Source organism: Lactuca sativa, chromosome 4 (genome assembly GCF_002870075.4).
Source record: "Lactuca sativa cultivar Salinas chromosome 4, Lsat_Salinas_v11, whole genome shotgun sequence".
NCBI lineage: Eukaryota > Viridiplantae > Streptophyta > Magnoliopsida > Asterales > Asteraceae > Lactuca > Lactuca sativa.
This window is the reverse complement of record NC_056626.2, coordinates 281205585-281277673: the sequence shown is the minus strand read 5'-3', so window position 1 is coordinate 281277673 and position 72089 is coordinate 281205585. Positions and strand designations below refer to the sequence as shown.

Genomic DNA, 72089 nt, shown 5'->3' with positions numbered 1-72089 from the left:
GACCCAACATACCGGGGCCCCCCATTTACCCCTCTTCCTAAATCGAAGCACCCCATCAGAAATACGAAGTCGCTGACCTGAATCACATGCTCATAACGGCGTCTGCCTGCATAACTTTCCTGTTAACTCTAGACAACCACTAACTCTCTTTAACCTGCTGAGTCTGCTTTGCCAACTATAGTACGAACTCTGAACTGCTCATCACTTTCTGAAATCGGAAATTACCCAAGATGCACTCTGCTCCAAATCTCGATCACTCCACCCATAAGGGTTAGGAAACCCTGAACCACCGGATCCCCGATCCAAAGCCCACTTTGCCCATTCCGGACCGACTGAGAGATCCGTTCTCCCTCTCAGATCAACTCTCACAATTTCCCTCTTGCCATCACATCCACCCTACACTCTGATCAGATTCACACTGAGAATTTAAAATTTTCTCTCTCCATGCATCCTTTCTGAGCCTCAACAGACATCCCAACCGGATGGGTTTCTACTCCACTGCCGCGAACACGATGCTCAAAACCATACTCGAAATACTCTATCCATAACTCTGCTCTGCAGCTTTCACTTTCGTGAACTTGTACCCCCTTCGGAGTTACATACCCTCCTCTTTTCCTTTTCCACGGAACTCTCTTGAACATAATGCCACTCCAACCGGTGCCACGGTGCTCGCCCCAAGCGACACCACCCTTTTTGCGTAACCGCTATCCACATACTCTGGTTCTCATTGCAGGGGCTCTCAATCCCATGCACTCTCTCCACTCATAAAAATCACTACCTCCGCTAAACAAGATCACTAACCCGGGGCCAGACCTTCTAATGCAATCACACTGCACATACATCATCCGCAAGTCTCAAACTAATCCAGCAATACCAACAGAGTCTCTGGTATGACTGGACCGACTCTCATAATACATACTAGCCACTCGAGGCTATATCTCTGTGGGTCCGTACACCCAACTCTGCGAACCCTCAGGTTCTAACTCTGGGAACCTTCCGGTTCCAGCTCTAGGAACATGCACAACATAATCCCGTGGGATTAATGCAGTACAACCATCACGTACCTCAAACGTACCAATACTCTGATCGCAAAATTCCGATTACTTACTCAAGCTTGATCCCGACCTCCTCTCAGGCCTCCACAATCAAATGCCCTAGGTCTGTATCTCGCCCCGCATACCCGACACTCGCTCTCATCGGCCTATACTCTGTGCCGACAAACACTGCTGAATCCCGGCAGCTAAGCACCCTCACATACTCATCGATCTCCCGGAGAATTTTCTAATTCTCCCCCACTAAAGCACTGACTAACTGCCCGATCGTCATTAACGACCTTTCAGAACCATCCTGCACAAAGAGAACATTTACCCACTGACTGCTTCCCACAAGCGTAAGCTACCCTCAGCAAAACACATCTCCTCCCTGATCAATCCGCTCAAAAGAATCCGATCTTTCAATTATCCACTCCACAACTGCAGATGCTACCCGACAATCAACCCAGTGCCGCGTCTCCACTATCAACCCTCACGAACGATGCCCAACGGAATTCCCAAGCAATAACCCATAACCAAACCCACAACCTGCCAAAGGTTGAATATCGCATCGAAAACCACACCAGACACCAGCACAAACAATACGCCGCAATCAACGCAAGCTACTCAAGACATCAAGAGAGCATCATACCCGCAGCTGCCTCCGGCACTGCTCCATCTCCCTCTGCCGCAAGCCGATAAGCACGACCCTGAGCTCTTGGGCTCTGCTCCATCCTGTCCTCCTCCTGAACTCCTCAAGGTGGCCGATGCTAGAGCCTGCACCGGTCCTGCAGGAAACTGAGGACGGTTGACCCTCAAATGTCCAACCTACCGACACTGATAACAAATCCTGAAATCCCGAATTGGCACTGACTGCCGACAATCCCGTGCACCATGCCCCTCCTTTCCGCACTTGCGGCATGCACCACTGGGCCAACAAGCTCCAGTGCCATCTCTCTCACACTTCCCACAAGTGTGACCGCTCCGATTCCCCATTCTAACGTCTACGGTCATGGACCGTTTCGGCGCCGACTGCGACTGCATCGGGGCCTGCCTCATCTCACGCTACTGCAACTCAACCTCTAACTCACGCCACATGGTGGCCTCCTGCGATACCAACACGGTCTCGCGTCTCTGCGCAGACACGAACTGTCTGATACCCCCCCCTCTTGAGCATACTCGGATTTCGGGACATCTGAGCCTGCTCCGAAGCGAACTCAGGGCAAAACATCGCCCTCTCAATAAACATCCCGGTGCTCTCAGTCACCGACTCCAAATCCTGCCTCAGCTTAAAGAACTTCCGAGCCAATTTCTCCTTTTCATCCCGCGGAACATAGCGAGTACTGAACATCCCTCTGAATTGATCCCATGAAACCGCAGCCCTCTGCGCATCGGAAAATGACCTCGTGGTCAATCTCCACCAATCCTTCGCCCCGAGCCTCAACAGGTTCAGAGCACACCCCACCCTCTCATCAGCAGGGCATAAACTCGTGGAGAAACACCCCTCCATGTCTGATAGCCATCTCATAGCAACAATCGAGTCCTGAACTCCATCGAATGTGGGAGGCTTCGCATAATAGAAGTCCCGAAACTGAAAACCCCGACTAGCCCCTTTCTTTGCCGTTGCTACGGCCGCTGTAACCGCCGCGGCAGCCGTCTCTGCGAAAGCCGCATATCGCTCATCCAACTACTTCAATCACAGTGGTCCTGATCGACCCAACAATTCTGGCGACTCAGCCCGCAACAATGCAGCGACCTCATCACGCAGGGTCTCGCGAACCCTCGCATCCCGCTCGCTCGTGCTCGTCCGATCGATAACCGGATAACAAGATAGCCACCAGCATCATCCACTACGAACCCTGGTACTCATCCCATGACATCCCTCCTCAACATGCTTCGGTGTATGGTACCTGAACCATAGCACCACTCCTCAATCTGCTCCAATGTATGGTGCCCGGACCATAACATCACTCTGTATCCGCTCCGATGTATGGTATCCGAACCATAACATCACCCCTCAATCTGTTCCTTAGGACCTTTAGAATGCCCCCTGTATCAGGTATAGGTCCTCTGCTTTCAGTAGTACGGGCCCATACTACCTGCCACATCTACCCATACTTTCCACACGGACCATCCCAGAGTTCCTAAGTAGCTGATAAACCTGCTCTTTCACCCATCTCATCGCGCGTGCTCGCTTTCCAGCGAAATCCTCTACTCTACCAGTGCACTCATTTGGCTAGGTTTACTCCCTAGTCCCTTCCGCCGTCCTCCCACTTCTTTGCTATCAGCTGCTGAAGAGTTCCCAATGATGCCAGCCCTCTACCTCCTGAGTATCGTCATACTCACTTAGTAGCTGACTCCCATCATCGACAACTCCACAAAGCACAAAGCAAGCAGCATTCGAGCATTGAAGCATACATAGGACTCCCCATCTGTGGTAGCTCCACCTTCTCGGCTCATCCTCGGAAGTACCTCTGTACCCCGTAGCTTTACCCCTTGTGCGTTCTAACTAGATACTCTCACTCATCACATACACACAAAAGCATAACGCACATATAACAGCAAACCCTAGACTAAGGCATCACAAATCAGGCCACTCTAGTCCTAAGATGTGAAATACCTAGCCTGTCTCTAGCATGCAATAATATCTCATAAAGTGCATAATAGATATTTCATAATACAAAAGTAAGGGTATTTTGGGAAATCACCGTTTGGCTCTGGCTGATTGTACACACTGCTCTTTCCTGCTTTCTCTTTGAACTCTTATTCACTTTTAGAAAACTATTTATTTGAAAACCTTTTCTTAATTCCTCAGTTTGAGTCCAGACTTACCCGTAGGCGCGTCCGAATCCCTCAAACCAAGGCTCCGATACCAATTTGTAACACCAAAATTTCAAAAAAACAAAATTTTCATTTAATTAATCAATTTTAATATTAAAGACACTTGTTTAGAAATTTATTCACATTCGAATTACAAAACGTAGTTTCATTTCCATTATAATAGAAGACCAGGATCCTCCAAAACACAACTCTTTCTTCGGTGTGTACAATCGAACCGTTGCCATCCCGCGTTACTGTAAGAACCTGAAACAACATAACATAAACAACGTAAGCACGAAGCTTAGTGAGTTTCCCCAATATACCTTACGCACATACGCCTTCCGGCCCGGATCTTTCGATCCACATAGCATTGCCTTTCGGGCCGACCTTCCGGTCCATGTGTCTCAGGGGACTTCCGTCCCTGCTGGGTAAACCTTCCGGCCTTACCCACGCCGACCTTCCGGTCCATCACACATCATATCGCCTTCCGGCCCATAACATATTCGCCTTCCGGCCCATAACATACATAGCACATATAACATATAACATATAACATACCACATATAGCATACATATCACATATCATATCCGACCTTCCGGTCACACAGTCAAACCCTTCCGGGTACAGTATAGTGAGAAGACTCACCTCGCGGTCACTAAAAGATAGCAACTCCTAAAATCCCTTGCACTTGATCCTCCGAGCTGCAAGCTCCCTGCAACATCATATATCCCTTATTTAATACTTCTATCTTCCACGTTAACTGACCCTAAGAAATCACACCAGTCAACTCTGGTCAACAGTCCATTGTCAGCTCGACTGGACTCGGCAAGTTCCCTGGCGACTCGGCGAGTCTGGTCGTCCTTCAATCCTCTAAGATTCCCCTTCTACTCGTCGAGTATCCTCTTTGACTCGACGAGTCACTCCTGGAAGAATCGCGGGGCCACCCCGACTCCACTCGCCGAGTCTGAAGAACAACTCGGCGAGTCCCAGTGAATCTTCAAGCTACTCGCCGAGTCTGATCATCCGACTCGGCGAGTCCACGCCATGCAGTCGATCGAACTGCTTCCTGAGATACATATATTCCCGAAAAACACACTCATGGGACTTCTGGACCTCTAATCATCCTATTACCAGGGTATAAACTTTTGTATAACAACATAACAATCCATCTAGACTCCAAATGGGTTTCACAAACCCTAAATCCATGCACACATTCACATAACAGGAAATAATCCAAAAGATTACCTGAATCATGCACTCTCAGTGTCCCCAAGCCTCAAAACTCGATCCCCTTGATATTCCTTTGGCCAAAACTCTTCTTCTTCTTGCCTAACAAAATCTTCAAGGTTCCAAAAGCTTCCTCTCCTGCTCTAGACGTCCACAACGATTAGGGTTCTTCTCAATCGACCAAAAGACGGACAATGACGACATAACAACCCTTATATACGACCCAATACGAGACGGCTAGGGTTTCTGCTGAACAGCGCCGACTCGCCGAGTCCATACCTGGACTCGTCGAGTCCAGTCGCGAACCCGCGACCAAATCTGCGACCCTACTCGGCGAGTCTTGCTCCAACTCGCCGAGTCTCCCCTTTAAAACACCCCAAAATGCAATTTAACAATACTTGAGATTTTGGGCTGTTACACAGTGTGTGACTGAAAATGAACGGGCTGTTATCGCACGGAAGGATCGGACAAGTGCTTGGTGTCAAGTGATGACTTAGATACACACAATGATCCTAATTACATATGAAGACATATGTATATAAATAATTAGAGATTCAATCACTAACTATGCAAGTATAAACATTTACGCGCGAGGTCAACACTTTTGGTCAAGTGCTAGGAGGCAAATGGGTTGCAATAAAGGAGTGCAATGCCCCTAATGGAAGTTTAAGGTCAAAAGACCATAATCTTTAGAGTTTACGGCCCAGGGGAGTAAGCTCCTGGCCGTAAACTCTCAAACAAGCCATGAAATGGAGTTTGGAAGTACTACAACTTTAGAGGGGAATTGTTTCAAGGCTAGGCAAGAGTTTAAGGCACCATATTGACTCCTAAGGGGAGTTTACGGCCCAAATACCCTTTTCCCTTGGAGTTTACGGCCGTAAACTCTCTTGGGAGGGCTCTTATTGTCTTTTCAAGTGTCTAACAATTCTAGGAACAAGTCTAGGCTTCAATACTTGGATTAAGGGAGGTTTAAGGCACTAAATGGGACCATTTGATGGAGTTTACGGCCATAGAACTCTTTGGGCCGTAAACTCCCTCACACATGAGGTCCTAAGAATTTTAACTAGTCCATATATCCTCTAAGTACTTGCCCTAAAAGTTTCTTGGCCTATGGAAGTGTTTAGGGTGTCCTTTGACCCCATTTAAGGAGTTTACGGCCCAAGAAATACTCTTGGCCGTAAACTCTCAAACACTTATGCTTTTTATGTGTTTTCTAGGTCCTAAACACATTAAGGTACATGCCAAAAATGAATACTAAGCCTTAGGAAGAGTTTAACACCATTTTGGAACCTAAAACTTGGAGTTTACGGCCCAAGGAGTTTCTTGGCCGTAAACTCCCTTATAGAAATGATTTCTAAGGGTTTTGATGGCATAAATCATGAGTGTAAAGCTTCTATGTTTTTTTTCTAAGGCTAGGGATCACAAGGCACTCATTTGTGCCCTTTACTTTGAGTTTACGGCCCAAGAGGTGGTTCCTTGGCCGTAAACTCCTCAAACTAAGTGATTTTTATTTGCTTCTAGCCTCTAATGATCATTCATAAAGCCCTTAGTTAGTTGCCTAACACGGAAATGGGACTATGTGGCCTTTAGGCTTGATTTTGGAGTTTACTCCCCAAGAACGTTCTTGGGCGGTAAACTCCCGGATCTAGTGTTTTGGACATGAAATCAATGTTATAAAGCATATAACAAGCATTAAAACACATTTAGGGAAGTAGACTCACAATCTGGGATGAAAACCCAAAGATCCGTGAGAGAGTATTTGGCTTTTCTCTAATTGGAAATCAAATAATGAACCAATTTGGTTCAGAATTCTATTTATAGTCCAGAGATTTTTGGCAAAAAATATTTCTATTCTCGGAATGGTTTCTAATGACCTAAAGTAATGGATTTACAGTGTTGCACAAAATCCTAGTGCAATCACTCTCCTAATAACTCCTTAGGTGTAAAACCCTAAAACTGCCAAACTTATTCCAAAAGTTTGAATTCTCACTGAAACAGCTCTACTTCTATTGGATTGATGTGGTTTGATTTGAATGGAAAATTTCGGGTTGTCACATCATCCCCCTGTTAAAGGGAATTTCGTCCCGAAATTAGAATTTAGGCAAGGAAGTATGTACGAATGCTCGAGACGTGAGAAGGAAACTTCCTAATCGATTGGTTCTACCGCACTTAAGTGAAATCAGGCTCTCGGTTGGTATCCCAACGAACCTTCACTAATTGGCGATGGCGTTTGCTTCGTCCGCTTGACCTCTCGGTCGAGGGTCACTACGGTTCTGATATGAAGGCAAGGATCTCGACGAATGGACTTGTAAGAGTCCTAACGGAAAGGTATGATTTCACGATCGAGATGCGAAAAATAGAAAGTATGTTACTGAGTTCGCGAAGTAGGTCTAGTTTGTGCGAGGCACAGGACAGATTTTGATAAGAATCTCAGAGGCCCTGTCAAATATGGATTTAGCTTTTCACTCTTTACGAAGCATATTAAGCCATTCTCAGAGTGAGTTATCCTAAAGAACTTGGTCACTCACTCGGAATCTCAAAGGTTCCTTTTCTTGTGTAACTTCCCAGTCAAAGGCCACCCCTTGCTGGGTCAAAGTCGTACGAGTTTCTGAAGCTTGTGAGGAGTTCTGAATGAACTAAGGCGGTAGGTCGGTAAGACCTAGAATTTGACGAAAAACTGTCGGCGTCTCTAGCGTTGATAAATGCTCAATGGTTTTTGACAAATTGAAAGAGTACTCAAAATTTCCCACATTACTAACAGTGTGTCCTAGAAATTTGACTCTTCAATTTCAAAACTCAAGCCTATAGAACTTCGCTAAAAGTTCCTCTGTCGGAAATGTTCTCATCGGTTTTCTTCTTACTACGAGGGTAGATAAGTAAGTAATTTCATGGAGAAATGACGAATCAATCTTAAGTAAGAAAGACGTAACCCTATTCATTTAGCTCATGAAAACCATGGGTGTACTGGTCCTATCCGAAAGGTATCACTACAGACTCGAGGCGTCCGCATCGAATTCGGAAGATAGTCTCCCAGACATCCTTCCCTAACACATCGAACTGGTGATATTCGGATCTTAGGTCCATCCTTGGAAGTAGTTCTTTCCTTACGTGTGCTCAACTATTTCGTCTATGTGAGGCAGACATCACGATTTCTATGAAAATCTTGACGGAGTCCTCGATATCCGAGGCACATACGATGTGATCCATCGATCTCTGGAAGAATCTGACCGGGGTTCTCTAGGGTGAGAAACCTAGTCTTCTAATTCTATTTCTGTGTAATTCGCCAAGTTGCTTGTGCTGTTCTTGTATTCTCCGGGGGTGTTTAAACTATAGGGTGATCTGTTTTCAGGAGTTGTACTGGGTTCTAAGTTTATTCACATGACGATGTGATTACTCGTATACTTAGGCAGTTTCTCCGTCCTGAAGTCCTTTTTAGAATTAATACATGGATTTACGATCACAATTTCGTGTATACGAGTCGTATATAATTAAGATTGAAAAGGTAGTCGAATAACTGATTCTTCCTTACCCTCATATCCCAAGGAGGAAATGAGTTAAGGCGGAATCATCAATTCTAAACCCGTAGAACCTTGATTATATAACACTCTTATGTATACCTTCCTCAGTGATAGATCATCCGCATGAATCCCTGTATTGAACTTTGACGTACTGCACGAGTGGCACTTCGGGGATTTCTTCGGAAAGAAATTAACTAAGAGGTACTCCGGGAATGAGTACTTCGGTGTTCTGATATGACGGCTTTGCTGGAAAGGTGATCTAGAAGGAAGAGATGTACGCAAGAAACTGTTTTCGTGAGGATCAAATTTTAAATCTAGTCGTATGATAATGTCGGAATCATACAGAAACTTTAAAGACATTAGAATTAACATAAGACGGTTACAGACAAAACACAACTATGCAACCATGAACAGAGTTACAGTACTTTAGATTTACCACAAGACTATTGCTGCGAAAATAAAGTATACTACAAAAGACAAGTATACGCAGCACGAGAATTCCTATATAGGCAGGATCTCGCAAAAGGTAAGACTCTAGTTGCACTAGTTCTAGATAGTTTATAAGTCTGTTACAACGAAACGCCTTTAATATATTAACGTGGTTCCTGAGCAGGCTCTCCTGCAGCTGTGATCCTGAGAATCTTCCCATCAGCGCCAGAATTCTGCGTGATCGGGCAATCTCTCTTGAAGTGCCCTGTCTCACCACATTGGTGACATGACTGGCTAGTACTAGCTTTGGTGACGGGATTTCGGTGCTTAGCTAGTGTTATGTGGACACGAGTGCCTTCCTCGTTACTCCACCTCGAAAATTGCTTCTTGAATCGTTCTGCGCTATAACTCAACTTGTGCGCAGGTTTCGTCTCGATGAGAGGGACTTGAGTGACAGGTCATTTCGGTGCTCCACAGTCACGAGCATGATGCCCTATATTCAGGCAATTGCAGCATTGCATCTCATGGCAAGTCCCATGATGATGGAAACCACACTTCTCACACTTCGGGAGTTTTCCCTCATATGACCTGCGCGGTATGGGAACGGAAGGGGTTTCCACTTACTGTTGTGGTATAGCCAGCTTTTGGGCTCTCTTGCGTTCCTTTCGGGCTTGACGCTTTCGTTTCTTGTTCTCTGCTTTCCGGCTTTGCGAGCCCGGAACTGTTACTGCTGGGTGACTGCCTGGATGGATATCACGATTGGGAACTTCATTCCCGTCAGCAGCATTGACCGTGCTGATAGCGCTACGGTGCGTCATGACCGCGGTTACTGCAGCCACTACGGCAGCTGTAAATACCGTTTGAAAGGTAGCGGCGTCCATCGAAAAAGTAGAGGTCTCGTTGCTTGGCTGGTTGTTTCCGGATGACGACATGATTCTGTAACATGAATGAGTAAAGATTTGTAAGCGATTCTGGTTGACCCTGATGTACTTACATTGTTCATGAAAAGAGTAAGAGTATGATCTCGAAAGTTCGACCTACATCCCTATGATGCAGTCCTGGTTAAAGAATAAAAGTATGTTCGCGAAGGCTTGACCTACATCCCTATGATGCAGTCCTAGTCCGGAATGGGAGTATGTTCGTAGAATGGTCTCAAGACGTCTGTCGTTCGAACTTAGGTATCGTGGGTTGGTGAATAACAAGATCCAACCACTGAAAGAGACTTGGAAGTGTCTCTTGGAATAACTCATCACAGTCCAATGACTTGCCTAAGGTATGATTCAGGTAGGCTCCAATGAAAGAAAGATAAAAGTACTTGAATGAAGAATGACTCAAAAGTTAGCCGGCTGTCAATACCTTGGATATTCACGATGTAACGATTCAAGAAAATGACCTTGTAAAGGTCTTACATCATATCCACAGAAGATAGTTCCCGACAGCATAAAGACCTAACTAAAGTACTTACGGAACAAGATAATTTCATAGAAAATGCCACATCAGGCATAGACAGAAAAACATGATTCCCTTTTAAGGGAAAATAAAGTAAAGTGTCTACTACGGGGACGGTCATCCCTCTGGTGAACTCTCAGTTCAACCAATTGACGTTCCACGTCAAGTAAGTGTCTTTCGCACACCATTTGGCGTACTGGGAGCTCTTTGACTTCGGCTCGTGATTCAGCCAGCGTTTGCAACAGGGTTTCATGGTTTCTCTCTGATCTCTCGCGAGCATCCTCTAGATGAATGGTGTGGAGAGTATGCATTCCAGCATAGGCGACTACTTCTGTAGTCTGACGTAGGGCTGTCCTGCCTTGAATCTCATTTCTGGCCTCTCTGCGGACCAAGATTGGCAAGACTATATCTGCTAAGCCCTCGTTGCTCAAGTCGTAGAAACTTCGGTCGCCGTCAAATAGCATAAACTGATCTTGTCCTTGGCTCCCTGTTTCCAAGCATTCCCCTCACTCAGGGTTAGGCCATGAAAAGCCGGAAGAGGGTTAGGAATTGAAACGGGAGCTGCTCGGGGTAGGTTCTCAACCTCAGGCTCGGGGTTAGTATCATACGAAAAGTCTTCATCGCTGTGATCATCCAGGGAATAGGATGATCATTCTTTGGTTCTTCTCCAAACCAACCAGCTATGACTCCATTCGGAAGATGCTGGTTGTCAAGGGGATGGAGTCCAGTTATGATTTCTATGCGAGAATTTAGGGTAAGAAGATAATTATTAGACGAACTATCTAGATAATTATTTAGGAAACCTTCATTAGTTACATCGCTATTTGTGAAGTGCATACCAGCTATGTGTAATCTAAACAGGATAGACCTTCGAATAAGTGACCTTAATTCCTTATTCACACAGAATAGGGGTAAGGCAAAATTCTCACAGATTCTGAGTCTATAACATCCTAATTACATGTAGCCTCAGTGTATCCACTTAGCAACTATTCAATCTAGTAATGAAGATCCCATTTTAATTCTCAAGTATAAAGTACTTATAGTAACACCAAATACTCCTATAGTATTTTAAATTTATTGTTATGTTCTATTGTTCTCATTGTGGTAGGGTTGGTAAGATTTTTGCATTGTTGCAACCACACACTTAAACTTAGGCACATGCTAGTCAACCCTCGGATAATATAGGCGATCAGGCTATATCTTCCCAGTTTTGACCATATGTCTCTAAGCTCACTTGTGTTGTCCAACAATCGTAATTCTTTTGTACTGTCCTAGTGACACTGATTTTAGTATGAATGCAGCACGTATACTTTCTTAAATATTTTACTATCTAAAGTACAAATTCTTGGTTAGAGTATTTTTAATCCCTTATGTATTTATAGTTAGTATATCTTTTATGGGTTGATATACTTAATTCACTATAAACAATGCTCTGATACCAATCTGTCACACCCCAAAACCAAGAACGGCGGAAACGTTCTGGGGCGGAGGACGTCATGTATAGTATCAACAACAATGCAAAGTAGTAACAAGCAACAACATCATCCATTGCATTAATAAAATAATTATTATACAATTGTATTCTGTCAAATTTTGATAAACACTATAGCATAAATCAAAATGAAAGATAAGTCTTGAATAAGCTTCATCTTCCTTTCTCCTTGCATCGGTACCTGTCTATGATGACCTGAGGATACAAGTAATTTTGAAAGCGAGTATCAGCTATAAAGCTGGTGAGATCATAAGTATTAATGTGTCTTAATTTGTGAAAACTTATAATTTCTAAGACTTGACATTGCTATGAAAGAAAACTCGTATAAGTATGAAAATGTTTGCAGCTCAACTGTAAATGTTTGGAAATCCCTAGAAATCCCTATGATTCCTATTAGTAACAAAAGGAGTCTTCTACCAAGACTTAACTGTTATGTGTGTGTGTGTGTCTCTTGTAAGAGTAAGTATTTTTCCAAAGTATAACTATCATTATCCAAAAATATAGTTTGTACATTTATGTTTAAGTGAGGTTATCACTAAAAATATGTACCGGAAAATATTAACGTAGCACTAAAACGTAGTTCTAAAAGGGCTACTACCGTACTAACTACCTCAGGCCGGGTCTTGGGCAAAGGCATTACGTGATAAATTGCGCCATACTATCGACTGTAACAACGACATACGAATGGTCGAAATAAAGATATGACATTTGGCACCCGCAGACCTGCAGGTCCGACTGTAGCTAGCAGCAAGGTGTAGGATTGTCAATCCAGCATAGATCTATACACAAACTCATACTATGGACTGATTATATCTACATAAGGATGTCGAAATCAGTGTATGACGTTTAGCACCCGCAGACCTGTAGGTCCGGCTGTAGCTAGCAGCAAGGTGTAGGATTGTTAATCCATTATAGAATCTATACGCAAACTCAACGCTCCCCCTTCAAGAGACTCTGGCCGCAACTCAAGTCATGAGGTTTTAAGTCATGCTCCGATTTAAATCAACGTAATCAACGTATTCTCGTATATGTAAGTGTTCTAGTATAATTGTATATGTTCTCGTTTCTAGTATAACTGTATATGTATTGTTTCTAGTATATCTGTATATGTATTGTTCCTAGTATATCTGTATATGTATTGTTTCTAGAAAGTATTGACTCATGAATGAACTGACTCATTGTATGATATCGCGTTCTAGTAATGGTTCTAGTATCTTCTCAAACTACCCATATGGTAGCTTACTAGTGATCTAAGTAGTACGTATGGACGTGGATGTATACCCTTGCTACCCAAGGGCATAGGATGAATTGGAAGGACCTTTTATGACTATATATGTATACATGATATATAACAAATCTTGAAACGACCTTCGGACGAATACCCAATGTCCCACCAGACCACATCTCAAGGCGCGAAAAGGAAATAGGGTGGATAGTCTTCCTAAGTCTTTTAAACATTCCTTATATAACTATACATATAGAGGCATGCAATTTATAATAAAATAAAAGCATAAGTAAGTTTTGTAAAACATTTGAAACAGGAATATTATTTTAAAAGAAGATCGACTTGGTGTCAATCCATAAAGCAATTTGAAGGAATAAGTATAATAAAACAGTTTTGAGTATAAAGAACATTTGTTTGAAAACACAGTTGTAAATGAGTTTGAAATATGATGACAGAGTAAGAAGTACAGTGTAATAAGTAGTTGAAAACATATAAAATGTTTATAAAAATCCTTTGAAGGAAAACTATTTGGTAAAACGGCTAATGAGTAGCCAAATCTTTTGAATGTTGTATATTAATCACATGTGATTGATGTAATAAGTAATATAATCCAACTTACTAATCACATGTGATTGACATAATAAGTAGCATGATTCTACTTGTATCCCCCCCCCCCCCATAAAACATTTGAAATAGTTTAAAACATTAGTTAAGGGGTATGAACTCACCTGCAGTATGTAACACCAAAATTTCAAAAAAACAAAATTTTCATTTAATTAATCAATTTTAATATTAAAGACACTTGTTTAGAAATTTATTCACATTCGAATTACAAAACGTAGTTTCATTTCCATTATAATAGAAGACCAGGATCCTCCAAAACACAACTCTTTCTTCGGTGTGTACAATCGAACCGTTGCCATCCCGCGTTACTGTAAGAACCTGAAACAACATAACATAAACAACGTAAGCACGAAGCTTAGTGAGTTTCCCCAATATACCTTACGCACATACGCCTTCCGGCCCGGATCTTTCGATCCACATAGCATTGCCTTCCGGCCCGACCTTCCGGTCCATGTGTCTCAGGGGACTTCCGTCCCTGCTGGGTAAACCTTCCGGCCTTACCCACGCCGACCTTCCGGTCCATCACACATCATATCGCCTTCCGGCCCATAACATATTCGCCTTCCGGCCCATAACATACATAGCACATATAACATATAACATATAACATACCACATATAGCATACATATCACATATCATATCCGACCTTCCGGTCACACAGTCAAACCCTTCCAGGTACAGTATAGTGAGAAGACTCACCTCGCGATCACTAAAAGATAGCAACTCCTAAAATCCCTTGCACTTGATCCTCCGAGCTGCAAGCTCCCTGCAACATCATATATCCCTTATTTAATACTTCTATCTTCCACGTTAACTGACCCTAAGAAATCACACCAGTCAACTCTGGTCAACAGTCCATTGTCAGCTCGACTGGACTCGGCGAGTTCCCTGGCGACTCGGCGAATCTGGTCGTCCTTCAATCCTCTAAGATTCCCCTTCTACTCGTCGAGTATCCTCTTTGACTCGACGAGTCACTCCTGGAAGAATCGCGGGGCCACCCCGACTCCACTCGCCGAGTCTGAAGAACAACTCGGCGAGTCCCAGTGAATCTTCAAGCTACTCGCCGAGTCTGATCATCCGACTCGGCGAGTCCACGCCATGCAGTCGATCGAACTGCTTCCTGAGATACATATATTCCCGAAAAACACACTCATGGGACTTCTGGACCTCTAATCATCCTATTACCAGGGTATAAACTTTTGTATAACAACATAACAATCCATCTAGACTCCAAATGGGTTTCACAAACCCTAAATCCATGCACACATTCACATAACAGGAAATAATCCAAAAGATTACCTGAATCATGCACTCTCAGTGTCCTCAAGCCTCAAAACTCGATCCCCTTGATATTCCTTTGGCCAAAACTCTTCTTCTTCTTGCCTAACAAAATCTTCAAGGTTCCAAAAGCTTCCTCTCCTGCTCTAGACGTCCACAACGATTAGGGTTCTTCTCAATCGACCAAAAGACGGACAATGACGACATAACAACCCTTATATACGACCCAATACGAGACGGCTAGGGTTTCTGCTGAACAGCGCCGACTCGCCGAGTCCATACCTGGACTCGTCGAGTCCAGTCGCGAACCCGCGACCAAATCTGCGACCCTACTCGGCGAGTCTTGCTCCAACTCGCCGAGTCTCCCCTTTAAAACACCCCAAAATGCAATTTAACAATACTTGAGATTTTGGGCTGTTACAATTCTCCCCCACTAGAATTAGACTTCGCCCTCGAAGTCTCACTCTGAAAATAGCTCTGGCTGCTGCTCCCGCATCTCACGTTTCGGCTTCCTAAACACTACCGATCTCTCCCGAGACCGCTACTGAACCAATACCAGAGATACCTCCTTGTTCCTCAGAACCTTGATCTTCCGATCTCCGACGGCCACTGGCCTCTCGACGTAACACAGGCTCGCATCCACCTAATCGTTCTCTAGCAGAACCACTGCTGACTCATCCGCTATACACCTCTTCAATTGCGACACATACCAGTGTCATGGATCCGTCCCAATTCCGTTGACAGCTCCAAACGATAGGCCACCCTTCCTACCTTCACACTTTCACGAAAAGACCCAACATACCGGGGCCCCCCATTTACCCCTCTTCCTAAATCGAAGCACCCCATCAGAAATACGAAGTCGCTGACCTGAATCACATGCTCATAACGGCGTCTGCCTGCATAACTTTCCTGTTAACTCTAGACAACCACTAACTCTCTTTAACCTGCTGAGTCTGCTTTGCCAACTATAGTACGAACTCTGAACTGCTCATCACTTTCTGAAATCGGAAATTACCCAAGATGCACTCTGCTCCAAATCTCGATCACTCCACCCATAAGGGTTAGGAAACCCTGAACCACCGGATCCCCGATCCAAAGCCCACTTTGCCCATTCCGGACCGACTGAGAGATCCGTTCTCCCTCTCAGATCAACTCTCACAATTTCCCTCTTGCCATCACATCCACCCTACACTCTGATCAGATTCACACTGAGAATTTAAAATTTTCTCTCTCCATGCATCCTTTCTGAGCCTCAACAGACATCCCAACCGGATGGGTTTCTACTCCACTGCCGCGAACACGATGCTCAAAACCATTTCCTGCCGCAGACCTGCAGGTCCGACTGTAGCTAGCAGCAAGGTGTAGGATTGTCAATCCAGCATAGATCTATACACAAACTCATACTATGGACTGATTATATCGACATAAGGATGTCGAAATCAGTGTATGACGTTTAGCACCCGCAGACCTGCAGGTCCGGCTGTAGCTAGCAGCAAGGTGTAGGATTGTTAATCCATTATAGAATCTATACGCAAACTCAACGCTCCCCTTCAAGACACTCTGGCCGCAACTCAAGTCATGAGGTTTTAAGTCATGCTTCGATTTAAATCAACGTAATCAACGTATTCTCGTATATGTAAGCGTTCTAGTATAATTGTATATGTTCTCGTTTCTAGTATAACTGTATATGTATTGTTTCTAGTATATCTGTATATGTATTGTTTCTAGTATATCTGTATATGTATTGTTTCTAGAAAGTATTGACTCATGAATGAACTGACTCATTGTATGATATCGCGTTCTAGTAATGGTTCTAGTATCTTCTCAAACTACCCATATGGTAGCTTACTAGTGATCTAAGTAGTACGTATGGACGTGGATGTATACCCTTGCTACCCAAGGGCATAGGATGAATTGGAAGGACCTTTTATGACTATATATGTATACATGATATATAACAAATCTTGAAACGACCTTCGGACGAATACCCAATGTCCCACCAGACCACATCTCAAGGCGCGAAAAGGAAATAGGGTGGATAGTCTTCCTAAGTCTTTTAAACATTCCTTATATAACTATACATATAGAGGCATGCAATTTATAATAAAATAAAAGCATAAGTAAGTTTTGTAAAACTTTTGAAACAGGAATATTATTTTAAAAGAAGATCGACTTGGTGTCAATCCATAAAGCAATTTGAAGGAATAAGTATAATAAAACAGTTTTGAGTATAAAGAACATTTGTTTGAAAACACAGTTGTAAATGAGTTTGAAATATGATGACAGAGTAAGAAGTACAGTGTAATAAGTAGTTGAAAACATATAAAATGTTTATAAAAATCCTTTGAAGGAAAACTATTTGGTAAAACGGCTAATGAGTAGCCAAATCTTTTGAATGCTGTATATTAATCACATGTGATTGATGTAATAAGTAATATAATCCAACTTACTAATCACATGTGATTGACATAATAATTAGCATGATTCTACTTGTATCCCCCCCATAAAACATTTGAAATAGTTTAAAACATTAGTTAAGGGGTATGAACTCACCTGCAGTATGTGACTGAAAATGAACGGGCTGTTATCGCACGGAAGGATCGGACAAGTGCTTGGTGTCAAGTGATGACTTAGACACACACAATGATCCTAATTACATATGAAGACATATGTATATAAATAATTAGAGATTTAATCACTAACTATGCAAGTATAAACATTTACGCGCGAGGTCAACACTTTTGGTCAAGTGCTAGGAGGCAAATGGGTTGCAATTAAGGAGTGCAATGCCCCTAATGGAAGTTTAAGGTCAAAAGACCATAATATTTAGAGTTTACGGCCCAGGGGAGTAAGCTTCTGGCCGTAAACTCTCAAACAAGCCATGAAATGGAGTTTGGAAGTACTACAACTTTAGAGGGGAATTGTTTCAAGGCTAGGCAAGAGTTTAAGGCACCATATTGACTCCTAAGGGGAGTTTACGGCCCAAATACCCTTTTCCCTTGGAGTTTACGGCCGTAAACTCTCTTGGGAGGGTTCTTATTGTCTTTTCAAGTGTCTAACAATTCTAGGAACAAGTCTAGGCTTCAATACTTGGATTAAGGGAGGTTTAAGGCACTAAATGGGACCATTTGATGGAGTTTACGGCCATAGAACTCTTTGGGCCGTAAACTCCCTCACACATGAGGTCCTAAGAATTTTAACTAGTCCATATATCCTCTAAGTACTTGCCCTAAAAGTTTCTTGGCCTATGGAAGTGTTTAGGGTGTCCTTTGACCCCATTTAAGGAGTTTACGGCCCAAGAAATACTCTTGGCCGTAAACTCTCAAACACTTATGCTTTTTATGTGTTTTCTAGGTCCTAAACACATTAAGGTACATGCCAAAAATGAATACTTAGCCTTAGGAAGAGTTTAACACCATTTTGGAACCTAAAACTTGGAGTTTACGGCCCAAGGAGTTTCTTGGCCGTAAACTCCCTTATAGAAATGATTTCTAAGGGTTTTGATGGCATAAATCATGAGTGTAAAGCTTCTATGTTTTTGTTCTAAGGCTAGGGATCACAAGGCACTCATTTGTGCCCTTTACTTGGAGTTTACGGCCCAAGAGGTGGTTCCTTGGCCGTAAACTCCTCAAACTAAGTGATTTTGATTTGCTTCTAGCCTCTAATGATCATTCATAAAGCCCTTAGTTAGTTGCCTAACACGGAAATGGGACTATGTGGCCTTTAGGCTTGATTTTGGAGTTTACTCCCCAAGAACGTTCTTGGGCGGTAAACTCCCGGATCTAGTGTTTTGGACATGAAATCAATGTTATAAAGCATATAACAAGCATTAAAACACATTTAGGGAAGTAGACTCACAATCTGGGATGAAAACCCGAAGATCCGTGAGAGAGTATTTGGCTTTTCTCTAATTGGAAATCAAATAATGAACCAATTTGGTTCAGAATTCTATTTATAGTCCAGAGATTTTTGGCAGAAAATATTTCTATTCTCGGAATGGTTTCTAATGACCTAAAGTAATGGATTTACAGTGTTGCACAAAATCCTAGTGCAATCACTCTCCTAATAACTCCTTCGGTGTAAAACCCTAAAACTGCCAAACTTATTCCAAAAGTTTGAATTCTCACTGAAACAGCTCTACTTCTATTGGATTGATGTGGTTTGATTTGAATGGAAAATTTCGGGTTGTCAGACTACGCTCTACAACTTTCGTTTAGACTCCGTCGGCTAATTTTAACTTTATTTTTATTATTTAGTTTTAATAGGCCGGGACAGAAAATTTTTGTTATAAATTCATAACTTCTTCGTTTGACGTCCGTTCTCGCCTAACTTTTTATCGCTTCGATACCAACAACGAGATCTTCGACTCTCGTTTAGATTGCTTCGGCTAAAAACCGTTTGATCTCAAATCGAGTATTTCAGGCTGCATACGCCTAAGCCGAAATTTTGATAAATCATAACTTCCTCATACGAAGTCAGATTTGGGCGCTCTTTATATATTCAGAAACCTCGTTTCAACTACTACAACATTATCCAAAGATATCAAGTTTATTTTACACATAAATTTTGACGCTTATTTTTATTCTTAATTAATCAAACCACATAATTAAGCAATTAAGCACTAAACACATAATACTCAAATAATACACTTCTATTATTTCAAAATGGGTTACAAAGGTTAACCTAGACTATTACATTGCTAAAAATGGAAAGCCTGGAAACACAGGCGTTACAAGATTCTACTTTGAGATTTAGCTTAAATCTGAGAAGATTTTCATTCATGTATGTTTTCTCCTTTGAAAACTTACTTACTCTTATTGTCAAACTATATCGAGGAAGATTAATCAAGACCATACTTCATAGTCACACATGAATGCATCTCTATGTGTTTTATTAGTTTCTGATCAACTATTGAGCAGATTCACCAACAGTTGAAAAACTTGCTAATTCCAAACTATGATGCATTTAGCTTATGGTTCCTTAGCTCTTAAAGTTCTATATTGCTCCCACTTAAAAAAAGAACTTTCTAAGTACTTGTTTTATGGAATGATAATTATGGGGTTAGTAGAGACTTCATCCTAAACAATCATGTAGGATAGTCTATATAAATGTAATTTGTAGATGCTAGAGTAGTTAAGCTTATTGTCTAACGTAAGCTTTATAACCTCATACGTTTTAGATAAGGACAAACCATTACATCCTTAGTCTAATGAAAGTATTTAATCAACCTGTTTGGTTGGAAAATAAATATATTCAATATATATTTGTTGCACTAAGCATAATTCCAAAATTTTATAAAGTAAATAGTTCTTTTAATAAACATCATCACTGAAAGGTCTATTGTTATCCATTTCAAAAACTTGTACCATCGACATTCAACCAGTGACCAGGTGACCCTATCCCACTAGAGAATATTAAGGCTACCTCGAACATCAAAAGATAGATCCAAGTGACCAGGTGATCCTGTGCCACAAGAACCATACTAGTGACGAGTCAGTGTTTTGTTGGAATGAGTTGTGAATCAATTCCACAGCTCCTAATATGTTCCAAGAAGACTTGCTTTACAAAAATCATTTTCTTTATCACAAGGAAAGGTTAGTGATGATCTCATTAAGTCAAATCTCAATATTCACAATGAAACAGTTTGAGCAAATCTAAGGTTTCATCAATAACGAATAAAAGTTGTTAGTGAAATTGATTAAACATCTATCACCAATCTATTCACGGATTAAAAAGATAGCATACATCACTTATTTATAATTCTTTGTCAATCCTTTTGTTATTTATGTTGAAGCAAAAAAGTGACCCTCTTGAACAATCAGCTACCGCAGCCTCCAAGCCACCGTAATCAAGCAAGCTTCATCAGCAATCATCAACCGAAGTCTTCAGTACCGCAGTCTCTATCTAGATTAAATTTGTCTTTTCTGTAAAACACTCTATTGTCCAGTATGCCTTACATGTTTACTCTTAGAGTTGTAAATCTGTTATCTTTTGAGTCTCTATAAATAAAGCTCATCCTCATGTATTAATCAGATATTGCATCCAATTCTAATACACATCTCAAAGTTCACTTCCTATCTTACTTATCCAATCTTCTTACTCTCTTAATCAATCGCAATCTCTCCTTAGAGCAAGTCATCTGTGACTTAATCACTAAGTTTAATTTCACTTATTAACTTGGTTTGAATGCACTCCTCGGTATGAATCAGCTTATGTGTATACTTGATATAACAATTGTTGTCATTTACATTTCTTTACTTTTCCGCAACTAACTCTCTAACTTCTAACTCTTAATATTATTGTTGAGCTTTTAGATCCTTCGAGATTAACTATTCCGCTATATACTTGTTCTAACGTTTGTTCAAGTGTGTCTCAAAGTTTTTCTCTCAACAATTGGTATCAGAGCCATAGTGGTTGCTTTTTGAAAATTGGAACTCTGATTTTTCGAAGAGCCTTCTATACCACTGAAGCTCATTTCTAAAAACAAAAAAAAACAAACAAAAAAACTTCAAAATGGCACAATCGTTATCTCTGAATGTTTCCAACAGTGCTGGTGGTTCAAATCGAGCCCTAATACTGGTTGCGAATGAATATCATCACTGGTCACAAAGGATGGAAAGATATCTCAGAAGACTTGGTAGAGATGTATGGCGATATATAGAAGAAGGACCACATGTCCCGGTCCTTATACCAGTCCAAACTGACGGAGCCACAGCAAGGCTAGGAGGAGGTCAACTAGCTTTGAACCGTCCCACCAAGGACGATCTCGATAAGATGGAAAATGATGTTGTTGCTTTTTATTAAATCTCATGTGGAGTTGCTCCTGACAACTTTGATATTATCATAAATTGCAAATCAGCAAAAGAGATCTGGGATGTTCTCAAAAATCTATACGAAGGCTCAGAGTAAGCTCAAGACAAGAAGCTCACAACTGCACTCAACGAGTTCAACAACTTCAAAGCTCACACTGGCGAAAGCTTGGAAGACTCATTCAAAAGATTCAACCTGATTGTCACCAAGTTATTCAATGCGGGCACCATTCGTAGTAACCATGAAACAAACCTTCAGTTCCTTAATGGCTTGGGAAGACATTGGACTACGGCCAAAATGATAGTCCAAGGTGATAGAAAGATTCATTCCTTATCACTCTATAAACTCTATGGGGAACTCCAAGCACAGGAATCCACCGTACTCAAAGACTGTGCTGATTCCGGAGGACCTCTGGCTCTCATAACACAAACCCCACAAAATCAAGCTTACACTCCCTCATATGATACTTCACCGCAGTCATACGAAGCTGATACAGAGTATGACGATGAAGAAGAATTTCAAAAGGCAATCGCTCTTGTCAGCAAACAATTCAATCGACTACCGCCTCACTCCTTTCGCAAAAACCAACAATTCAACAAACCACCCTTCAATCGTTATTTCAATCCTCAAACAAATCACTCACATTATCCTAAAAATTCTCATCCACCATCGCAATCTCACAATACTCAACCTAAGGAAGCACTGCATCCTACTCAAACCTCTGACTCCGGTACACCCTCAGAAGATAAGACTGATGTTGTTGTTTGTCACAAATGCAACAAAGAGAATCACTTCGCAAGAGATTGTAAGGCTAATGTAGTTAAATACAGAGCATTCTACCTTAGAATGGCTCAAAAGCTGGAAGAAAAGGAGAAAGCAAGGGCATACGTAGCCCATGTCAAGAGAGACCATCAAGTCTGGTCATCCGGAGATGAATATGAAACTATCAGCAGTATAAATGGCAAAGGGAAAATCTGCATGATGGCAACTACGGATGATGATGGGTCTGCAAGCACAAACAAAAACTACTGTTACATGGCAAAGGATGGAACTCTGAGCATCGTTGAACAGGTAAAACTCATGATCCAAACTCTAAATTATAGCATGCATGATTGTCAACCTTACATAGATAATCTTAATCACACATGTGTTGTCGTCCTTACAGACTATAACAAAGCCTTAGATGAGAAGAACATTGCATCCCAGGAGATGTTCCATGTGAGAGGACGACTGGACAACAAAAGACTTAAAATGGATATGTTAGAAAGAGATTTAGAGTTAGAAAAAGATGCAAGAATGTTGAGTGAAACCCAATTAGAGATAGCTTCGAATCAGAGAGATTTAGCTCAAACTGAAATTGTACGTTTAAATCGTTTAATCGAAAAATTGTTCAATGAAAGTGAAGCTATTGAAAACTTGGTAAATAATGGAACCGTGGACAATACATACAATTGGGGTTAGTCCAATGGTTATCCTACCGCAATGGATTCCTCACCCCGGTTCAACAAAGACAGACTTTATGTCCCTCCAGACTAATAATTTCATTTCCTAGTCAATGACAAGACTTTTCCAGAAGATATCAAAACTCACTTTGCGAGACTGCACAATCTAAGAAACAATTGTGTCATTGAGGAAATTGTGCCCGGGGTTTCTGATCACACATGTGATCAAACTCCTATCAATAGCACTACTCTCCTAAGTTCTCAAAACTCATTCGTAGTCGATGAAGAAATTGTCATTGAGAACACCAAAATCTCTAAAGACTTTACATCTCTGTCCTCAGACCGCAGTGCTCCTCACTATAGTCAAAAGTCTCACATAAGCCCCACTGAAGTCCCAACTAAGACATACTCTGCGGTTGTCAAGTCATCCTCACCGCAGTCTTCAAACAAAAGTTTTTCCACTCTTCAAACAATTTTTCATGAATTACCCATAGAAAATTTCGAAGTAGGTTAATGTTCCCAAATTCCAGAATCCTCAAGTTCTAATGACTCAAGCCCACATTTTCACAAAATTTCCAAGGATTCTTGGAAACTGCAGTTGAATAACAAAGACTACGGTTCACCAAAATCCTTAGCTAAAAAGGCTTTCAAAGAAGAACTTCACTCTTGAGGCACAAATAGACAAATATTTTCAAAAAACAAAAGGCATGTCAGATCCCAAAAGTCCAAAAGTCCAGAAAAATTTGTTTTCTCACACTATTTTTCAAAAGAGCCTACCACCAAGAAAACATCCAAAAAGGAATGTACAGTTTCAACAGTCATTCCTAAGTCATCTGACACGACTAAAAAGGGTTCAAAGTCTTTTCAAAACGGTGTTTTTCAAATCTATTCCTCAGATGATCCGAAATGGAAAGGTATTTTACCCACTCCAACACATCTGAAGTCACGTCAAACTTTTCACAAATGGAAGGGTATTTTACCAAATCCAACAAAAAGGACACAAAGATCTACACGTTCTAAACCTATTTCAAAACAAAGTTTTCAGAAAAATGAGACAACACTCATGTTAGATCTTTTCAACCTCGGTCTAGCCAAAAATCAAACAACTCTTCCTTTAGACCGCTTATCAAACGAGGTATCAGAACTAAAGACAAAATCTCAAACTGTGATTGTTAGTGTAGTTGCAAAAATCAGAAACCTCGTAACTTTACAAAAACACACTACACTCCAAAATTGCAGAAACGTCTAGGAATAGGTTTAAATGTTGACACGAAATCAGTCCCTGCAACCTCGGTCCATGCATCACTCAGAAACTCACCTGTTGTCCCAGGCTCCAAACTAGTTTGGATGCCTAAACTAACTGTGTAATTCTCAGGCTTTGTGCAAGGAGGAACAAGAAGATGGATGGTTAATTGACAGTGCCTGCTCCTTGCACATGACCGGAAGGTTAGAATACCTTCGGGATTTCAGGCCTATATGCAATGGTGGAAATGTTACATTCGGCAACAATGCGAACGAAATCATCCGAGGTTACAATGTACTCACTGCGAGGAACTTTTCAATTCAGAAGGTTGCTTATGTAGAAGGCCTTAAACACAATCTCATCAGTGTTGTCCAACTATGTAAGGCAGACCATCGAGTTTAGTTTGATGATCGATTTTGTTACGTTATGACAAGTGATAGAAGCACCTGTTTGATCAAGTCACGATCCGAGGGTACCATGTATCCTCTGGATGTCTCACTCATCATTGGAAAACCGCAGCTGTGCTTTCTCTCTAAAGCTGTATCCGAAGTTAGCTCGTTATGGCATCGCAAGCTTGCTCATCTCAATTTCAAGTATATCAACACCTTGGTTACTGGAGAGGTGGTCAGAGGATTACCCATTCTCAAGTTCAGCAATAACACTCTACGTTACGCTTGTGAATGTGGTAAGCATGATGGGTTTTGAGCATTCTAACACTTCCTAAGTGTACATGAAACCCTAATAAATCTTGGATCTATGTTTGTCTAAATACATGCAAATTTTGGTTTCCAAGGTTCATAATCCTATCTAGCATACATGGGAACTTTAATCCTAAAAGGATAGCTAGAAATACATACCTTGTAGTTGATTTTGATTCCTTGAAACCTTGTGAGCCTAGCACCCCAAGTGTGATGCATCAAATGCTTCACACAACACCAAATACTTTTGGAATGACATTAGAGAGAATGCACACACTCTAAAATCGGCCTAGCCCTCCCTTCTCTTTGTGTAGCCGATTTTGGTGGAGAACATGTTCTTTATATAGTGTTGACACATCTAGGGTTACACCATATAAACCCTAATGTGTCATGGCTCTTCATTTCCATGACCCATGGGTTTGTAACTCCCATGGAGCATTCTATGGGTTTAACCCAACTTGATAATCCATGGAGCCTCTTAGCCCACTATACAAGTTATGGATGATTTACATAATCAACCTATATATTTAATTAGTTATCTTTTGATCACTTAATTAATTCTAAATTAATTCTTGATCAAACTAATTAAATAATACTATTAATATATTAGAACTTATAATATATTAATAAACCATAAGTGTTATTTCTCTCATTTAGTCTATCCAATTGCATGGTTCCATGCAACCCAAATGGACCATGTCAGGTCGGGTCAAGTACATACCAAAAATAGTTATGGATTTAGACACCTTATCCAAAAAAGCAGTCCAAGGCAAGTCACCCTATGGTGATTGATTCGTCAATATCCGAACCACTTGAACTTCTACACATTGATCTCTACGTTCCATCAACCGTAGCCGGTCTTCATCACAAAAAGTACGTAGTGGCTATAGTTGATGACTTCACTCGATTCACTTGGGTATTCTTCCTCAGACTCAAATCTAAAACTCCACAGATTCTTATCAACTTCATCAAAGAGATAGAACTTCAGATCAAGCTGACCGTAAGACGCATCCGCAGTGATAATGGAGCCAAATTCTCTAACCATCCACTCAACAGCTTCTTGGTGTCTAAAGGTATCACTCACAACTTCTCAGCTCCTTATACACCTCAGCAAAATGGTGTAGTAGAGATAGAAGGAACCGTACTCTAGTTGAAGTAGCCAGATCCATGCTCAACTTCACACACCTTCCTCTTTACTTCTGGGTTGAAGCCGTAGCAACTGCATGCTTTGTTCAAAACCAAAGCATCATGTGCAAACGCCTCAATAAAACACCATATCAGGGTCTCAACAACCGGAAACCAAATGTTTGTTTCTTTCATATCTTTGGGTGTAGATGTTTTGTGATCAATAACAGAGATCAGCTTAACAAATTTGCACCGAAGTCCGATGAAGGCATTTTTCTTGGCTATTCTACGAACAAGGTTGTTTACCGGGTTTTTATCAAACGTACGAGGCTAATCATTGAGAGCTTCGATGTGAAATTCGATGATTCTTACATCTGCAACGCCCCTCCATCCAATGAAACCATTTCCATCATTGAAAGTGATATTGCTGCTTCTTCAGGTTCTCTAAACCTGGTTGAAGTCAATTATGATGATCTTTTCGACCCTGTTGAAACTGCAAAACTTTCTGAAGTTCTTGTGTCACCAACTGCTCAACAACAATACGCTGATGTTTTTGGTTCGTCTCTATCCGAAGTAGCATCTTTCAATACTTTCACCTCTCTGGTTGAGGGGGAAAGCTCTACTCCGGATCAAGCAACAACCATCGATGTTCCAATACTTGATGATGCTCAAGCTCCTCTCCTCAGAAGATTACTACCATCAAACGTATCTTCGGATTCGGATGATGAAATCATAGAGACCATTGACACTCGAACCGATTCAAGAATCATTCCTCTCCCATCAGCAGTCCAGGGGGAACCTTCTCAGGTTCTAGAGGAACTCCCATCAGCAATCCAGGGGGAACCTCTCCAAGCTGCTCAAGAAAATTTCATTCTCGCTCCAACAAGCCAAGATAACTCTGCAGGATGTTCTCAAATCCAGGGGGAACTACCATCCCCATCCAAAGAAACCTCTGATATTGAAGACATTCCTTCTACTACAGCCGTTGACCATCTGATGCCTCGTCTACACGTATGGACGAAGGACCACCCACCAGGTCAAATCATTGGCAATCCATCCGCAGGTATCCAGACTCGATCTGCCAAGGATTTTTCTGACCATTGTCATTATGCAGCATTCATGTCCGCAGTCGAGCCACGATCGATCAAAGTAGCATTACTAGAACCTGATTGGATTTCTGCTATGCAAGAAGAACTGGAAGAATTCGAAAGAAACAAAGTGTAGAAACTTGTTCCCATACCACAAGGCCATACTATTGTCGGAATAAGATGGGTGTTCAAGAACAAGTTAGATGAATCTGGTGCGGTTATCAGAAATAAGGCAAGACTAGTTGCAAAAGGGTATAGTCAACTGGAAGGTGTTGACTACGATGAAACATATGCTTCGGTGGCAAGAATGGAAGCAATTCGAATCTTTTTAGCATATGTTGCCCAAAAAAACATCAAGGTACACCAAATGGATGTTAAAAGTGTCTTTCTCAATAGGGAATTGAAACAAGAGGTTTATTTGCAACAACCTCCTGATTTTGAAAATATTGAATTCCCTGACCACTGCTACAAGCTTCAAAAGGCAGTCTACGGTCTGAAGCAAGCTCCAAGAGCTTGGTACGAGACTCTTTCTGCATTTCTAGTCTCTTCAGGCTATAAAAGAGGAGTGATTGATCCCACGCTATTTAGAAAAACAAAAGGTGACCACCTTATGCTTGTACAAATATACATGGATGATATCATCTTTGGATCGACTAATCAAGGAATGGTGAATGATTTTGCTAAGCTCATGACAAACAAATTTCAAATGATCATGAATAGAGAGATTAACTTCTTTCTAGGTCTTCAAGTTAAACAAATTCAGCAAGGGATATTTATTCATCAAGAGAAGTACACCACTGAACTTTTGAAGAAATACTCTATGGACAACTGCTCCTCAGCTAAGGTCCCTATGGCCTTCGAATATAAGATCTTTGTAGATCCCTCTGGCGAATATGTAGATCACAAGACTTATAGAGGCATCATTGGCTCTCTTATGTACCTCACCGCAAGCCGACCAGACATTGTCTTTGCTACTGGTGTATATGCAAGGTATCAGGCTGACCCAAAAGTGTCACACGTGACCGCAGCCAAACAAATTCTCCAGTACTTGAAAGGAAGCAAATCTCTTGGTCTATAGTACCCCGCAGACACTGATTTCAGTCTGGAAGCTTTTACCGATGCGGATCATGCTGGATGCAAACTTGATCGAAAAAGTACATCTGGTGGATGTCAATTTTTGGGAGGTAGACTTGTCAACTAGTCCTCAAGAAAACAAAGCTGTGTTTCTTTGTCTACCATAGAAGCAGAATATGTGACCGCAGCCAGTTGCTGCTCTCAAGTTCTATGGATGAAAACATAATTGTTAGACTACGGATACAGAATGTTGCAGATACCAATCTACTGTGATTCTGAAAGTGCCATAGCGATTTCTCATAATCCTATTCAGCACTCCAAGACGAAGCATATTGAACTATGGTATCATCTCATCAAAGATCACATTCTGAAAGGTAACATCGAACTCATCTTTGTCCCTACTCATGAAGAGATTGTTGATGTCTTTACAAAAGCACTTGACTCTACCAAACTCAATGCGTTCTTACAAATGTTAGGGATGATGAATCCGGACCCTCAATTCTTCTTGAATTGATAGGTACCGCAGACCCTCTTGGTCTCCATTACGGTCCTAGCTGAAAGACATTTATAACAGATGGTTTTGGTATATCTTGTGTACCGCAGTCTATGTACCGCAACCATATGTTATATCTATCTTTCATGGGTCTTTATTGCCTTTTTTCACTAACTTTTGTATAAGTGCTCTTCTCAGTTTCTCCCACTGCAGTCATCCACAATGACAAAGAAGCTATCCGCAATGAGGTGTTCATCCGCAGATACATAAATTGTTTCTTTGACTGATCCTTTTCTCAAATAAGAAATGTGCTATTTAATGATCCTTCATTAAATAAAACATTAAAAAAAAAAGCATTCCTTTGAGAATACTGTCTCATTCTTTTTCTCTAAACCTTGTGTCAGACCTATTTTCGGTATGATGACAAAATAAAAGATTTTCCAAATCAAATCCTCTAATATGTCTTTTCCTATTACCCCAAACCATCACATCCGTTACAACTTCTACTTTATCCAATGTATTTTTCTCACTCCCTCCACACGTTCTCAAGACGTGATTCAACATCTGACATTTCATTAAATGCAGAGTCCTTTTCTGGTTAATCCCAATTCCAATCTTTATCCCTTTTTTTTATCAATCTGTGGATAAGATTAAAGATGCTAATCTAAAAGATAAACCCAAACGTTTTTTACCCAATTTCACTTAGGTAAAAAAACGTTTCCCGCTCCAATAAACCACTGTAAAACCCTTTTCTTCTTCACAAGGAAACGTTTACGCTCTCAAAATCCTTAATTCTTTTCTGCATTCTTCAAGCTCTCTCAAAAACTCAACAATGGTGAAATTCGGTGTGTCAAAGAAACAATCAAAAGCCTCTGGATCAGTAAACCCAAGTGGTTTAGACTCTCCCACAATTGCCTCGAGCAATTTCAGATCCATTTTCGAAGATCAACCCACATACAATGCTCCCACAAAACTGATGATCAAATTCTTGAAGAATCATCCCCTGTTTGGACCATTCGATGCTTTCACAGACGTTGTTCCACTCTCCACTCTCTACAAATGTGCTTTCTCTGCCTATCGCCCAATCGATAACCCCCAGGAAGTCCACCTAAATCTTATCAATGATTCTTTGGTCATTCTGTCCAAAGAAATGTTTTTCGATGCCATCAATCTTCTTGTTCATCCCTCCATCAAGTTCTTCACACCATCAATGGAAGACATCACCTCAACTCTGTATCAGATGGGCTATCAGAAGAAGATCAAAGGAATTGGTGAATTCAAGAAAAACCAATAGCCTGTGGTCTGGCAGTTCGTATGCCATTTTATCATCCGCAGTCTATCCGGCAGAACCAGAGGCACGGATAACATCGGCCTAAAACTTTTGGAACTGGTTTGGAGCATCTACACAGGCCATGATGTAAACTACAGTCAGATCCTTTGGGATGACTTTCTGCAATACATTCTGAAGGAGAGCCCAAGGCAGAACCCAACCGAGCTCACTTTTGCTAGGTTCTGGTCTTTCTGCATTTCTGACTTGCATGCGGATGCTGGAATTGACATTGGCGGTGACATCAATCTCTTCGTCACCAAGGATCTAAAAAGGTACAATCCTTCCTTAGACCAAACAATCTTTGGTCCAATCTGCAGACTTCCTACTCATATTCTTTCTACCCTTGGTCTCGAGACTGTTGATGTCTCAGACCACATTGAGGCTACGGAAGGTATTGACCCATACCTTCCTACCCCGCCTCTTCCATCCGCAGCCTTAAACACTGAAGGTACCGCATTCCCTTCCACTACAACTCTTTCTAATGTCTCTCAGAGACGCAAACACAAGGTTTCTTCTCTTCATGGTCCCCGCAACCCAAAGAAATTTGGAACTCCCAAAAAGGATGCCTCTAAACCATCCAAACCCTCAAAGAAAAGAAAAACACCACCCGCAATCACAACTGCTGAACCAAGTCGCCATGACTCCAGCAGTGATTCTGAAGAGGATAACCAACCTATTTCTATCCTCAAGAAACGAAAACCTGATCCTACTAGCCAAATGCATGACCGGACAGATACCTCAGCCTCTCAATGGGCTCCGATAGTCCTTGGGATGCCTGAACATCCATTCGAAACCACCATCTTTTTCCTTTCAGGCTCTGAAAGTGAGTCTGAATCACAGCAAAGAGGAGACTCCCCCCTAGTACATTCCCAAATGGATAATACTAGTTCTCTCCCTAAGGTCTCCAGGGCTTCCCAACTGGATATCTTTTCACCCGAGGAGTTGAACTCAATCCTGTTGAACGTCACCCAAACACTACAAACACCTACCCATCCGCAGGGCACTTCTTCCGCCCATGCCAGAACTGAGCTGAGGCCAAACTTGACCACGGGTCAAGCAGACCAAGGAAGATCAGGAAATCCTACTCTGCTTTCATTAGAAACAGGTGGTTTAGGCATGGTGAGCACAAATGTGCAAGCATCCGTGAACCCAAGGGACACCTTGGTGCGATTTACAGGAATTGACGGTGAAGACTTGAATGATTCTTGGAGCAAGTACCAACCCTCTAACGAGGCTGAAGCCAAGAAATATGCCGCTTTTCGTAGGGCATTCCAAGCTCGCAAGGATCAGCAAATCAAACAACAGCAGTTCAAGGAACAAGAGATACAAGCTATGGCTAAGTATTGGGCAGATGCCATCAACAATGCCAATACCGTAGCCATAATCCTCAAAGTTCAAGATTGGATGTCCGCAATGGCCGAAACAATTCAAAAAGCTCAGGAAGCCATTGCTAATCAGCATGTCTCTCAAGCTCCCCCCCTCTCCCACTGCTGCAGGTTCACAAGATGACAAACCGGAAATCAAAGTGAGCTCTGCTCCCATTTTTGGCTTCGATGATGATGAACTACAAGAGGTAAACAAACCCTCTCTTTCTGATGACGATTTGATGATGTTTGATGAAGATGAAGAATCCAATGGTTCTCATCACTCCACTTCTAAGCCAAAGGAAAAGAAGAAGAATAAAAAGAATGTGGTGACAAGAAAAGAATTTCTCAGTCTACAGGCCAAGGTTGATCAAATCTTAGCTACGGTCAAGCCAAATCAACCGCAACCAGAAGACATTCCTGGACCGCAGTCCCTGATAGAAAGAATCGAAAGGCTGTAAACTAGAGAGAGAATGGCTGCGGAGCGTATCTCTCTGAAAGTCAAAACGGGGATCAGATCACTTGACAATAATCGTCAAGCTGATCACAGAGAATTTATGGCTGCTGCGGAACGCCTCATCTATGAGGTTACCGCAATCAAAACTGATCTCCAAGCAACCATTGCGGATCAAGCCTCACCTTCTGAGACGTTAATTGCTGAGACTCACACTGCTTATGAGTCCGCAATCTCCGTTCTTCAAACAACAATCAACAGAATGCAACGATCTCTATCTGCTAACTTCCATGGTCCAGAAATCCTTCAACTCACCAAGGAGATCCACAAACTACTCTTCAATCCCTCCATCCCCAATAATCAGCAACTGGCCGAAGCCCTCAAAGCACAATTCCAAGTGGTGTTTGACAAGGTTGATGGCCTTCTTCAATGGCTTGAGGAGGCTCCGGGTCTGAACTCCTCAAGAGGAGGAAGTGAAGAAGTCCATCATTCCAACTACTCCATCTCACATAATCAAACTCCCCAGTCTCTACTGGAAAAATTCCTACACCACACCCTTCACCGCAATCATCTCATCACACTCCACCTCACAAATCTCCACTTCAAACTGAAAACACTCCTGAAAAACCAGAGAATCCCCCTCACTTCAAGAATCTGGTGGAATATATGTCTTCTCCGAGTTCAAATGACTCACCTACCACTGCTCAAAGAAAAAGTGATTGGAGGGCAGCCAAGCTTGCTGAAGAAGTTTAGAGACTTTGCGGATTTGACACGGTCATGGATGAGTCCCTGATAAACTCTTGGGTCAATCCACACAGAAGATTGCTTGATGTTGACTACATCCCACATCTTACCTATGCGGAACCCCCTTTAGATGGTTACTGGGATGTCCCAATCTCACCAAATGCTAGATACTTCACTGTATTTGAGCAGTTCGACCGCAGCCTTCCTGACAATAAAAGACTTCCAATGGAATTTGAGAGACTTAGCCAATTCTATGCTAAGCATGCCTCTCCCGATGAACATATATGGTCTAACGATAGACCATCTGTAGTCAAAAGTTACAAGATTCGGAAGTTTATGAAAGTTGAGTTCATCCAGTACACTTTGACCAGGAGGGAACACGACTACATCCGCACCTAGTCTGATTTTCCAAGTATGAACCCTGAAGAAGTCTTTCTCATCGCCAAGGTATTTTAGCACAAGTCTGAGAAGCATCCGAAGATGAAGATTGCACTTGAAAGGGCCAGTACTTTTCTTAAGGAAACAGTTTATGACTTCGCCAAGATAGACGCAGACATTTACCCCATCATTTCCAAGATAGCTGATATGCCACCACTTGACCTCGCACCGATGCCTTCTGAAGGCTTTGAAGAAAGATCTTTGGGTGCAACCAACTATCCTGAGCTTGGAGTCATTTTCAAGAGGAAGACAGACAATGTCAAATATTTCATTCCTATGACTGCCATGCATCGTCTCACCGGAAAGCAACTTGACATCTGCCGAAACGCAGTTGAAAAATCCAAGCACACCACCGCAGAGGTCAAGTTCGAAATACTTAGAAGAATTAACTGGTTGGAGAACAACAGGAAGTTTTGGTGGATCCTGATCAAGTTCCTTATACTTGATAGCTGATCAAGTTAAATAGGTCACTTAGGGGGAAATTGTTGAAGCAAAAAAGTGACCCTCTTGAACAATCAGCTACCGCAGCCTCCAAGCCACCACAGTCAAGCAAGCTTCATCAGCAATCATCAACCGAAGTCTTCAGTACCGCAGTCTCTATCTAGTTTAAATTTGTCTTTTCTGTAAAACACTCTATTGTCCAGTATGCCTTGCATGGCTACTCTTAGAGTTGTAAGTCTGTTATCTTTTGAGTCTCTATAAATAGATCTCATCCTCATGTATTAATCAGATATCGCATCCAATTCTAATACACATCTCAAAGTTCTCTTTCTATCTTACTTATCCAATCTTCTTACTCTCTTAATCAATCGCAATCTCTCCTTGGAGCAAGTCATCTGTGACTTAATCACTAAGTTTGATCTCACTTATTAACTTGGTTTGAATGCACTCCTCGTTATGCATCAGCTTATGTGTATACTTGATATAACAATTGTTGTCATTTACATTTCTTTACTTTTCCGCAACTAACTCTCTAACTTCTAACTCTTAATATTATTTTGAGCTTTTAGATCCTTCGAGATTAACTATTCCGCTATATACTTGCTCTAACGTTTGTTCAAGTGTGTATCAAAGTTTTTCTCTCAACAATTTAACTACTAATAGATAAAGACGCTTGTGAATCATCTTCCCATATAAATAGGATTCACATATATCAAATAAATCAAGCTCATTTGCCTTCAAAAATTTCATCATTTTGAAGATGGTATATATGTTTCATATTTATATAGTCATGATGATAATGACATAGATAAGTTTCAATCAAATATCATTTGATTATATAGGTGTTATGATCAGAACTTTCAATTTAATGAAAGCTTATAGATTTATTTCATAATTGAAATTATGAGAAAATATTCTTTAACACAAAATACATCATTTCAGCTCATGAATATGGACATCCATTAATAATAAGTAAATCTAGATTTATTCATAAATTTCAACTATTAAATGTCCTTATAAGAATACGTAAAAAACATCTATTGTTTAAAAAAAGACTATAACATCACTTGCATCTTCAGCACGAAACATCATTTGTTTGCAATCAGTTAATTATTTCTTCCAAACATCATCATATAATATCAACTATTAGTGTCTCTTGAAGTATAACACACTCAATTGAATGATGGGAAAATAAATAATTATATAATATAGATATTTGAAGTCGTGTCCAAGTCAGACTTCCTCAGCTTGATGAGATTAGAGGAGCAATTCCTCTTTTAGTGTCCAGTTTCTTCCACAATAGAAACAATACTAATCATTTGGTCATTTCTTGATTTCTGGGTTTATGTTGTATTCCCCTTAACTGAACTATAAATCTATTTGAGTGCACAATCTCTTAGACTTCCTTTCATTCAATGCTTGAACAAACTTGAAGCACTTTTGAGTCTCCTGGTTGAATATATGTTTTACTTGATGAGACATCTGATATGTTTCATAATTATCCAAGACTTTCTGTAAGTCAAAGTTAATTACTCCAGTATGATGTGACTTGTGAGACACATCAACATCATCACAATAATGCTTCCATCAAAGCATCATGATCAGACTGACTGGTTTGCAGAGGTTGTTCAGGTATGAGATCTTTTAGTATATATAAATTCTATTTATCCTTAAGGTAGAACCTGAAGATATTATACCAGTTATAGAAATTATAATCATCAAATGTTACTTTCTCTTGAAACTCAACAAGAGAGGGTTTTGCAGGGCATAAAATTATTAACAATTATCAAAAGAATTTAACAAAGTTTCATTTAATATTTTCAATATTTAGTCTTTAAAAATTAATATTTTTTATTGTTTCTTAAAACATTAATTTATTAAAGTCTATGATCCAAGTAACGAAACAAGTAAATGGTTAGGTGACATTTATTCCATAAACTTAATCAAACTCGATAGGTACCGATTACCAATTGCGTACAATATGTAATTCCTAGATAATGTTCCCAAACAACTATTGCTTAACTTGACATGTTTATCTCATCTATGCCACGGACCCCTCATGCTTAGGTGACCTTGATCACACAAGATTCCGATCAAGTCATCATACTTGAAACAACTTGTAGTATTACAACTAACTAGTGACAAGGTGACCCTTTAGAAACCAGAAACTACAAAACTACCAATAACATCATAATCCAATCCTAATGACCAGGTGACCCTTTGACATTAAGACCATACAAATGATAACGAGTGTTCTTCAAAAGAACGACAATGACTTGTATTTTTAGAAAATGTTTTATATATGTTTTACACTAATAGTTTATAAAAAAAAACATGGTCTTATGAATATTGCATGCATCCAACAATTCATGTACTATTTTGTAAAATTCATATCACTTGTTATGAGGTTCTTTAGGTGCCAAATAAAACTTCATTTTATTTGTCATTAGTCTCGATCAATTATAAACTAAAATCTGGTATTTCAAAGTTTAGTCGTAGATCGGTTTTAAAAAACAGTAATAGTCTTAATAAAACTTCATTTTATATTTAAGACTTGGAGTTTTGGATAAGTTATAAAATCATTATTTTAAATCTCCTTTTAACAATCAAAATCTTATGACTTCATGAATTTGTAAAATAAACTCATTTTATTTTATAAACTCAATTTTATGCATCCTATGATAAAAGTTATATTTTGATAAACCAAAACTTGGGTGATGATAATTGTGTTTTAAATCTCATTTGGCATGCATAAAACATAATATCAACATGTTGCATAATGTGTAAAACACCAATATCATATAATAAGTTTCGACGCAAAAAAGAATTACTAGTTTTATTGTTTGGCGTTATAACGCTATAAACCGATTTTAGCCTTTTTAATAAAAACTTATTATTTATTATAAAGACATAAAGTTTGTATGATGTTTAAACATATTTTGAATCATTTCAAATATTTTAAAGTTATAAGTTTTACAGTAAAACTATTTTCAACAAAAAAAATTATTTTTAACCGGTGAACAGGTAACCGGTAAAAACGTTTTTATAAATATCCATTTATAAACATCTTATGTTATCTTTTAAATATTTTTTACTCAAAATCCAAGTGATTTTATCTTATGTTAAAATATTGTTTGACATGTAAAAATAATGTTCATACACAAAACATAACATATAATAACATAAAAATAAACATCACATGCATGCATTATAATGTGTATAAATCAAGCCATGTCTAGTAATACTTTTTGTGAGCCATAACAAGAATTATTAAGTATTTCCTAAAGGATTTAAGGGAGACTTCAAAAAATCTTGAAGCTCCCACTTGCCAAGTTAACTCTTACTTGCAAAAAGAACTTCAAATCTTCATGTTGTGAAAGTTGCAACACTTAAACTATTAAGACTATAATTAAGCCCAAAACCAAAAGTAGAATCTTATGGTTGGGATTATTGTCTTAAATGGTTAAGTCATATTCAAAGAGGTCATTTCTTCATCTTGTTACATTTATTACAACAAATCAACAAATGAAACGATACATATTTATCTATTACATCTTATGAATAAATAAATATCAACCAAACACAACATAAAGTTCCAAATAGCTTGTTTATACACAACAACATACCAAATATTATAACAAACAACTCATTATTTTTTTCTAAGGCAACTTTTATATAACTAAAATGCATGAAAAATTGTTATATATAACAATATACAATTTTAACCAAGAAATTGTCAAAGAAGACAAATGTGGATTTTTCTTAAACAAAGGAAATTCATTATTCTTTTCCAAAAATGAAAGATTATCGTACATAAAAAATCATTCTAATATATAAAAGATGATTATGATACCATTGATGAGTTTTGATACAAAATATAAATGTGTTTTTCATAAAAACCGGCAACGTAAGCTTTAAAAATAACAATATTGTTTTCGAGTTTATAACAAAACCAAACCATCTAGGATTCATTTATAGAGGTTAGAATGATATTAAAGCAACAATAGGATGTTTTAGAGATAACCTTTGAAGCCTTTGAACCCATTTGGTTTTGGGGTGTTGATGAAGATGTAAAGATCAAAGAACATGAACTTCTCTACAAGTATATACCATCACGATTAAGGCACTTGGAATGCTAGTTCCTTCTTGTATTTAGACTTTAAATACTTAACTCAAATAAGCACTAAAGGAGATAACTCAATGAAGCTTCAAACCCCAAAATTAACTTCAAAAGAGAGAGGTACTAGGAGCTAAACACCCACGATTTTAGAGAGCAAAAGAGAAGAAGAAGAAGAAGTGCTAATTTCTCATGCATAAGGCACTCTTTATATACTCCATGCAAGGTAAGGTCTAAACATTAAAATACTCTAAAATAATGGTAGCCTTTAGAAGCACGGGAGACAAAACATGGAGGTTGAAAAAGCAACCTCCATCTTATTTTAATATTTTGGGTCATACCTCTCAAAAGGGGATGGATTCTTTAATTTTTATAACTCTAAGTTTATAAAATATAAACTTTGTCTTTAGGTAAAAGACAAAAGAACCCAAGTAGTCCAAAATGTTGTGCATGACTTATTAATTCAAACCATATGAAATATAACTAGTTCTACTCTCTTATGATTATTATTTTCATCAAAAAAAATATTCCCTAATTAAAATACAAGAGTCTATATTATTTATTAATAATCACATTAATAATAAAAAATGTACCAACTTGATAAAGGTGTTACCCTATATGATTATATATTATTAGCAATATCACTCCACAATGATTCTCGGGCATATGTTTTCAACATGTAGATCCAGGCCTTATGCATCTTGATCTATCTTCTGGAGGTATAAAGCTTCAAACTTTATGGTTCTCTAGTATAAATCTAGTTTTGAGCGGTGTTTTACCATGTTTTGGTTATAAAGTTGTTAATCTTGTGAATAGAAGCTACTCCATGACCCTTGAGCCTTATATTTGGTCCTTATTGAGTTGTTAAGTCATAAAAATTGTCACCTCGAGGGGTTTTGTTGATTCATGCATGAGTTGGTGTTCTTAATATGGATAAAAACAAGGATTTGGTCTCATTAAGTCATGCAAATGAGTAAAGTTGCCAACTTTACGTGTTAAGACATCATTTACGGTCAGATATGTGTTTGGATGCTTTTATCTTAACCATTAAGAGCTTATTATGTTATTGGGTCTCTGATGAGTACGATGGGCGTATGCAGGAGTACGCTTAGCGTAATGATGGTTATGTGCATCAACAGCTTGTACCTTGTGCTTCAGGGTGAGTACGCAGTATGGGGGCGGTACTCCTGGGGAGTACATTTTGGGCCTTTTAGGGTTTGGGTCATGAGATATTGGACTAGTTTTGGGAAAGGTAAAATGGTCTTTTACCCTTTAGGAAGTTGGATTATGATTTGGGCCTTGGATTCTGGGTTATCGGGTTAATTATTAATTAAGGTTGTACTTATTGTTAGTTGATGCGAGGTTATCCAGTTCAGCGACCCGAGTAGTTATTTGGTTATCAACAGATTGTGGTGAGTCTCCTCGCTGTATTCGTGGGTCCAAGGCACTAATGTTAGCCCACTAGGATACGTTATGTTATTTGTCTTTGTGACTTTTGCATGGTAGGTTGGGCTAGGCCCATTAGTATGTTTGTATGTTATGTAGGGTGTTAACGGTCTCTATGACTTTTGCATTTGTATAATCGGGTTAGGCCAATTGGTTTGGTAGGGCTAGGCGTATTGTGGTGGGCTTGGCCTAAGATGCGGGTTGGGCCCAATGGTATGTATCGTATGTGGTATTTTGGGGAACTCATTAAGCTTTGTGGTTACGGTTTATGGTTATGGTTTTAGTACTTCCGGTTCGAAAAGGAAGGGTCCGTTTTGATCGCAGTGCATCCACCCATGTTTCCACAATATGATGCTTTTGGATTGTACTCTGATGACTGTTTTATTATGAAATACTTTTGAATGTTTGAATAAAAGATAACTGATGTTTTGGTTGAATTAAAAATGAATTTTTTACCTCGTAATTTTTGGGACGTTACAATGTCCTATCTCAACCCCCTCTAAACCTCAAACTCCTTAGTGGGAGACCTGTTAACCAACACCGATGCTCTAGCAAAATAAAGGAAGAATATAATCTACCTGCACCAAATCGAGCCAAATCTCATTATATGCATAATCTCAAGGATATAATCCCAAAAAATGAATCATAAGCATACTCAAAATCAATTTTGAAGATCATCTTTCGTTTCTATTGTGCTTTACACAAGCGGCAGCCTCATTCAAGAGAAACAAATCGTCTAAAATTTGTTGACCTTCGATGAAAGCCAGTCGCTCCATACTGACCACATTGTTGATCACCTCTGCAAGCCTATTTGCTAACAACTTGACAATAATCTTATATTAGCATCCAATCAAGCTAATAGGTCGAAAGTCTTTTATAAACTCTATGTCTCTAATAATGGGTATGAAAATGGGATACATAAGTGACAAATTATTCGACACAACATCCCAATACCGCTTCAAAAAATAAACATAAAAACCATATGTAATAAAAAATAGTTAAAGAAACTATCTATAATTCCAACTATATGCATGATTTTTGTAATTAAGTATTTTATTCACTAGACCAATTCCAATGGTAAAACATAAAAATTGTGAGTTTACACATTAAAATGGTGTAATCAATCTAATCACATTAAAATTGCTTATTTTAAAGGTCAAACACTTTGGACTTCATATTTGGTGTTTAAGTGTATCACACATTAAAATAGTTTATTTTAAAGATCGATTGGAATATTAAAGAGAAAACTAAGATTAAAATTGTATTTTTTTAATGTACCATAAGAATTGGTCTTACAACTTGATTGTATGTTGTCGATTACTTGGCATATAAAAAAAATATTAAATAAGAGTTCAACTTTAATAAGGGTTGGCTAAAAAGATACTTCATTTTTCCATATAGACATCCTATTTGATTTTTAAGATGTTTTTATTAGTTGAATTTGCATTCTTTTTCGAAAAAATAAGTTATAAATAATTTATTATAGGTTGACTTTAAATAAAAGTGGTCATATGGTGTCTAAGGTAGAGTTGAAAAAAATCAACCCAACCCAAAATTAGCAGGTTGGGTTGAGATTTTCATCCCGTTTAAGTTAAATGGGTCAACACGCCCTAACTCATTTAATTAAATAGGGTTTGGTCAGGTAAAAATTATCTATCCATTTTCAACCCATCTAACTTTAATTTATCTTTAAATTTTGATAATTATTTAAATATTATCATGTATTAATCTAAGTATTAATTTATGAATTACAATGTTCATGTTATTATTTATGTTTTAAAAAAGTGAAATCCTAATACCAATCTTTTTTTCTTGGCACCGACGACTCTAGCCACTCTCCAAAATCACTTCGAAATTATATATCTTTAATGTTATTTGAATAATTTCTTTGTATATGTAAACTGGGTTTGTGCTTTTATCACGCTTTGGAATTTTATTTATGTCTATAACTAATTTAAGTGGTATAGTTATTAGTTATTTTATTTATTTATTTTTATTTCAAATGGGTCAAACTCAAGTTTAACTCTTTTATTTAATTGGTTGGATTGAAAACTATATAAACAGGTCAATCCAGTGACAACCCATTTATTTGAAAGATTAGGTTAGGTTGTAAATATCAACCCCTTTAAATAAATAGGTTGGATTAGGTTAAAATCTTCGGCTCAATTAATAAATAGATTGGACCCGAACCTAACTCAGATCGACCCATCGTCATCTCTAATCTAAAAGATGTCAATTTAACAATATTCATTTAATAAGTTAACCTAGCATCACCGAATTGTGTTGTACCCTATGAAGGCATGTGTCCGCCACCACTAAATATATATATTTGTTTTTAAAAATTTATGTTCTAGAGGTCTAGCCTACGATGCCAGATGTCGTTAGCGAAGTGCTTAACTAGACTTAGTTGTTAACACGTCCCTGATTACTTTTGTTCATCTAAAATATTAAGAACAATTTTCAATTTAAATAGTTTAAAGAAGATATGATATTTTATTTTTTGACAAGTTTTTAACCTGATTTAACTTATATAATTATATTTTATAACTTTAATTTCAGTTTATCTATATAAGAACAAAAAATAAAGAAAATGACATGCTTAAACATATGTGGAAATCAAAATGTCAAGACAAAGTGAAAAAGAAAAAGTAAGCGCTATTCCAAGAATACTTTCATCAAAAGATACTTGTTTTTTTTATGTAGTTAAGACAAATATGCACACAAGACGTGCGGGGAAGAGAGTTTTGGCAAGGATCATCGGTCAGTACTATTTGATTTCTTCTCAAAATTTAATCGTCTTTATCCAAAAATATATACGATCAAACAAAAACAAAACTACCGATGGCAAATCGCCTTAACTAAACAAAAAAGAAAAATCATTACGTTGACCTATTAATCATATTGTTTCCAAAACATGGTCAAATACGCTTATCCCATCATCAAGAATCCTTTTTCACAAACATTAGTGTCAATTAATGACCATCTCTAAAGAAGTAGTATTGGTGAGTCTGTGAGCTCTCAAAGCCTCCCCTTCCCAATCCGTACGAACAACAACCGAATACAAAACCGAAACTGCACATGCAAACTGAGCCGATAAGAGCCCAATCCACAAACCAGTGAAGCCGACCCCAAAGAAAAAGGCTAAGCCTACAGCTACCGGGGTGCCCACAAAGTAAAAAGACCCAAGGTTGATCCGGGCACCAACCGCAGGCCTAGCAGTGCCACGGAGGATCCCACACCCCGTGGTTTGCGGGCAGTTGCCGAGCTCACAAAGGCCCATGATGGGCATCACTGATGAAACAAGTGATGTGAGCATGTGGTCATTGCTGAAAAGGGCACTCCATTTGTCTCTAAAGATGATGGTCCAAATCACATTCATCAAACCAACTACAAATGCGCACGATAGTGCCACCATTGCAGCTAGCTTTGCCTTGTTTGGCCTTCCGGCGCCTAGCTCATTGCCCACCTAATTAGTATCAAACAAATTAAATAATTAATATTCTACCACCCACTATTAGTACTAAGTAGTATAAAGCGTTTCCCAACAATCTTTTATATATAGAGTATATCAAAGCTTATATCACATTTCATATTTTTTGTATATATATTATATCCAAACTTTTATGAATGATTTTTTTATTATTACAAAATAAATAGCATAAACCAATTACACAACATAACAACTATAGAAAATCTTACAATTCCAAATACACATCAAAAAGTGCTTTTTCTTTTAAATTCCAAGTCCAATATATACAAAAAATTTCATAGAAAACATAATTATAAGAGTAAATTACACGAATGGTCCCTATGGTTTAGCGTAATTTACGCGTTTGGTCCCTAACTTATTTTTTTAACTCGGAAGGTCCCGACTGTTTGTTTTTATTACACGCATGGTCCCTGTCTTACCTAAAAAAACTATTTTGCCTTGATTTTTTAAAATATTTAAATAAACACACCCCAAACCCAACCTCATCATCTATCCCATAATTTTTTCCTATTTAAATAATAGTCATTTTAGGTAAGACAAGAACCAATCGTGTAACAAAAACAAACATAAGGGACCAAGCGCGTAACAAAAACAAAAAATAGAGACTTTCCGAGTTAAAAATAAGTTAGGGACCAAACGTGCAAATTACTCCAAATCATAGGGACCATTCGTGTAGTTTACTCTAATTTTAATATAATAAAATAATACATACTGTCATTATTAATTGTGTAATGTTGTATTTATCTATATTTAAAACATATAGCTATTTATTACTTGATTATAATAATAGTTTTATAAAAACTTGTAAAAATATAAATTTTAAATTTTAAATATTACATTTAACATTGAATTATATTTTAAAACTTTCATAAAATGTATGTGCTGTTATATATATTAGCAAATTAATTTATAACGTTTATATATAGAATAAGTTTAATGATGTTTCTCTTTATGCAAAGTAAAAGATATAATTACTATATATCCTTATTAATAATACCAAAATGGTATCATTTTATTAATTCTATAGTAAGAAGGCCTTACAAAGCAAAATCTAAAGTTTTTCAATATCATTTACTCTGAAGAAGACAAAACACTTTTTCTTTTATAGCTCTAAACTGAAACCCACCATCTATCACAATCTCTAGTAATCATTACTTCCTATTTGTACTTTCTTTTAATAAATATAGTTCTTTTGAAATATCAGAAATCAAATTCAATCTTTTATAAGTTTCGACGCTTGTCATTTTGTGGTATTTTTGAATAAATGTTTTTTCTATTTGTCATTTTCTTATTAAATTTTATCTTTCTTAATTAACACATCATATTTACAACTTAATTAATAATTGTCTTAATTGAAAATAACAGATAAATTATTATATTACAACTCATATAGTATTTAATATGTTTCCTTTTAAATTCAAATTTAAATAAATTTTTGTTTAAAACTTCATATTTTTTTTATCCAACCCGTATAACATACGGATCTCACAACTAGTATAGGATTATGCTATAAGTATCTCTTTTAACCAACTTTACCGCTTGACATCAATCTAATCAACTTTTTAATTTTACTTTTAAATTGACATATTTTTTTTCGTTTTGTTTTTCTTTTCTTTTTTCTTTTTTTTCCTTTTTGTTTTTTCTATTATTATTATTATTATTATTATTATTATTATTATTATTATTATAAATTTCGACCATATAAAATTCGGACAACATATAAATTCCGACGACATTATAAAATTTATTATAAATTTCGATAACCATATAAAATTCGGACAACGTTATTATGTCGTCCGAATTTATAATGTCGTCTGAATTTTAAAATTTCATCCAAATTTTAAAATGTTGTCCGAACTTTATATGGTTAACGTAATAATAATAATAATAATAAATAAATAAATAACAATTAAAAACAATACAAAAACAAAATAGAGAAAAAATGAAAAAAAAAAAAAAGAACCGATCAAAACGCTCCTTCCCTTCTCTCTATCGCTAACCCAATGGGTTGTTTATTCTTGGCGCACCCCCTAACGCATGCTAGAGGGCGGTGTTCATCCATACTAACAACTTTGGCTAGAGCCTTTTAACATCTGGACTCCCCTTAGTCTAAAAGCATCCATGATTGTTAAAATAGAAAGATAATGGTATCAAGGTTGTCACTTTTTTTATGAGACGAAGATGCCATTTTGAGTGCAAGTGAAAGAAGTGAAGTATTTAATACAATGTAAAATGTTATGATTTAGTAGGCAAGTTAAATTAAATTGAAAAAAATAGAAAAAAGTATATAGTTAATTGAATGAAATGGGAAGAAACGAAGTTAGCCCTAATGTCGTTGTCGCCAGATTTGACACGAGTTTGTTACATGTTTTTCAGCGGAGCAAAACCCGTCGAAACGTAGCGTCTTTGTCAAGAACCATTGTCGTCACTAGTACCTTTTTCAAAAAACCACATATTAAAACCCTTCACCATTGGTAGGCATCACCTTCGTCGGAGAAAGAAATAGAGGGATGATTACAATAGTGGTGACTTCCAATCTTTAAAACCCTAGCCAACCTAGCATTGTTGTTGCCCCCAGAAAATCCTAACCCTCAAATCCTTCCTCTGAATCGGTAAACCCTAGCTAGAAAACCCTAACCATCCTAGGTTCTGATAGCGTTAGGATTTAATGTGAAGCTAACTCACGTATTTCACCAGCTCAGCTCAACATAGGTTTAAGGTTTAAAAGCAAAGGCAGTTGGCTCGATGAAAATTGCAACTCTTAACAACAAATGGCGTTAAGATAGTGGTGGTTCCGACGAGAGAGAGAGAGAGAGAGAGAGAGAGAGAGAGAGTTATTTATTTATTATTTTTTATTTTTTAAATTTGAAACATATTAAAGTATTAAAAAAAGAAGACAAATCAATATTTTAGGTTTTTTTAAAAGACCAAAAGTCCAAAACCATAAAAAAAGATAATATTTTGCTCTAGAGGGCGGCAAGTCGAAAAAAATTGAAAGAAAATTGTTGGTATATTTTTGTAAACCACATAAACAGTTTTTGTATTCCCTTTTAATAAATAACTGATAAAAATTTAAAATATATTTACGCGCAATAGGTATTAACGTCAATATAAACAATAATACGAAAAATTGCTCTAATAGAAAATATAAAATCTAGGTTATGATGTTTTAATACTACCAATACTAAAATCTTAGGTTATGACGTCATAAAAACTAGACTATAATCATTCTTTGAGGTCGAAGGTTCAAGTTTCATTGTAGATATAGATGCAATTAAGTGTTAGGTTATAAATAATTTAGATTTGTTGTTCAAGAAAAAAAAACCTTATAAACGACAAGTCTAACAAAATAATTATGTTCTATAGTTTTAAAAAATAATCTTCATTCCCTAAGTGGCTACTTTTGAATTTTCTTTAAAAACTTGAAATAATAAAAAATATATAATATGTATTATTTCTCATTATCACATAAATTTTTTAAAAAACATGTTTTTCTTATGTCTAAAATTTGGGATATATCCAAAAGAGTTAGAATATTTTAGGCCAATTTTTAATAAAGTCCTAAATTTTATTTTTTAAATAAAAAATCCCGACTTTTCACCTTTTGAATAGGAAAGCCCAAAAAACAAACTAATTTATTCACTTTAGCCATTTCTGACCTGTTTCGCAGGTCATGGGACCAAATTGTTAATTTTTCGAAAATAATGGGACCTTTTTGCAGATTTCGTCAAAAATTTTATGTAATGTTTACGTATCTATATCTATTTTTATGTATTTTGTATTTTTTATGTTTTTATATGTATATATATATATATGTATTTTTATGTATTTTAAATCTATAAATGTATATTTTTACTTATTTATATGTATTTTTAACCATTTTACATATTTTTATGTATTTTTATGTGTTATTTTTTATGTATTATATATTTTATGTTTTTATATATTTTACGTATTTATGTATTTTTTTAAGGATTTTATATAGATGTTTATGTATTTTAAGTGTATAAACGTATTTTTTATGTATTTACATTTTTTTTTATGTATTACGTATTTAAGTATTTTATTAAATTTTTTAATATAGATGTTTTTGTATATTTATGTATTTTAAATGTATAAACGTGTGTGTGTATATATATATATATATATATATATATATATATATTAAGTATTTTACATAATTTTTGTGTGTTTTTATTTGCTTCTTATGTATTATATATATATATATATATATATATATATATATATATATATATATATATGCTTATTTACGTATTTTTTTAGTTTCTTATATAGATGTTTATTTATTTTTATGTATATTAAATGTTTAATTGTAAAAAAATATATAAACACATAAAAATAATACAATTAAAGATTTAATATACATAAAAATACATAAACATCTATATAAAAAAACTAAATAATACATAAATACGCAAAAACACATATAAATACATAATACATAAAAAAAACATATAAAAACACAATATATATATATATATATATATATATATATATATATATATATATATATATATATATATATTTAAAATTCATAAAACACTTAAAAATACATAAATACGTAATACATAAAAAAAATATATAAAACACTTAAAATAGATATAAATACGTAAAATATACGTTTACATATTTAAAATACATAAACATCTATATAAAAAGCTTCAAAAAATACATAAATATGTAAAAATACATAGAAATACATATAAATAAATAATACAAAAAAATAAAACATAAAAAGATATGTAAAATGGTTTAAAATACATATAAATAAGTAAAAAATTCGTTTGTACATTTAAAATACATAAAAAAATATGTACATATACGTAAAGTAGATATAGATATTTAAAAAATATTTATACATTATGTAGAAAATTTGATGAAATCTGCAAAAAAAAAATCATTATTTTCAAAAAATTAACAATTTGGTCTTATGAGCTACTAAACAGGTCAAAAAGGTTAAAATGAATAAATTAGCCGGTTTCTTAGGCTTTTATATTCAAAAGTTGAAAAAGTCAGGACTTTTTTATTCAAAAAATAAAATGTAGTACTTTATTAAAAATTTACTCAAAATATTAGGACTTTTCTGGAGATATCATCTAAAATTTCTATTTCAAAAAGTTTAATATCAAATTTTTTTTCAATTTAAATCAAGTGTCTATTTTAAACCAATATATTGTATATATTTTTCATTTTCTTTTACTTTTATTTTTTTTGGTACACTTTTATAAAAAAATTAAAGTATCTTTCGAAATCCCTATTGTTCATTGGATTTCAAATTTATATTAAAAGTAAAAATTGAAAAGTAAAATTTTTTGGGAGCACGTCCGGTCTGAAATTTCGAAAAAAATATATTTTTAGTCAAAAACTATACTATGAGATAACACCATTCCTAACTAGTTTGACATTTTTTTAAAAATAATTTTTTTAGTTTCTTTTAATGAAAATTTAAAACAAACATGATTATTTTTAAGTTACTATCCCCCGTACTATATGTTATATTTACTTTTATTTTCAGTATCACACTCACCTAGGTAGAAATCAGAAGACTTGCTCAAAAAGGAAATTTAAGATTGCGTATGAGAGAGAGAGAGAGAGAGAGAGAGGAGAGATGAGAGGAGAGAGAGAGAGAGAGAGAGAGAGAGAGAGGAGAGAGAGAGAGAGAGAGAGAGAGAGAGAGAGAGAGAGAGAGAGAGAGAGAGAGAGAGAGAGAGAGAGAGAGAGAGAGAGAGAGAGAGAGAGAGAGAGAGAGAGAGAGAGAGATTACTCGGGCAGATACACAGCCAGCCAAAGCCATGGGAACAGTGTACATAAGACTAGTTGTCTGGATGAGTATCCCAGTCGCTGCCACTGTCAGTTGCGGATTGGCCAGATAACCAGCAAGAACGGTCACGATCTCATACCACCACCACTCCAAACATATTCCCATACAACTCGGCACAGCCAGCCTCAGCAATGGACCCCACCCCCGTAATCCCAATCCCATCCGTCCATCTCCATGTCCACCTCCATCTCCCATATATCCACACGTATCCTGCCATCAGCCCCATCATGTTCAAGTTAGTCACCACCGAAGCCATTGCCACCCCGCTCACACCCAATCCCATCTCCACTACTAACACGTAGTTCAACGGCACATGGAACGCCACTGCAATCAAAACTGCACCACATCATCGGCTTCGTCACCCCCTGTGACCTTAGATAGACCCTTAACGGCTGTAACAAACAGTTTGTTAAAAGGTCTGGTAAAGAATATATACAGTACGTCGCAGCCATTGATGTGATCGCTGCATCCTGCCCCATCCACAGCATGATCGTTCCAGGTTTACCCATAGCAGGCTGATCGGTATGATCGCCATCAATAGTATGAATATCATCCGGACAAGAGATACAGACAATAGATCCCACTTGTCGCTGCCATTGCTGCCGTACGCCTGGCTGCACACCGGTTCTAGCCCCGATGCTAGTCGACTAGCACCGAGTACCCTGTGATATTCGTGAAACCTAACGACAGAGAACCGCCGGCTAGCTCCAGGCTGCCCAGCCCTCCCTAGGAACAGCACGGAGACACAACTGCTCGAAGATAAACCAGGCAGTTCATCGCCGTGATTGGGATAACCATAGACAGAAGTTGCTTCACTTCCTCCATCATCTATATGTATATATGTATTACATCATCTACTCTGTAAAAATATAAAACCCTAAAACAAAACAATCCCACGACAGAGTTGAGACTAACCTCTGATGGGGTAAACGCTTTGTTGTTATAGTATTGTGAATCGGAACTCTTCATTAGCTCCATGATAAGCTATTCAAACGATTGAATCAACCGATTTGGATCTCTGCAGACACATAAACAGTAAGAATGATGATATTAATGGGAAGACGAACAGAGTCGCAGAGATGAGCAGGAAGCAACCTGGCTGGCAGAGCCGCAGAGGAGATGGGATCGAATGTGGAGAATGGAAAAGATTTTGAGAAGAGTGAAACAGAGGTCATATTTCAGTGGGTAGGTCTTGTATTGATATACAATATTTGGAAATATTATATACGCATAAATGTGGGAATTTTTGTCAAATATTATATGTTCTTTTGTCTTTTAATCAATATTCTTATATTTATTATAAAACAGATTAACTTTTTGTAGGAATTGTTTTCCAACTATTATTTTTATTTTCTTCCGCCGTTCTAAAAAAAAGTTCAATCATGTTAATTTTTCTTAATTTACATAATAAATAAGATTTGATATTCATTATAGAAATTATCAATATAAGACAGCATGAAAATAATTTTATTACATAAATTAATAAAAACAATGATTATAAATAGTAACAATATTGCTTTAAATCAGTTTAGTTTGCAGCATAAATTAATAAAAGAAATAAGAAAATACGACTGCATAAATATGAACGGTGTTGTATATATCCATAATTTATGAAATTGCATTGTGCATATTTTGTTTTTGTCATTTTCTTTTCTATAAATCTATTTTAATTTGATATATATATATATATATATATATATATATATATATATATATATATATATATATATATATATATATATATATATATTGTCTTTTATTATTATTATTATTATTTTTTAAATAATTGATTTGATCCGTCATTTTAACTTTAACTTTATTTTTTTCTTTTTCGTTCGGACTATTATTGTGAATTTTATTTGTCCAGACCTGACTATCATTGTTTTAAAAAATCTACGAACAATTATATGTATGTTTGTGTGAGTTGTATTTAATGTCTACGAAATCGCAGCAAAATAATAATACTAGATAGTCGAAACGAAAAAAATAATACATGGATAATGTAAATGAAAGAAATAACATAAGGATAGTCTTAACAAAAAAATAACGCATGGATAGTCGAAACAAAAAAAAACATAGAGATGGTCGAAACAAAAAATAATACATCGATAGTCCGAACGAAAAAATAACATATGAATAGTCCGGACACAAAAAATAACACAGGCATAGTTGGAACAGAAAAATAACACAAGATAGTGAAAACGAAAAAAATAACATAAGGATAATCTGAACAAAAAAATAATACATTAATAGTCCAAACGAAAAATAACACAATGATAGTATGAATAAAAATATAACTATTTTTAATGTGAATAATAATAATAATAATAATAATAATAATAATGTATTTATTATAAATATTAAAAACAAAAAAATAACGTAAAAAACAACAAAATAAAACAACTAAAAAACAAAAAATAAATAAAATAAAAAATAAAAAAATAATAAAAAAGAGTAGAAGGGGGATAAGAGGGGTACACAAAAAAAATCAAATATTAATTTCACCTTGTATGCAACACAAAGAATGGCATGCCAAAACTTACAATAGGTTTTAACAAAATGTCATGATTACATGATACATGATATCGAATATTAAAATTTAACTAAAAAACATATTCATGCATGTGAACTAATATGCAATATCGGAGTGCACGGAGTCGATAGAGACTGGAAATGATTTGAGGCTTGTGTCGACAATACAAATTGGAAGCGATTTGAGGCTGGTACTATCGACGTCACGGATCTGCCAAAATGTGATACTGCAAATTTATGGGTTGGACAGTTTGGAAAAGTTGCTCCTACCGTCTTTCTTCTCTATTTTGATTGTTGCTTAACTGTTAGAAATTAAAATATACTTAAACTACTTTAAATCATTTGAAATCTCTCTAATTTCATTTCAGACCTCTTAAATTGCTTTCCAACTCTCTCTAATTCCATTCCAACTTTATCTAATTCTATGGATTCAACAACTAGTTCTGGTGAAGTTTGTGAGTAATAATTTACATAAACAAATCCTCTTTCTCATCTTTATTCAAATATGAAAATAAATACCATCATTTGGCAATAATTTCTCGAGCTGAATAAGTTATTCTTTAGGATACTATAAATTCAACATTTATAGGAACTCGAGAACTCATGTGAAGGGAGATCGCGAAGCTGCAGAAAAAGTGTTTGATCCTAGATTACTTTGTTAATAATGCAAACTTTGGTGACGACAAATTTTGTAACATCCCAAAAAACATAACCAAAAATTTCATTTTTAATTATTAATAAAACCATAGTTATTAAACCATTCCATCAAAACATGAATCGATGTATTTCAAAACATTATTACCATAGTTTCCAAATCAAAACATCAGAGTAACATCTCAGGCTAAACATCATGGTGTGTGCAATGCTGTCATCCCAATCCCTTCTCTTTGCAACTGGAAGTACCAGAAACCAAAACTAAAAAACGTAAGCACGAAGCTTAGTGAGTCTCCCCAAACTACCACATACCATACACATAATCACATAAACTGGGCCCCTGCTCCTTCATCGGTCCCAGCCCGACATCAGACAATGTATGGCATCAGGCCCTGCCTGGCATCGAGCCACGCTCGATATACAGATTTGTTACTTCCAGACCTTGCCTGTCTCTGGGCCTCGCCCGCTATACATATACAACAATATCACATAAGCATACTAGCACATAAAGAATCATACACAGTACTATATGCTCTAGTTCTAAGGCATCGCCTATCATGGGCCCCGCCCCTGCTCCGCTAATGATGAGATATGGAACCCCGTCCACACTCAGCTAGTGATGAGATACGGGACCCCGCCCACACTCACCTCCCTACTAGGCACATACAAGTATCACACAGACAACAAGTATAATCTATCATGCACATACTTATCGGGTACCACCCGACATTGAACCGTAGTCTGAAAACACACATATAAATATTCCTCAGGCGCCACCGGCATCGGACTTTAGTCCGGAAAACATACAATCATACATACCGGCTGACATTGGTGCCTTCAACCCATCCATACATGTAACGCCCGTGTTTCTGGGCTTGTCATTAATAGCAATGTAATAGTCTAGGTTAACCTGTGTAACCCATCTTGAAATAATAAATGTGTATTATTTAAGTATTATGTGTTTTGTGCTTAGTTGTGTGACTTAATTAAATTAAGAATGAAAATAAGCATCAAAATAAAATGTTAGATAAAGCTGATATCTATGAATAATGTTGTAGTAGTTGAAACGACGTTTCCGAATATATAAATAATGCCGAAATCCGAGTTATAACGAAGAAGTTATGACCTGTCAAAGTTTCGCGGCAGAACCGGCAACGCTGAATGACGTAAATAGTGAATTTACGACAGAGCGATATTTAGCCTTAGTAATGTAAACGGAAGTCGTAGAGTTTGTTAAACCGCGAGTGTGCATAAAAAAATCGTCCAAATCTAACTTTCTATGAGGAAGTTATGATTTTCTGAAGTTTCGACTTAGCAGTATGCAGCCCGAATACTCGATTTGAGATCGAGCGGTTTTTAGCCGAAACAATCTAAACGAGAATCAAAGATCTCGTAAAGGGTAGTGCAACGATAAAAAGATAGGCGAAAACGGACGTCGGATAAAGAAGTTATGAATTTATAATGGAGTTTTCTTGTTCCGGCCTACTAAAAATAAATAATAAAAATAATATCAAAATTAGTTGACGGAGTCTAAACAAAAGGTGTAGAGCGTAGTCTCACCTACGCGGGGATATAAAGAACGCTGAAAACGGAGTTCGTATGAGGAAAATATGAATTTTTGAAGTTTATTTAATAATTTTGGTATTTAATTTAAATTAAAAATATCTGATATTATCCAAAGGGGGGGAGTCAGCGATCCTATCCAGGTTACGCCCAGCGTACCTAGATTTACGCCCAGCGTAAATCGAGGATCCTGACTCTATAAAAGGCATGCGAGGGCAGCCGGCTTCTTTTGCCAAATTCTCTCCTCTCTCCCCCATTTTGCATTGCTTTACGTGCTAGAAATATCCTGAAGCCCCGATATTAATCCTGAGCGACGAAGAAAGTCTCGAAGCCCCGAAGATCCCGAGAAATAAGATTCCCGAGCCGAAGCTCTGCCCACGAGAAGCCAATTTTTGTGAAGTACTTCCAGATCTACCGAAGAATACTACTTCTACAAGTCGTAGTGTTGTCCGATCATCTTCTGATCAAGTGAGTGTGTAGTTACCTTCTTCTAACACATAATTATGAAGTATTTTATACGAAATACGTGTTATGTGTATATTTTGTTGTTATATGTGTGAATGTATATTCACTTTCTTCTATCTCATAGATCTGATTTATTCTCTATGAAATACGTGTTATGTGTGTGTGCCTCATCTGTTATGTGGAATATGTATTGATTGAACATGCTATACAGGTTTTAAACTATGTATAAAAATATATATTTTTATCTACTAATATGTTGGGTAGAACATGGGTAGATAGTTGATGTGTGATAAACATATGAGATGCCTCGATGTTGTTGTTGTTGATCTAGTTATTCAGCGGAGTATAGATAACGACCATAGACTTTTTCTAGACAGTCCTGTGGAACGCTAGCAGGCTCATAACTTGTAGGTGTTGTGAACGATGTGTTCACCGGTGTACTCTATCCCCCTCATGGTTGCCTTTAGGACATCTATTGTTGAGGAAACCCCTTAGCAATAATGTCCGTCTCGATGAAAATCCTAGATTAGTTCCCTTGAGATAGATGTTGTTTTAGGGACGTAAAGTGAGGATAACGGGAATGGGTAATCGGGTTATTATTGTTGGTAAAAGTAAATATAATTATTTATTGCTGGTTGAAAACCCTATATGCTCACCAGGCTCCCAAGCCTGACCCACTTAGTTTTATTTGTATTACAGGAAGTGGCGCAAGGGCATAAGATGGATGAATCATCAAGTTGTTTTGTTTACAAGTATGTATATGTATATATTTTTTGAACGACTTGTAATGTTATCGTTTATGCTTTATGGTCTATATCGGAACATGACATCTTGAGTTTTGATTATATAATGAAAATACATTTCTTTATGAAATGCTTTGGTAAATATTATTTTATCATACTTTGTTTTTGAGAACAAATTCTGCAACTCTTTCAAATCAAAAGGATTTACTCTGAAATTATTTTAAAAGCATAAATGAAAATCGGTCTTTTCTGGCCGTGATTTTGGGGATGTCACACTACAGGATGAAACTCACTTCAAACGCTAAAGCTCACTACACGAAATCCCTAGTTGTAGTCATGTCGACTCCCCGAGCTTTCCATGCCAAAAAATACCCAATTGGCCATTAGATTCCACACTGTAATCCATAATCCTTACTAGGGATGAAATGAATGTTTCACCCCTGGTCCAACAAGGCTTACTATCGAGGTCCAAGCCCGAAACCATAGAATCCATAAAAGCCCATCAATGGCCCAATTTTCCAAATTGGGCCCAACCCCTACATGGAACAATCCTTTTGAATTCATTCCATACTTCACAGCCCTCCCAGGGTCAACCTCGGTCAAGCTCAAGTCAATGTGAAAGTCAACGTCTAAGTGAAAGTCAAAGTCAATGCTTCGAGTTGACTCAACTCTTCGAGTTTACTCTTCAACTCGTCGAGTTCCTATGAATCACATAATCGTGATCTCTCGATCCAACTTGTTGAGTCCATCCTTGAACTCGTCAACTTCTTCCTTTCAATGGAATTGGGACACTCCACTTCAACTCGGCGAGTCCATCCTTGAACTCGTCGAGTTCCTCTGTCTGTTAGCCCCTTCTTAACTCATTAAGTCATTATCCTTCTGCTCTGGACCCTAAGTTTCCAACTTTACCCATTTATACCTTTTCCTAAATAAATTAAGTCTAAACCCTAACCCAAAAGGCCAAAGTCTTAATCCCAACATCACCAAAACTACAAGATGGACTATGGGATCATAGATCTGGACTCTAGGGACTAAATGATCACGTAAAGTCCTAGCTTTTTCCTCATGAATGGCCATAAGAAGCTCCAAAGGACCAAAATGATGATCTAGAGATTGCATGGGACTTCCATAGCCATAAAGTTGGCACCTTTATGCCATGGAAATCCTTCTAGACCTTAGATTTGAAGTATAAACTCATTTGGGACATCCAACTCCCAAGGACAATGATCTTGGATCAAAACCACTCAAAATAGCCCCAAAAGGAGATCTAAATAACCACAAGGAAAGGTTCGAACTTGATACCAGAAAAATGTTAAGAATGAAGCTAAAATTCTAGATCTACAACTCCTTCTTGTGTCCTCAAGCTTTTCCTTCTTCCAATGGCTTCAAAACACCCATATTATACACTTAGAACGGCTAACAAATACTCACCATAGCATTAGGGTTTCTGGACTTAGGATTTCGGACTTGGATGCTAGAAATGAGGCCAAACCCTAAAGCATAAGCTGATTAAATAGGGGAAAAATCTCAGATCTTGGGTTTCCCAAACCCTGTCCAACTCTTCGAGTTGATCCTCCCCAACTCATCGAGTTGGTGTTACAAAAAGCGCGTTCCAACTTTCCAACACGTCAAGTTTATTACTTAAACTCGACGAGTTGGTCTTTAGAAATAGGGATTTATTTCTATATTTAACCTTTTAAATTTTTGGGCGTTACAAATCTCCCCCACTTAAACTAGATTTCGTGCTCGAAGTCTGCTATAGTCACCTGCCTTGAAAACTGCTCACACCCTACACTCGCAGCTATCCTTATCTCTTAAGACCTAACTGATGTTTCCCATGAGTACTGGCACCCGCGCAATCGATGGCCTTCCCACAGTACCGAACCTAACTAACAAGACTCTTTCTTAACCCTCAGGAAAGGCGAGCCCTCCGTTTCGAGCATAAACCTCCTTTTGCTTTTCCGAAATCTGAAATCTATAGTGGTCTGTCTCCCTGACAAACTTCCCACGCATAGCCAACAGTAGAATACCTATACTTGACAGAAGGCTCAGATAATCCTTCGAGTAGAAAATTCATCCCCGTAACGGTTAGACTCAGACGAGCTGTGCAACAGGGTCAAATATATTACTCTGAGATTATTTAATCCAACTATAAGTGACTTAGCACCTTCGATCAATAAGCTAGTCTACACACAAGATTCCTCTCATCACTACTGTTGCCCAAACATCCTACTGCCTCTTATCTATTTTCCGAATGAACCGAGACCTCCCAGGTTCCAACTTATTTTTCCACTATTTGAAATACCAGATTCCCACCCGGTTTCTAAGCCAAAGAACACCCTCCCAGTCGCTCTGCGCGACTTTCGAAGCAAAATTTGGCTATCTAAGCTACTCTATCCACATTGCCACTCTTGGCTCTATAAATCCTGGGATCCTCGATCCCATATCTTGACCCAACGGTCTCTTCCAGGTCCTACCTGCATTGCTATCAGCACATGGCCCTCTCCCACAGGTCCCACCCAAACCATATCACGGAGCGGCCTTGCCCACAGGTCCTACCTATCTATGGCTACAAAGGCTCAACTCCACCTCGAATCCCAACGAACTATCCTTTTCTAATTCCGATCCTGTTGTGGCCTTTCCACAATCCTACGAAATAACCCACCCTGGCCTAACTTATTTGATTGAAGCTGTGAATGCTACGACTCATTCTGCAATATAACAACACTCTCCCACAATATCTGACTGCATGAGGAATGTTACGGCTGCCCCACAGTCGTACTATACTTTCCATGCTATCTGGCTGCTGGTGAATGCTATGGCTATCCCACAGTCTTATAACACTTCCCACGCTAACTCAAATGCTGAACATGGCCTTATCGTTAATTACAAATCCGAATACATCCAAAGTTGAGCACACACATGGTCTAACATCCTGACTGAACTCGCGTCCTGACGGGAATTCCCAACATGATTCCCCAACACCAGCTATCAAACACTAACGAGACACGAACCCAATGTTGGGAAGTTTCCCAACTCCCAACTCACACACTCCTCAATCCAAACAACCAATTGAGCCATCTTCCTCCCCAGTGGGAATGCAAACTCATCCTAGTTCCGCACCTTGTTCTGTTCCTGGATACCTGAACAATTCTCCCCCACTTTGATTCAACCAACATCTTATAGCACACAAGAATGGAAGGATTCTCAATTCTTCTTACCATCCAATGATCAATCTTCTGGAAACCGACGCTTACCACTGTTAGTGTTCCAAACCTAACCCACACTAACATAGTACAGCTCTTGAAGACTGACGAAACACCTCCCGAGTTTTAATCACACTTGCTACAGCTACTGCATTCTCGGAACCCACCCTATAAGGAGACGACCTCACACTACTACTCTAAGATTCATGGTATGCAGATGGCATATAATCCAAACATAAGTAGAAAGTATAACTCCAAGATACACTTACTCATGTCGATGCAAGACAGTAGCGATAAAATCATAAATAAAGACTAATAGGAAAACAAAAGATACACACCTATAACATCGGAAGTTGCTCGTGTCTCCTCTGTAGTCAGCTGGAAAGCCCTGCTCCTCGCTGTCGGTGCCTCTGCCCGGCCCTGAAGGCCGTTAGGGATCCTCAATGTTACAGGGGCAGGTGCCATCAACTGACCCACTGCAGCCAAACTCGGACGTTGGGCCTTCTTGTGGCCCTGCTGACTACAATGAAAGCAAACCAGGTCTGATCCTTGGGTGGTGGTAGCAATACAATCCCTGCTATAATGACCGATCTGGCCATACTTGAAGCAAATAGAATCACCACCACTACCACTCCTACATGCACCCTCGTGTGTCCTACCGCACTTGCCATAGCAGCTACGGTCCTGATGACCCCTCAATCTGTAATCCAAGGCCTTGGGCCTATTGCCCGATCTCGCAGCTATCTGAACCTTGTCTGGCTTCCTCTTCCTCTCTGCCTCTAAGTCGATCTCCTTCTACCTGGCTCGAGCGATCATATCCTCCTGCGTCTTGTAGCTGGATCGGATCACAAAATGCCTGATGTCGCTCCTCAGTATCTCGTGATATCGGGCCTTCTTCATCTCATCATATGCTACGTACTGCGGAACAAGAAGGGCCTTCTCCCTAAACTTGGTGGTGATTTTAGCCATCGTCTCCGTAGTCTATCGGAGGTCCTGGAACTCCCGTGCTAGCTGTTGCACCTCAATCACTAGTGCAAACTCGGCCCTGAACCTAGCCGAGAAGTCTCTCCATGTCATCGCATCAATAGTGTCATCATCCCCAATAGCATGTCCAACCTTCTCCCACTAATCACGTGCTCTGTAGTTCAGAAGATAGGAGGCGAGTCGGACCTTGTCCTCCTTAGGACATCGGCTAGTACAAAAAGCGTTGGTGACATCTGCCAATCACCGACTGCTAGCAATGGGGTCCCTAGCCCCATGATAGTCTGGAGCTCCACAAGCTCTGAACTCGCAGAATGTCAACGTGCGTGCCCCTATCATGGCCGCCATCTCAGTACAGAACCCACCCAACCTCTCATCAAGAATCTCCAATATTCCCTCCTTGACCATACCAAAGACCGCAGGAGTCTGGTTAATAATATTGCACTTAATCTCGGCTGAAATAAACTCTCTCATTTGCTCATCGAGCTGCATGACTCCAAAGCCCGACCTTGATCCCTCACCGGTGCCTGAACCGCCAACTGGTCTAGTACGTAGTGTCACCATGTTGCAACATATAATAACAAGCATCAGAATACTCATCACTAACAAGGGATCACACACACATTACAAGTTCCTTGGTTTTATCTCAACCCTCCTTGACTCGAGTATGGATCCTCTGCTTTCAGTAGTACGGGCCCATACTACCTTCCATATCTATCCGTACTTTCCTCAGTAATTACCTTGACTCCACCAAGTCCCTTTCACTACTACTTCCCCCAATACTAATCTCATCCTAGGCTTGCCCTAGGGTAATCTCCGACCCACTCTCCGCCATCAGCTGCATAAGAAATCCCATTTATTCTTCCCTAACTAGCACACGAATACCATTACATATTACTAAGACCAAATAATTCTTCAAATGAGAGGTCTCTCCCTACAACGGTTAGAATCAAACGAGAGCTGCGAAATAGGGCTAAACCTAACCTTCTTAAATTATTTAGTCCTCATAATATGTAACTTAACATATTCGTTTACTAGTTAGTTAAAGATAACTAGAACTCCTAAAATCACAAAGCAAGCAACATTCGAGCATTGAGTAACCCAAACCCAACATATCCTGATCAGGCCATCATATCACTGACTAATCAGTACTAGTATGTAGTTCAATAAGCTCATACAATAGGCATACAAGGCATCCTTCCTAGATCCTTAGCCCTAATCTAGCATGCAGTTCTCAAACACATACAACAACCATACAAGGCATCCTTCCTAGATCCTTAGCCCTAATCTAGCATGCAGTTCTCATAATCATATCATATCATAACAAACATGTATGGGTAATTTGGGAGAACTTACTTAAGCTCGGCTAATTGCATGCACCACATCCTTTTCTCTTTTTGAAATCCTTTTTATAGAAATGATTTTCTTTCAAAAACTATCATACCAAGTTCTCAGTTTGAGCTCAGACACACCCGAGAGTGTGCCTGAATCCCTCAAACGAAGGCTCAGATACTAACTTGTAACATCCTAAAAATCATGACCAAAAATTTCATTTTTATTTATTAATAAAACCATAATTATTAAACCATTCCATCAAAACACGTGTCAAAGTATTTCAAAACATTATTATCAGATTTCCCAAATCAAAACATAAGAGTAACATCCCAGGCTAAACATCATGGTGTGTGCAATGCAGTCATCCCGAGCCCTTCTCTTTGCAACTGGAAGTACCTGAAACCAAAACTGAAAACCGTAAGCACGAAGCTTAGTGAGTCTCTCTAAACCACCACATACCATACATATAATCACATAAACTGGGCCCCCGCCCCTTCATCGGTCCCCGCCCGGCATCAGACAATATCCAGCATCAGGCCCCGCCTAGCATCGAGCCCCGCTCGGTATATAGATCTGTTTCTTCTAGGCCCCGCCTGTCTCTGGGTCTCGCCCGCTATATGCATATAATAATATCATATAATTATACTAGCACATAAAGAATTATACACAGTACTATATGCTCTAGTTCTAAGGCCTCGCTTATCATGGCCCCCCCATGCTCCGCTAATGATGAGATATGGAACCCCGTCCACACTCAACTAGTGATAAGATACGGGACTCTGCCCATACTCACCTCCTTACCAAGTACATACAAGTATCACACAGACAACAAGTATAATTTATCATGTACATGCTCATCAGGTACCACCCAACATCGAACCGTAGTCCGGAAACACACATACAAATATTCCTCGGGCCCCGCAGGCATACGACTTTAGTATGAAAAACATACAATCATACATATGGGCCGACATTGGTGCCTTTGACCCATCCCTATAGGAGGAAACTCACCTCAAACACTGAAGCTCAATGCACGAAATCCCTAGTTGTAGTCCTGCTGACTCCCCGAGCTATCCATGCCAAAGATCACCCAATTGAACATTAGGTTCCACACAATAATCCATAATCCTTACTTGGGGTGAAATGACCGTTTTACGCCTGGTCCAACAAGGCTCACAATCGAGGCCCTAGCCCAAAACCCATAGAATCCATAAAAGCCCATCAATGGCCCAAATTTCCAAATTAGGCCCAACCCCTACATGGAACAATCCTTTTGAATTCATTCGATACTTCATAACCCTCCCAGGGTCAACCTTGGTCAAGGTCTAGTCAAGGTCAAAGTGAAAATCCAAGTCAAAGTCAAATTCAACGCTCCGAGTTAACTCAACTTGTCAATTTTACTCTTCAACTCATCGAGTTCCTATGAATAACAGTATCGTGATTTCTCGATCCAACTCGTCGAGTCCATCCGTGAACTCACCGAGTTCTTCCTTTCAACGAAATAGGGACACTCCACTTCAACTAGGCGAGTCCATCCTTAAACTCATCGAGTTCCTCTGCCTGTTAGCCCCTTCTTAACTCATTAAGTCATTATCCTTCGGATCTGGACCCTAAGCTTTAGATCTCCACTGAAAATGCTTCTAGAAGGGTAAAGTTTCCAACTTTACCCATTAAGTCCAAACCCTAACCCAAAAGGCCAAAGTCTTAATCCCAACATCACCAAATCTACAAGATAGACTATAAGATCATAGATCTGGACTCTAGGGACTAAATGATCACGTAAAGTCCTAGATTTTTCCTCATGTATGGCCATAAGAAGCTCCAAAGGACCAAAATGATGGTCTAGAGATTGCATGGGACTTCCATGGCCATAAAGTTGGCCCCTTTATGCCATGGAAATCCTTCTAGACCGTAGATCTGAAGTATAAACTCATTTGGGACATCCAACTCCCAAGGACCATGATCTTGGATCAAAACCACTCAAAATAGCCCCAAAAGGAGATCTAAATAACCACAAGGAAAGTTTCAGACTTGATACCAGAAAATGTCGAGAATGAAGCTAAGATTCTGGATCTACAACTCCTTCTTGTGTCCTTAAGCTTTTCCTTCTTCCAATGGCTTCAGAACACCCACTACAACACTTAGAATGGCTCATAAATACTCACAATAGAATTAGGATTTCTGGATTTAGGGTTTGGGCCTTGGAGGCTGGAAATGAGGCCAAACCCTAATCATAAGGTGTTTAAATAGGGGCAAAATCTCGGATCTAGGGTTTCCTAAACCCTGTCCAACTCGTCGAGTTGGTCTTCCAAAACGCGCTTCCCAAGTTTCCAACACGTCGAGTTTATTCCTTAAAATCGACGAGTTGGTCTTTAGAAATAGGGCTTTATGTCCATATTTAACCTTATAAATTTCTGGGTGTTACAAATTTCAAAGAAGATTCTAGATAAACAGACACTCTTTCTTATGTATTGTTGAAGATATGGAAAGAACATATCCATGTTTTGAAACAACTAGAGATGCAAGGTTTAAGATAAGTTGTGCATGGACTGGAGAACTGAAGATCAACAGCCTAACATTGCTATTTCTGTTGATCTTTTCTCTTGTACTATACTACAAGACAAATAGTAAAATACAAAACAATACTTTGTCATTTGAAAAGGTTTACAGACGCAATACACTTTTGAACATAAAACAATCTTGGACATACGTTTCATCTCAGACAAGTCTTCACTTCATAATTCTCTTTAATCTCAGACACTCTTCAATCTCAGAATAACTTCACCTCGCATTGCATAAGGATACTTTTCATGTTTTAACACCCCTAGGCTCATAGTGGATGATTTCATTTGCTCGCATAACCAAATCCCTTACTTTCATGAGTCTCCCATGTACTCGTTTGTTGTAATAATTTTCAGTTTGCACCTTGTATGATGCTTGATGGAGTTAGGCTCTTTCTCGCTCCTCTTCTAGCAGATCAAGGTTATTTCAAAGATTGATTTCTAATATTTCCTTACTAAATTCTACCTCACAAATAGATCCCATGAGAAACTCAGGTGGATACACTACTTCAATTACGTATATCAGGCTAAAAAGTGTCTCTTTGGTGCTATTCCGCATAGTGGTTCGGTAGGACCATAACACACTAGAGATCTCTTCAACCTAGTTTCCTTTTTCTTTTCCCAGATGCTTCTTTATTTCGTTCACCAGAGTTTTTTTTTTGAATCTTTTTGTTTGGCCGTTGGCTTGTAGGTGAGCCATTGAAGTAAAATGTTGTTGTATGTGCCTCTCCTGGAACCATCCTCTAAAAGGATTTTCTATGAACTACAACCCCTTGTTGCTAATCAATGTTTTGTGAGTCCCAAAGCGGGTTATTATATTATTCCTCATGAACTTAATCATGGACCTCCTTATTATGGTCAACATTGGTCCTGCTTCTATCCACTTGGTAAAGTAGTAGACGACAACCACCAAGAATATTCCTTTTCCTTGTGCTTTTAGGAGATCACCAACGATATCGATTCCAAACTAATGGAAAGGCATGGGCTCGTGATGTTGTTTAATGTAGCAGATGGCATTCGCTGCACAATAGAGAATGTTTGACACTCTATGAATTTTCTAGTGGCTTCCTCTGCTTCTCCATATCTGTCTGGCCAATAAATGAGCTCTTGTTGTTTTTATCTCTAGCCAGTAGAGGCCCTACTTCACTTTTGTGCATTTCCTCAACTACTTTCTTTCCCTCGCTTGCATGTATTCATTTCAAATGCAACATCAAATATCCCTTCCTATACAGGTCTCCATTTCGAATTGTGAACTATAGTGCTTTGATTTTTGTTTTATGTGATTCAAATGCATCATTGGGTAGTAGGACATGGGGCGGATAATCATATAGTAGAGTCATACAACTACTTTCCTCTATGGAGATGGTGTTTACTTGTTCCTCATCTATGTTTCATTGGTGAAGTATTTCCACTAAAACTTTCTTTGAAAGGTGATTGAATGCGGTGGTTGTCAACTTACTTAAAGAATTTGCTCACATGTTCGCGCTTCTCTTTACTTGTTCTATGGATAAAATTTTGAAAGACACTGCAAATTTTATACACAGCTTCTATGAAAAATTTTCATTCTAGCATCCTTCTTGTTGTATGCTCCGTTGACTTGATTTGTGACCAACATCAATTCAGTCATTACTTTTAAGTTTTTGACTTCCATTTGTCTAGCTATCCTGAGTTATGTCAGCAGTGCTTCATTTACAACCTCATTATTAGATGTCTCGAAGTCAAAACATAGTGCATAAGTTATTTTGTTGCCTTCAGAATCTCTAAGTGTGAGGCCTTCCCTTGAACCTTCCTTGCTTGCCACTCTATATGTATATAACACCCAGACATAATTCCTTGCTATAGGTTCTCTAATCCTGTCCAGGTGGGTATGGTCAACGCTATGTGGCCCGTTTGGAATTTCCATCAGGAAATCTACTAAAGCTTGCCCCTTGATACTCGTTAGAGGGTGGTACTCGATGTCGTGTTCCCCAAGTTCAATTGCACATTTTGTTAATCTCTCAAATTTCTCAAGTTGCAACAGGACGCTCTTGAGTGGCTGAGTTGTCAGTACTTTAATTTGATCAACTTGGAAATACTGGTGTAACTATCTAGCTGCGTATACTGTAACGTCCCAACAAAATAAGACCATAATTTTCTATTTTCATTTTTAGATTAATAAAACATCAAACCATATGATTATCATAAAACCAAGGTTATCGAAATGTATCAATACATCATCAATATCAAAGTAAATCACAAAATATGGAAACATGTGGTGTGTGCTCTGGAATCATCCCGAGGACCCTTTGAAAACAGAAGTACCTGAAACATAAACTAAAAACCGTAAGCACAAAGCTTAGTGAGTTTCCACAAAATTCCACATACCAAACATACAACGGGGCCTAGCCCTGGGGTATATTCCAACCCAAAAAGCAAGTATGGTCCCTGCCCTGGGGTATATTTCAACCCGATCTTATCATAATGGGCCCCGCCCTGGTGTATATTTCAACCCGAACATTTCATAATGGCCCCCCTGGGGTATATTTCAACCCGTCATGCCATATTGGTCCCCGACCTAGGGTATATTTTAACCCGATCATGCAAACACAACATATATCACACAAAAACTAGCATACTACATAACCGGATTGTGAACCGGCCTTGGTTCCTTCGACCCATGGATACAGGGAGGAGACTCACCTCACACTGCCGAATCTCATAGACAAAATCTCTAGTTGCTGGCCAGCTCAAATCCCCGTGCTAACAATCACCAAATAATCATCTAGTCAGTAATTGGATCCCAACTCACACAAAAAGTCTAAACTAGGGTAAAAGACAATTTTACTGATGGGTTTTGAGCATAGAAAACAATCAAATGTGTGCATGCAACCCTAATTGTTGGATCTATGTTTTCTCTATTAGAAATAAAAACATTGAACACAAAACAAGAAACCCTAGGAGGCAACTGCAATTTTCGAAATTTACATTATACTAGGGTTAGGATAGATACCTTTATTGTTATGTAGTAATAACAATGGTTTCCTTGAAGATCTTGAACTTTGAGAGCAAGTGTCACAAGTGTAACACCTCTAATTGCTCATAAACACAACAAGCAAGAGGATGAGAGGAGAGAGGAGGAGGAATCCCTAGAATTCGGATATTCTAGGGTTTGGAAGCATGTGTCCGAAATCTCAAGGGGTTGGGGCTCTTTATATAGTTTTTGGTTGCTTTGGGCCAAAGCTAGGGTTTGCTGGATGAAACCCTAATTTCCAGCTTAAGGCCTAAGCAGCCCATGGACTCCCCATCCCTTAGACCATGGAAGAAAATTCTAGGTACTCCCTAGAAGTTTTCGTCCATCCCTTCTAGGATGGTCCAAGAGCCCAAATCCACAACTATTAATTAATTGTTAAACAACCCCTGTACTTTTAATTAATTCCTTTAATCCCAAAATTAATTTCTAGTTAAATATTAATTAATAATATGATTTCTAATTAATATATTATTTTCATAATACATTAAGAAATCGTTTCCTATATTAATTTATTATTCCAAATAATAAATTCTTCCTCTTTCTCAATATGTGATCCCGTCTAGTTGCTAGTGTGAAGGCAACCCAAAAGGACTGTGCTACTATCAATTCAACTATATACCGATTATAGTTATAGGCTTAGACACCTAATCCAAGAGTCTCCCACTTGAATAAGTGTAATAACTATAATTGCAAGTATAACTTCAAAAATTGACTAGCAAATTGTAGCTTTCAAAGCCGCTATTGAACTCTGACCTAGTCAGTAATGTGTCCTAAGATAAGTGGTCATATAACTATCCGTTCTGCAAGATATCATGTAGAAAAATGAAACGGAATAGAGGCATTCTCATTGTCCAACAGTTTGTTTCCCGATTTCTGATTGTAATGACAAGGAACTTAATTGAATACATCAATTCAGTCATGTATTTAGTGCCCTATAAATGGATATTGGCAGCTATGGACTTAGTGTCTAACAGATAACATTGACCACTATGAACTTATTGCATGTTGGATGAACCCTGAAAGCGATGGAGTTCGTTCCTATTCTTTAGGACAATCCTCAGGAATAAATAACGAGGATTAGTTGATTCTTTGGGAAGATGCTTGAGAATAAAGAAGATAATGGGGATGGGTAATTAGGTTAATTGTTTGATGATGAAACATAATAACTTTATTATTGTGGGTTGAAAAACATATGTACTCACTAGGTTTCCCAACCTTACCTACTCAATTTATTTGTATCACAGGTGTTGATACGAAGCTACATTACACTGAGAGATTAAAGGAGATGTAAATCACTAGTGTAAATGAATCTAAGGTTTATTTATGCTTATGTTTTTGTATTGACGATGACATCCCAAAGTTTTGATATAAACAAAAAATACATTTTCTTTGAAAACGCTTTGATAATATATTTATCATGTTTTCTGTGAACAAATTCCACAATATTATTCTTTAAAATGAATACTCTGATTTTTAATTAAGCATAAATAAAAGTTTTAAAATGACCATAAATTTGGGTATGTGACACTTCTGCTCGTCTTCCTTGCTCATGAGGATCTGGTGGTACCCTTTGTATGCATCTAGGAAACATTTCCACTAGAAAGCGTGCAGGGATTATACCTTTTGGTCTATTTCTGGGAGCGAATAGTGGTCCTTGGGGCATGCCTTGTTTAAGTTTGATTATTCAATACATATACGCCATGTCCCGTCGTGTTTTTTTTACCATGACCAGATTGGCAATCCATGATGGGAAGATTGCTTCATGAAGGATGCCATATTTGGTTAGTTTGGCCACCTCTGTGTTTATTCCCTTTTTCATGTCTCCCCCTTGGACATGTTTTTCCCATTTTATCTCCTTGGCCATGGGCCTAATCATCAACTTGTGTTCTATGACTCCTCAATCGACTCTGACCATATCAATGAGAGTCCATGCGAATACATGCTTTTATTTCTTTAGGATCTCTATCAATGCTTGTCTTGTCTTTTGGGGAAGGGTTACCCCTATGTTGACTCGTTGGTTTGGGTAATCCCGGTTGATGACCTCCTTCCCTTCAGGTCCTTCCAAGTGAGACCTCTTTGATTCTTTGGAGATTTCTTTTGGTTACATGATCTCATATCTCTTTAGAACTTGTGGTGGGGTCGCCAAGACTATTCCTGACCCTTGGCTCGATCCAAATTTCAATACCCCATGGATATTGAATGACATTCCCCTGAATCTAAGTAGGGTTTTCCGTCCTAATATGACATTGTGCTTGGAGGAGTGTCGTACAACGACGAAGTCAATGAGGGCTGTATTGCGTCTGTTTTTCTCGTGGTTAGTGAGTGTGAATGGTAAATGAATCATACCTAGGGGCCATATGCTATGCCCCATGAACCCGGTAAGCTGGCCTGGCACCGGTTTCAAACCTCCCTTCCATTTGTCCGGGAGCAACCAAAAGCAGTGCTCATATATGATATACGCTGCGCTTCTTGTATCGACATATATGAGTAAATGGTTACGTCCCGTATGGACACATGAATTACTAGTGGGTCATCCCCTCTCCAGTCCAGCGGCCTTGGGTCAGTTGTTGAGAAATCCAAGCCTCGTATTGCCTCTGTAATGCCACTTACGTCCCCTGCATGTTTTGTCCTTCCCCGCTTGTGGTGTATCGTGAAAATCTCCTGGCGGCAATTTCCTACACTGGTGTTATCTTTAGGGTTTTCTACGTCGAACTTCGAGCGTAGGCTTCGAGCGATCTCCATTATGTTTCCTTTTAGCTGCTTTTCTTCCATTTTTCATTTCAGGACCGAGCAGTTGTTTGTGGCATGCGTTCTGCTCTTGTGATATTCACAGCAACGCGTTTTCGTTCCTTTGGTTGCCGGTTTATCGGCAACAATGTATATTTTTTCTCGTCGTCCCCTCTGTCGTCTCTTGTGAAAGTTCTGAACCGTCTATCTCGTCTGTGGTACCTATACCATCCTCGCTTGTTGTCCCAACTTGGTTGGTGGCTCTTTGTGGCTGGGGCTGCCATGGTTTTTAGGTATGCTTGTTTTGAGGCCTCCTCTTCTTTCTGTCATAAGTATCTTTCCACCTTTTTCTTTCAACTCTGCCTGCGTCTAGGGTTTCTTTCTCATGAGTTCTGGGAAAGCGAGCCAGGAAGGATGCCCCATGTGAATGCCCCTGCAATCAATCCTTCGCCGTGCCCTGGCACTTCGAGGTTTGCATTTGTGAACCGGGAAAAGTACTCCTTGATTGTCTCCCCCTCACTTTGTTTACATCCGACTATGGAGTGTGAATCTCCTTTGTACTTGCACAACTACATGAAGTTGGTTAAGAAGAGGTACTTTAGTTGGCCAACGTTGTAAATGCTTCTTAGTCAAAGTGTCTTGAACCACGTTCTTGTGTTACCATCAAGCATTGTAGAGAAATTTGTACACCAAAAATTTTCATCAAGTTTGAGGGATGTCATGGTCCATTCGTACGCGTTGATATAGTTGTCCGTGTCCATGGTGTCGTTGTTGGTTTTGAGGTTGGGTAACTTTTCAGTTTTGGGTATCTCATAGTCCAAGAGATCTTTCACGAATGGCGAGGTTATGCTTCTTGGGAGGCAATCTTGGTTCGGTGTTTGCTGGGTATAGTGGCAATTGGGTTGTTGCATTGCCAAATATGGTTGAACCAGCATGTTGTTGTACGTTGCCATGTTTGTCGGCGTTGAGTCGTAGAAGTTTTGTGGGTAAATTACAACTATCCCTTCATTTCCAATGAGTGGATAATATTCTTCCCACCAAATACATTCAACATCCTAAGCAATATCATACTCTTTTTTCGACATGATATTCCTCCATTTTCATTAAGTATACAATGTGTACTTGTAACTATTATACTATGTAATGGTGTATCATTATAGTTCTCTACAAATTAAGATTATCCATATTTATCATCTCTTCCCAACATTCTAATCTCCCAATGAGTAGGATTTCTTTCTGGAACTATTTATATCCAACACAAACTATCAATATAAGTCTCTGGCTTCATTAATTTCCTTAATTTGATTAGACAGCACACAACACGTAAGTCTGCAAGACTTGTGAGATACACATATTTGATAGTAAGATGATTTGTAATAATATAGTTACTTATTTAAAAGTATTAGTCAATCAAGCACTTCTCTTCATTAAGTAAGACACTCCCTTTTTTAAATAGTACTTCCTTTGATTAGTAATTTTGTGGCTGATACTTCTCTTTAGTGAAATACTTCCTTTCTAATAAGAGACATATCTTTATTTAATAAAACTCTTCCCTTCATTAATAAAACACTTCACTTCATCTCAATATTAATTTACTTTGATTCAAATAATAAGTAAATTGCTTCACTGCAAAGTAATAGTTCACTTTACTTTAATAATAAGTTGATTCACATAAAACCAAATTACTTTTCTTCAAATAATAAGTTCACTTCAAAATAATCTTTTTTTCAGGTAACATTATTAACTTCAAATAACCGTCATTGGCTCTTTCCATAAAGACTCACTAATAAATAATCATACCATCTATTGCCGCATAGGCTCAACAGTAAACAACCACATTGTCTTTTGCCATATAGGCTCAAAAGTAAATAATCACATTGTCTCTTGCCACATAGGCTCACCAGCAAACTTCCTTTTCCTAATAACCTTCCTTCAGGTTAAATTATTTACTTCTGATAAACTTCCTTCTGATGGTATTATTTACTTCTAAAAAATTTCCTTCTTTTATAATATTTAATTTACACAACATATCATGAATAAATTTACCAACTATATGAACATCGATACTAGTTAAGACTTCAAAACTTCTTAAATATATAATTAGATACCCCGCTACTCTTCCTAAAAAAAATAACTTCAGACTATTTAACAATTGGCATGCAATTACTTCGACATCAGTGTTACCTTATTAAATAATCGTAAACTATTATCAATCCTTCGACTTCCAATTAAAACTTCCTTATCGTCCAGGATTACTTGTTAAATAGATAACTTCACAAAATGTATGATTCACATAAGAATTGAAACTTAAAATACTTAAAGTCAAGTAATTTCATTACTTCCTTACATATACACTTATATGCCTTTAATATATCTTCATTAATTGTACTACTTCTAATCAATAGTTGATTCAAACAATTTTGATTCAAATATTCAATTATCAACTCAATAAATATATCACCATCTTACGGTCCTTAAGGAATTCATTTGTCATTTATTGACATTACAAGTTCCATCAACCTTCACAAATGTTTTTCATTCTTCCTTCTTACCATTTCTTCCATGGAAACAATCACCTACCTGAACTTGTATCACCAATCAGATGACATATTTCCTATAAAAATAGTGTTGTCCTTATCAACATAATACACATTTCTACATGTATTAATTTCTTCATTCCTATTGGAATCATATTACAAGTCTCTCGAGCTACAATCTTTTATTCTAATAAGAGTCTTCAACTTTTTCTTCATATTTTTCCCTAAAATATAGATTTTATACCAATCGCAGGTCAGTTTTTGTTCGATTACTTATGATTCTTTAGACTACTTCTTCATTTCTCAAGACATCTTGGAGTTTTGTACACCTACGATTTCACATATGAACTTACTGTGACTTACTTCTTTATTCTGCGTTGTGACAACCCGATATTTCAACTCTATGTAATGACCTAAAAAGTCAAGTATTGTAACCACTTTTGATATAATGAAATTAACTTGGAAAACAAAATGTCCAAAGGTCTCTGATTGATTACCTACTATGTTAGATATCATTAAACCATGATCGTACATAAAAAGAACGTCCAAATTTGACTTCGTATAAGTAAGTTATGATTTTTCCAAGTTCGGCATAGCGACAGACAGCTAAAAACTCGAAACAGAGATCGAGCAACTTTTGGCCGGAATGACCTAAATGAGAATCGAAGGTCTCGACGATGGTTTTTCAACAGTAAAAAGTCTGGCAAAAACAGACTACGGAGGGGAAGCATGGTTTTGTGTATAGATCTATACGGGATTGACAACCCCGCGCCCTGACTGTTAGCTACAGTACACAATTTGGGGTGACAAATGTCAGAACATTCCAACGCCTGAAGAATGTTGTGTATAGGCAATTCCAGTCAATAGCATGGTTATAAAACTCACATGGAGTATTAAAAACACATTGATTTACGGGGTTTTTCAGACGTCTTGGCGACTTTACACGTAGATAAATTAACTACTTTAGGCATGAAAAACATTCTTGTGTTGTAGTTTTGGAACTTCTAAACTGCCACCCACATACGGAAAAACATAACTTTC

The 72089-nt window shown here is 38.2% G+C and overlaps 1 protein-coding gene across 1 annotated transcript; it reads right to left on the bottom strand.

The window, feature by feature from the left end:
* Positions 1-42172: 42172 nt before the first annotated feature.
* On the bottom strand, positions 42173-50035 carry LOC111889934 (protein DETOXIFICATION 54). The gene is given in 8 exon segments (XM_023886078.3): positions 42173-42868; positions 48678-48915; positions 48917-49068; positions 49070-49233; positions 49236-49379; positions 49382-49562; positions 49650-49752; positions 49830-50035. Coding segments are annotated over 7 exon segments (1440 nt in total). The 5' UTR covers positions 49713-49752; positions 49830-50035; the 3' UTR covers positions 42173-42370.
* Positions 50036-72089: the final 22054 nt, after the last annotated feature.